Source organism: Homo sapiens, chromosome 13 (genome assembly GCF_000001405.40).
Source record: "Homo sapiens chromosome 13, GRCh38.p14 Primary Assembly".
In the NCBI taxonomy this organism is placed as follows: domain Eukaryota; kingdom Metazoa; phylum Chordata; class Mammalia; order Primates; family Hominidae; genus Homo; species Homo sapiens.
The window spans coordinates 68,850,474-68,922,562 of NC_000013.11; the positions used below are offsets into that span (position 1 = coordinate 68,850,474).

The 72,089-nt window shown below is 34.3% G+C and overlaps 3 long non-coding RNA genes across 5 annotated transcripts, besides 1 other annotated feature; 1 reads left to right on the top strand and 2 right to left on the bottom strand.

Moving 5' to 3' along the window:
* Positions 1–10,810: 10,810 nt before the first annotated feature.
* On the bottom strand, positions 10,811–34,852 carry LINC00550 (long intergenic non-protein coding RNA 550). The gene is made up of 3 exons (NR_038878.1): positions 34,704–34,852; positions 19,590–19,741; positions 10,811–13,943 (listed from the first exon to the last, which is right to left on the bottom strand). It is a non-coding gene; the product is annotated as a long intergenic non-protein coding RNA 550 (long non-coding RNA).
* LOC105370254 (uncharacterized) lies at positions 20,597–24,292 on the bottom strand. 2 transcript variants are annotated; one of them, XR_942057.1, is made up of 3 exons: positions 24,056–24,292; positions 23,176–23,333; positions 20,597–20,635 (listed from the first exon to the last, which is right to left on the bottom strand). It is a non-coding gene; the product is annotated as an uncharacterized LOC105370254 (long non-coding RNA). The 2 variants fall into 2 exon arrangements; XR_942056.2 differs by lacking the exon at positions 24,056–24,292 and adding an exon at positions 23,818–24,034.
* LINC02342 (long intergenic non-protein coding RNA 2342) lies at positions 27,911–43,944 on the top strand. Of its 2 annotated transcripts, XR_942055.1 has the most exons (5): positions 27,911–27,995; positions 34,580–34,744; positions 38,244–38,293; positions 40,024–40,087; positions 43,091–43,944. It is a non-coding gene; the product is annotated as a long intergenic non-protein coding RNA 2342 (long non-coding RNA). The 2 variants fall into 2 exon arrangements; XR_942053.1 differs by lacking the exons at positions 27,911–27,995; positions 34,580–34,744 and adding an exon at positions 35,032–35,254.
* Positions 37,981–39,180: an enhancer, noted in NCBI's record as "P300/CBP strongly-dependent group 1 enhancer chr13:69462586-69463785 (GRCh37/hg19 assembly coordinates)". NCBI's record gives its function as "activates an origin of replication core promoter dependent on BRD2, BRD4, P300/CBP, MED14 and CDK7 cofactors, with strong dependence on P300/CBP, by STARR-seq in HCT116 cells {active_cell/tissue: HCT116}" and the evidence as "EXISTENCE:reporter gene assay evidence [ECO:0000049][PMID:35650434]".
* Positions 43,945–72,089: the final 28,145 nt, after the last annotated feature.

The window sequence follows — 72,089 nt, forward strand, 5'->3', positions numbered from 1 at the left end:
TCTTTCTCTAATATGCTTCATATGTTGAAAGAGCTGTAATATGGGAAAAGTAAGTGTTGCATATATGCATGTAATATATGTGGAGTTCACTTTCCATTACAACCACTTTATCTACTTCTAGATAGTGAACAGATGCCAAATATACCTGCTAGTGTGTTTTGTCACTGTTTGTTCTCTTGACTCTTAGCTCAGTCTCCATGGACATGATATACCATGACCAGCAATCGCCTGCAGTGATTCTTTTGGTGAAGACTTACTGAGCATTTGTTTGTATTATACCTTCTACTGGATATTAGATACAGAATATTTTTTGAAGTCTTGCTTTGATAGTTATATTCAAATAGAAAACAAAAATTATAGACCTATATAACTGTGACAGAAAGCTGACTTTCAACTGAAAGTACAGGGAATGAGTATCTGAAACCCCTCATACATTTACATAAAACCTGGAAATTGGCATCAAGCTATCATTGTCACATTCACTTGCATCTGTTCTCACTCAACCTTCTTCTCTCTCATTTTAGTCATTTCATTCCTTTCTAAAATAAACAAAAAACCTACACTTGAGTTCATGATTAAAATCCCTCAAGAGATTTTCTTTATAATTATCAACTACACCCATGTTTAATATTTTCCTCTCAACATCCTTCCTTTATCAAATATAAATAAGCATTAAGAAACAGCTGTCTAAGCTCATTGTTTTGCTCTATCAGGTTACTCACTCTGCATCCCACCTTGGGCAGACATGAGACAGAATTCTACGTAACCACTTCCTTTTTTCATCTTCAGTTTTGAATGTCTTATTTATTCTGTAAACATTGTAATCTGATTTCTATCACCAAGAGCACACATGATGAAATGCTTATTACCAACTGACTTACCTCATGGTAATTACAGTCCTTGTTCATCATGTATCACCATAGGCAATTCATTTCTTCTTGATTGAAATACTAAATTCACTCGGAATTTGGGAATACTAACACTTCTGATTTGCTTCCTAACTCTCTAGATATCTACTTTTATTATCAAATATAGCCCACTCTTTTTCTGCTTTATCTTAAATATTAAATATGACTTGAATATAGCTGTATTCATATCAAAAAATCAAGCCTTCAAATTACACATATATGAGAGGCTTGTCATGTTCATACTAAGAAATTTGAACGAATTGCAAATAAAAATACTTTGTCAGATGATTTTTTTCTATGAGTTGGATTTCCATATCATAGCAAGTTTCTGAAGATGTGATGGTTCTAATGAGGTAGTAGGAAGGTTGATGCTTGAGCTATGTTCTTTGTTGCAGAAAGACACAGTATTTTTTTTTGGAGTAGATTTGTTTTATTTATTTATTTATTATTATTATACTTTAAGTTTTAGGGTACATGTACACAATGTGCAGGTAAGTTACATATGTATAAATGTTTTGATGAAGTCTTTCCATAATACTTCAGCCACTGTATATTATCAACATATCTAAGTATTATGAATCTATTATCAGACTCTGTCATCTATCTATCTATCTATCTATCTATCTATCTATCTCTCCATCTGTCATCTATCTCTGTCTGTCTACCTGTTTTTAGTGTCCTAGAATGCTACTTTGTGAGTTCACAAAACACTCATATTAACTTTTGGAATATTGGACATTTCTTTTTGTCCAATTCTTTGTCCAAATACTCTTTATTTATGAAACTTTTAGGGATTTTATTTTTTCCTGGACTTGTTAAATAGAAGATGCTTAACATTTTGAAGATTTTTGTTTAATAAGTCCATACATATCTGTAAATACTGAATGATGATTTTACCACTTCACCATCAATTATGGCTAAAAAATTAAACTCAAGATGTACAACACTGTTTTTCTGAGTAAGACTAGAAAGAACTCCATAGGTGGTCCTTTCTTCTAAATTAATTTTGTTATCATTGATGACTTCTGAAGCATTATGAAAAAGTGTATTTTCATAAATCTATGTGAATCAAGTGATGCTTATCTTATTAAAGTAAAAATATTAATTCTATTTCCATAATTGAGGATAAATTTAAACTTAAAAATAAAAGTAAGCTGAATAAAATCAAAATAATCTTGAAAGTAACTTATATGAGTAATATTATTTTCTCAGATTTTCAATCATCTTTGATGTAACTGTGACAAACCCAAATATCCTAAATAATAAACCAAAATACCATGAATTTTTGTGGGGTCTTACTGTGATACCACGACTTTGATAACACCTGAAGTGACCAATATCCTCTTCAATGACTCAAATCCACTGACTATGTTATTTGATATTATAGTAAATTCAAATTGTGGTAAATGTATCTCACCCTCTACTCTCAATTTCTATACTTACAATGTACTAACAAATATTCTCTAAGCTGGCATCTGTTGGAAGTTGACACTTTGGGTCACACTAACCTGGGTTAATTTGCCTTTTTTTAGCTTTTTTTTTTTTTTTTGACAGCATCTCCCTCTGTCATCCAGGCTGGAGTGCAGTGGTACAATATTGGCTCACTGTAACCTCTACCTCCTGGGTTCAAGTAATTCTGCTGCCTCAGCCTCCCAAGTAGCTGAGACAACAGGCGCGCACCATCACTCCCAGCTAATTTTTGTATTTTTAGTATAGATGTTGTTTCACCATGTTGGCGAGGCTTGTCTTGAACTCCTGACCTCAGGTGATCCACCCACCTTGGCCTCCCAAAGTGCTGGGATTGCAGGCGTGAGCCACAGCGCCCAACCTCATTAGTCTTTTGATCGCCAAATAACAAGATATATGGGAGTGAAGTATTCGATTTTGGTTTTTGTTTAATATTCTGTATCCAACTCCAGTTAATACATAGGTAAATTAACTAGAGATTTAGGTTCCAGTTTTATTTGTCAATCTAAAAATTACTTATGATCATTTCTCCGCTTCTCTCTCTCGTTATAGATTAAAACCTTCCAATAGGCTACCACTGAGCTTTGTTCTTTTCACATGTTATAAACTTCTCTACATTTGACTCACTCCTAGTTGTCTTTTAGGATCCAACTTTCTCTGGTAAAACTCCCATAGCTATGTAATATGTGGTTAATCAAACTTCTTGTGTGTTTCTAAAACACTATATACTTCATATTATGACAAAACTTAATACGTCCTACTGTAATTGACTATTGCTTATGAATAGCTCTTGCAAGACGAAGAATTCTTTGTAGTATTTCTGTATGTTTAGTTTCTATCACACCATTGGGCACATAAAACTGGTTGAAAAATCATGCCTTTTTCATTAAATGAAAGATTTCATATAGGAGGTTTTACAGAAATAAGCAGGGACGTGAGCAATATAGTGTAGAAAAAGTAGGCCTAGCTCAACAGGAAAAATAGAACCAATGAGAAATATTATTATTCTCCAATATCTGCATTAACAGGAGAATGCCATGCTTTTTTCCTACCATTTAGAAAATGGAATCCAGAGAATTGTAATTTTTCATACACTAAGAAATTTAATGTGCGAAGGTATTCAAAAAGCTTAACTTAACCTCCAAATCAAATTTGACCTCACAAGACTCTCTGCTTTATTATTCTAGGCTACTCTCTATAGAAATTATTACAATTTGTTATAAGGACTCGCAGGGCTCAGAAGCCATTATGCTCATACAGTTTATTACGGTAAATAAATGCAAAGCAAAATTCGCAAAAGGAAAGGTAGGTAGAGTAATGTCTGGAGAAAACCAAACACAGGGTTTTACATGTCCTCTCCCAGTTGCTTCACACAGAGTACTTAATTCTCTGAAAAAAATATGTGACAACGTCTGCAAAGTGTTGGCTAGTAGGTTAGCTAAATGCGATCTTAGGGTCCAAGGTTTTTATTTGAGCCCACTCACATAGGCGCCCTCTGCCTAGCACATCGAAGAAAGAAGAAAAGCATGTTCAGCACAAAACACACCACGTATGCAAACAGTTTAGGGACAGTCAGACACACTTGTTTAATCAGCATTTTATATCAGTGTAGGGAATGGATTATCAGCCAAGTTCCCGGAGACCAAACAAGTACCAAACTTGTAGTTTTTTCTAAGGATGGTCAATCTCAGGCTTGCTATGTTCACTTTTTGGCACAACTCTATACACTACATTAACACAAATCGTAGCTCTAAAAAGGGAAATTAAGTATTTTTAGATTGAATAAATGAATGTGTTTCAGGAATTTTCAACTTAGGTATATAATTAATTTTTCAAATGTTTTTGCATTTGAATGTATTCTTATTCTGAAATGTCAAAAGAGTAGCTAGTGGCAAGAATCCATTATACAACATAGTCTTAGTATATCAATAGAACCAAGTTTAAAAAATAATTTTCAACTATGGGAAATGAAAGAAGTTGCCCTTCTACTTTGAAACAGAATTGAACATGTATTTTATCTGACTTCTCAAGTTCCTGGAAAAGCAGCCAAAGGTATACCTGCATTGACTTATCATCTAAGAAAGGACAAAGTTATACCTACTTTCAAAATAATTATCCTACAAAATATTCTGAAAATTATCATTTTATCATGCTCTTGATTTTTAAACTGTGCATAAAGTTCAGCTGCATGTGTCTTCAGAACCCATGTAAAATATTTCACAGGGTTCCAAACTGGAAGATGAGCTCAAATGGCCACAATGCCAGTGAATCAGTAGGAAAAAAAAGATATTACTCCACATTTTTGAGTGATTTATTCTGATTTTCAAAGTGACATTGGATTCCTACTACATAATGAGAATAAGTAGGAGTATGTCTGAAATGGAGGGGATCTCCTGGATGTCTTATTGTATTTCAATTCCTGGTTATGAAGCCAAACGAAAATAATAGCAACACAATACAGGCAAACCTATTGATAGTCTTAAACTTTTGGAATAAAAATGTGTACCACCCAACATGCAAGGAACCATACTTAGCTGAGTTGCTTGCTTAGTGCAAGAAAACATAAATGGGTAGTCAGGGAAGGCAGATTTAATTACTGGTTATAACCACATGACCACCTGAAGATACCAGAACTATAATAATTATGAATATCCCTTATTTTGAATTTTATATGGTTATATTATCACATGTATTAATAATTTTATTTTATCCTCTTCCATAACCCTATCACATAACATGAATACTATTATTAGTAGATAACCTTGAATTTCAGTATTTAAGTTAATGTACATCAAAGAGGGATAGCACATAATTAACCTAGAAAAAAACACAAGGCCCATGGATATAGAGACCTTGGGAGAGAGATTTAAGGCATCTTTCAATGAACACATTTTTTATTTTTTATTATTATAGTAGCCCCTTATTATCCTTGGTTTTGCTTTTCGTAATTTCAGTAAACTGCAGTCAACTGTGGTCTGAAAATATTAAATGAAAAATTACAGAAATAACAGTTTATAAGTTTTACCTTGACACTCTTCTGAGTGGGAAAATCTTATGTCTTCCCACTCCACCCTGTCCAGGATGAGAATCATCTTTGTTTTTTTTTTTTTTTTTTTTTTTTTTTTTTTTGAGGTAGACTTTCACTGTTGATGCCCAGGCTGGAGTGCAATGGTGCAATCTCGGCTCACTGCAACCTTGGCCTCCTGGGTTCAAGTGATTCTCCTGCCTCAGCCTCCCAAGTAGCTGGGATTACAGGCACCTACCACTGTGCCCAGCTAATTTTTGTATTTTTTTTTTTAGTAGAGACAGGGTTTCGCCATGTTTGCCAGGCTGCTCTTCAACTCCCGACCTCAGGTGATCCTCTCGCCTCAGCCTCCCAAAGTACTGGGATTACAGGCATGAGCCACTGTGCCCAGCTCTTTTTGTCCAGCACCTGCACACTCTATAGGTTCCCCAGTTAGTCACTTGGTAGTCCTCTCGGTTATCAGATCAACTACCCCAGTATTGCAATGCTTGTGTTCAAGTTGCCCTTATTTTACATAGTAATGGCCCCAAAACACAAGATGCTGGCAGTTTGAATAGGCCAAAGAGAAGACATAAAGTTCTTCATTTAAGTGAAAGGTGAAAGTTCTTGACTTAACAAAGAAATTAAAAAATTGTATGCTGAAGTTGCTAAAATCTACACTAAGAATGAATCTTCTATCCATGAAATTGTGAAGAAGAAAAAAGAAATGTATGCATAGCATATACAGAGTTCAGTACTATCCAGTTTCAGTCATGCACTGAGGATCTTGGAACATATCTCCCACAGATAAGGAGGAACTACTGGTTATGAGGAAAAGATGCATTTTCTTTGGTAGAGGTATGATTGTACCCATGTCTTTATTTGGAGGTTAAACATTGCTATACGTGGGATATATACAAGCCCACAGACTTGTATATACGTGGACTGTAGTAGGTTTACAGTGTGTCAGCATAGCTAAGTTGGGTGTGTATTTTTCCAATATTCCTTGCCCTGTGTATGTCTAAATTCACGTAGTTACAAGGGACATTTTCTGTGAGATTTGGTAGGTGCAAATGAAATAGCCAAACTCTTACACTTCCAATATGGGGCAGGGCAAAAATGTTTTAGCTGACGCCGATTGCCACTTACCCTCTGAATTCCCATTTTTTCCCCCTTATTAGACCCAGAAGATCCGTTGGAAGTCCAGCTCCTGCTGAATCTCCTCCTTCAGCTTCTTTGACTCTGCAATTATGTGAATTATCAGACCCACAGTGAAAGTTTCAACTTTCACTCATAATCCCCTCATAATCAAAGCTGAAAACCTCAAAGTGGAAGAAAACAATTTGGATTCCAATCTATCTTCAGTGATTCCACAAGTGATCACCATTTTATTTTCCCCCCTTTCTCTATTTTCCTATTTCCCAATTTCCTGATCAGCTATTGATTTTGATTTTGATTAGACTCTGACACAACTAATATACAAAAATTATATGTGCATAAAACACACTTGGGTATCATAAACCTTTCAACTCTAATTATTAATGAGCTATCTATTTGGTAAAGTTGTTCAAAACTCTTAACACCTCAATTTCCTTTCCTGAAAAATGAGACTAATAATATCTAGCTCAAAGAATTGTTTTGACAAATAAATGAGATAAAATATGCAAAATGCTCGTTATTAAATAAACTATTCAGAAAGCACTCAGACAATGTCAAATACAATCTATTATGCTAAAAACAATGAAAAGAATCTTTTTGAATTAAAGTGAAAATAAAAACTCTTCTAGTGGTATTTTTCCTCAACAGTGCCCTATATGTATGTGGTTCAAATAGATACGCTTTCAGGAACCCTTGAATAAGAAATAATACTGTTTTATACAAAAATCAATTTCTGAGCATTTTTTCAAAAGGTAGATTTGGCATGAGAGAATATTAGAAATATGAAGCATCTTTCAAAACAAGCAAATATTTGTGGTTAAAAATGCAGGACTTATCTCCTTTAAATTCATTAGAACATTAAAATATAAATATTATTTCATTTGGAGAATAAGTAGGGTCAGGAAGTCCTGATAATTTCAAATGAAAACATCACACTCTTTTAAGAGAATCTACAATAAAGATACAGAGAATGCATTTTAAAATACTGCTTATACTCAAGGAATGATCAGAAAAATTCACTAAAATGTTAAATATTAAATAAAATCATCAAGGTACTTATTGTATTTTCAATTTAGAGAGTAATTTTTCTCCTGTACTTTATTTTTTCAAACAGTAGCTGTGTTATGAGATAGATACTACTATTCCTATAAAGAAGCATTGAAATTTTGAATCAATAGGCATTTTGGTATTTTTAGAGACCTAACCATTTATTCGTGTGAAAGTTATGACTTATCCACCCAGATTCATTATTATGTAACTGTATCTTAGTATCTCTGTGGCTAGCTTAAAATGCATTATGGAAATTATACTATGTCAAGTAAGAATTTATTGTCAAAATGTTCAAATACTATAAGTAGGAAAATGTTTTCAATATGTCAAAAAACAAAGAGAGTGGCCTTTAAATTGAAACATATTCACAGCAACTTTTACATAAATAAGGGGAAAAAATCAATAGGCACTTTTTGAATGACTCTGAAAGCTATGCTATCCAGGGATGTGTTATCTGATTTACAAGTAGACTGATACATGTTTTACAGGTTGGGTGAATTTGTGTTAATGTCACATAAAGATGTTGTATTAATATGTTTCTGAATTCTCCCTATAATTACATTATTGCAAAATACAAAGTGTAACTAACTTAATTTAGGTGTGTGGAGAATCACTCTCTGTCTTCTACCTATTGGTGTTTCTCCTAGGAATCAGTCTCATTCTTCTCCATGTACTTAAATCTACTGCAACTCCAGCTGTTTTACCTATTCTTGTCATCATCTCACTTAATCAAATAACATCAAAAAGAAAAAAGAAACAAGAAAAAATGTCCAATTAAACAATATACTAAGACTATTACACCAAAACAATAACTTGAGATTTAACACAGTAATAAAATGCCAAAGTTCAGAAAAACTAAAGAAAAAATTATATTGCAATCACATACTAGAAATAATTGCTGGTGAGAGAGAGGCAGATGCAGTAATTAAGAAGGGGGTGGACGGAAAAGTGGCAGTGAGCTAAAGGTGATTTAAAAAGGTATAAAAACCTAGTGCACACCCATGATTTGAGAACTGCTCTGTGGAAGTAATATATTTTTATAAACATTTTATAAGTACTTTTCATGTGCATTCTTTTATTTTGAAAGAGATAATCTCTATTTTGTTTTAAAGATAGACATCTTAGCAACTGTTTCAAAGTTTACTATGCATCTCATTCTCTATAAAAGTGAAGAAATTCATCCAATAATCCTATAATATACACTAAAATAAGTCTGAGGTAGAACTTTTCCATCATAACTTTCTGAGATAATTAGACATTTAGAATCAACAGAAACCATATACACTTTTATCATCTTTATATTTGGCTTGGTAAAAGATCATTGCACTCTCATTTCTAGTATAATTTGACTGCATGATAAAATGCTGTATTTTATTGTTTTACTTGATACTACAAGAACATATTAAATTTTGACAAACAATAAAAACACGGCCATATACAACTTGTTTTTGAATACAACATCTCAAAGAATGCTTTAGTTCTGATATGTATTTTTCTAATAAAGTTTGTTAGTGAACATAGCAAAATAACTTTAGGCAAGAATATAGAAAAATTATAAAATGTTGATCATAAAAATATAATTCTATATTGATTGTCCCTGTTGTTTTTCAACCTATCTCTTTTCCCTGTGGGGAGTAAATAGGAATAATCCATTTGAGAAGACAACTCAAGGAAAGTGATACTAAATTGTGTGTGTGTCTGTGTGTGCATGTGCACACACATACCTGTGTGTATTAATAATGCTTCACTATACAGCAGAGAGCGTAGAAATATTTTCTATCTGCTTTCAGCTTTTTTAAGCCTCATGGACCATTCAGAACATATTGACATTGTGTTACACACCAAAACCTGAGAATCAGAGAAGTTATTTTGCCTTTTTAAGATCATACAGCTAGTAAGGAAGTGGGGAGCTGAACATTTAAAACATAATTTTTATGATACTCAAGCTACTTATTATTATCCCACTAAATTGTGCTCCATGACCTATATATTTTATGACTATTTCAGGAGGAAATAATTGAAGTAGTCATACTTGAAAATATTATTTTTCTTTTATTGATAGATAATATTTTGCATATTTATGGAGTAATGTGAATGCTTTTAAAAGCAAAGGATATGTAATGATCAAGAAAGCTTATTGAGGGTATTCATCATATTGAGTATTTATCTCTTCTATGTGTTTGTAACATGTCTTCAATTCCAGCTACTTTGAAATATATATTGTTGCAAATGACAGTCACTCTATTATTCTATTAAACACTAGGACTTATTTTATTGCTTCTATACAGCTATAAATTTGACTCACTCACTGATATGGCTTGGCTCTGTTTCCCCACCCAAATCTCATCTTGAACTGTCATCCCCACATGTCAGGGGAGGGACAAGTACACGTACCTCTTTGAGATACCTGTATAAGAAAGCTTGTTTTGTGAATAGATAATTGGGAGTGGGATTGCTAGATTGTATGGTAGTTCTTTTATTTGCTTTTCATAGAAATTTTCATACTGTTTCCCACAGTGCTTGTATTAACATACATTCCCACTAAGGGTGTATAAGAGTTACCTTTTCACCACTTCATTGCCACCATCTGCTATTTTTTTTGTTTTTTTAATAACAGCCATTCTAACTATGGTAAGGTGATATCTCATTGGGGTTTTGATTTGCATTTTACTAATGATAAGTGATGTTGAGCATTTTTGTATATACCTGTGGGCCATTTGCATGTTTTTTTTTAAAGAAATGACTATGCGTGTTCTTATCTTATATTTTAATTGGATTATTCTTTCTATTGTTAAGTTGTGTGAATTCCTTATATATTCTATATATTAGTTGCTGGCCAGATGAGTAGTTTGCAACTTTTTCTCCTATGAAAAACGTTTTCTCATCACTCTGTTGATTATTTTCTTTGCTGTAAAGAAACCTTTTGGTTTAACATCGTTCCAATTGTATATTTTTGTTTGTGCTTTTGAGGTATTAGCCATAAAATCTTTGCCTAAGTCAATGTCCTAAAGTGTTTATTCTGTTTTCTTTTATTAGTTTTATAGTTTTGCATCTTACATTTAATTATTTATTTTATCTGAAGTTAATTTTTGTGTATAGTGAGAGATAGGAGTCCAGGTAATTCTTCCATATATGGATAGCTGATTTTCCCAACACAATTTATTGAAGAGGGTATCATTTCCTTAACGTATGTTCTTGGTTCCTTTGTTAAAAATCTTAAATATTTGGATTTATTTCTGGGTGCTTTATTCTGTCCCATTGTGTCTATTTCTATACCAATGCCATGCTGTTTTGATTATTATAGCCTTATAATCTGAAGTCAGTTTGTGTGAGGTTTTGAACTTCGTTCTTTTTGCTTAGGATTGCTTTGGCTATTCCGACTACATCTTGGTTCCATAAAAATTTTAGGATTGCTTTTCTATTTCTGTGAAAAATGACAATGGTATTTTGATAGGGAGGGCATTGAATGTGTATTTTATTTGGGGTAGTATGGTCATTTCAAGGATATTAATTCTTCTTATCCATGACTATAAGATGTCTTTTCATTTGTTTGTTCAATTTTTTCATCAATGTCTTATAGTTTTCCTTGAACAGATCTTTTACCTCCTTAGTTAAATTTATTCCTAGGTATTTTGTTTTTATTGTAGCTACTGGAAATAGGATTACCAACTTGATTTATTTTTCAACTATTTAATTATTGTATAGAAATGTTATTAACTTGTATATGTTAATTTTGTCTTCTGCAACTGTACTGAATTTATTTTTAAGCACTAAGAGTTATTTTGGTGTAGTCTTTAGGTTTTTGTAAATATAACATTATTTCATCTGCAGATAGGAACTATTTAACATTGTCTTTTCCAATTTGGATATCTTTTATTTTTTGTTTTGCCTGATTGGACTGTCTAGGACTTCCTAATACTAAGTTGAAAAAGAGTGATGAAAGTGAACATTCTTGTTTTATTCTAGTGCTTAGAGGAAAGACTCTCAACCTTTCCCATTCAGAATGACATTAGCTGTGGATTTGTCATATGTAGCCTTTATTATTCTGAGGTATGTTTCTCATATGTCTAGTTCATTGAGTTTTTGTCATGAAGAGATGTTGAATTTTATCAAATGCTTTTTCTACATCTATTGTGAGTATATGTTTCTGTCTTCATTTTCATGATGTGATACATCCCTTCAATAGATTTGCATATGTTAAACCATCCTTGAATCCTTAAGAAAAATCCCAATAGATCATGATGTATTATCTTTTTGATGTCCTGCTGAATTTTATTTGCTATTATGTTATTGAAAATTTTTGCATCTATCTTCATGAGGGATATTGACCTGTAAGTATTTTTGTTGTTGTTAGGCCTCTGGTTAGTTTGGTATCAGGGGAATGCTGGCCTCTTACAATGAGTTAGAAAGAATTCTCTCCTCTTCAGTTTTTTGAAATACTTTGAGAAGGATTGGTACTATTTCCTTTTTCTATGTTTGGTAGAATTCCATAGTGAATCCATTCAGCCATGAGCTTTTATTTGTTGAAAGATTTTTTATCAGTGATTTAATATCACTACTCATTATTGATCTGTTCAGATTTTCTATTTCTTTCTCATATAATCTTGATAGGTTGTATGTTTACAGAAATATACCCATTTTCTCTATGTTTTCCACTATTTTAATACATAGTTGTTCATAATCTCTGATGATATTTTGTATTTCTGTAGTATTAGTTGCAATGTTGCTTTTTTCATTTCTGATTTTGTTTATTTGGGTCTTTTCCTGGTTAGTCTAGCTAACATTTAATCATTTTTTTTTATCCTTTCAAAGAATCAACTTTTCACTGAACTTGTGTGTTTTTTAATGTCTATTTCATTTAGTTCTGCTTTGATCTTTATTATTTCTTTCCTTTTGCTAATTTCGGCTTTGTCTGGTTCATGCTACTCTAATTCCTTGAGGTGCATTGTTATACTATTTGAAAATTTTCTATTCTTTTGATATACATGTTTATTGCTACAAATTCCCCTCTTAGTACTGCTTTTGTTGAATCCCATAGTTTTCGGTATGTTGTGTTTCCATTTTCGTTTGTGATAATTTTTTTTTATTTTTATATTAATTTATTCATTGACCCAATGGCTGTTCAGGAGCGTGTTATTTCACATCCATGTATTTGTACAGTTTCAAAAGTTCCTCGTCGTGTTGATATCTAGTTATATTCCATTGTGTTCTTAGAAGATAATATAATTTTTTAAAATGTGTTGAAACTGCTTTGAAGAATAACATATGGCCTATCCTGGAGAATGTTCCATGTAGTGATGAGAAGAATGTGTAGTATATTTTGCAGTTATTGGATAAAATGTTCTGTAAATGTCTGTTAGGTCCCTTTGGTCTAAGATCCAGTTTACATTCAATGTTTCTTTTTTGATTTTCTGTCTAGATGATCTGTTTAATGCTGCTAGTGCATTGTTAACGTCCTCCACTATTATTGTATTGCAGTCTGTCTCTCTCTTTAGATCTAGGAATATATGCTTTATTAATCTGGGTGCTCCAGTGTTGGGTGCATACATATTTAGAATTGTTATATCCTTTTGCCAGATTTTTCCTTTTATCATTATATGATGCCCTTCATTGTCCTCTTTTTCTTTTTTTTTTCTTAACTGCTTTTAACTTGGAGTCTGTTTTATCTACTCTAACTAGAGCTAGTCCTGCTAGCTTGCATTTACGTGAAATATCTTTTGTCATTCCTTTATTTTCAGACTTTATATGTCTTTACAGGTGAAGTGCAGTTATTGGGGAGCCTTGCTTGCTGCTCAGTCTCAGGTGTGGTCAACCATGGTTGCTTGCACCTAAGGCCTGGTGGCAGCAGCTGTCACGTCTCTTGTGCCTCAGCGCCAGTGATGTTGGACTCTAGCACAGTGAGCAGTCTGTTGAAGACGGGGCTCTAAAATGGTGCCTTGCTGTAGCTGCTGTGGTCTCAGAGAATGTGTGGGACTCAGTGCTACCTTCCTCATTGGTGCAGTGCCTTCACACAATTTCCTTCTAGCTCTTTATGTTAGTTTCAGGGTCCTCCAAGGGTTAAGGGTCTTTCCTATGGCTAGGATTGCCAGAGTACATGATGCAAACGTAAACCTCTGAGGGTATTTCGCTTACTCTTTCTCCATACTGGGGAGTATCTCTCAGCTCTCAGCCACTGCTGGCCTTGCAAGCTGCCTTGCTTCCTTCTCCTTTGCTTTAATTATTGTCTGTCACTTTTCCATTGAATTTCCATTTTCTCTTGTTTCATCGATTTGAGGTGTGATAATCTATTCATAATTTTGGTGCTTCTAGTGGAGGAGTTGAGTACAAAGTGCTTCTTGTCAGCTATCATAAAGCCCCTTGAAAATTTTTGAAGAAAAATATGTTTTAAGCTTTAATATCTTTTACCATTTCAAGTTTTATTCAAAGATTTTTATCTGCATTACATAGATTCTATGTGTATTAGAAATTGTAAGTTTTAAGATATTGAATATTTATCTAAAAGCACACAAAAGTAAACATAATTTTGAGGTAGCAGTTAATTTTAGTGCTTGATATTTGGCTGGTGCCTTTTATGAATTTATGCAAAATTACTTATAACAAAAATTATATTTTGTCAAGATGACTTACTAGAGATGTTGGATATTAGTTTTTCTCAAAAAGTAGAACCAAAGTTACAGGGGAATAATTATATCTCAAATAGAATGCCAAGGGAAGGGTGGAGCCTAGTAAAGAGCTAATGGGAATAAACAAGGGTACAAAGAAAGAGGGAAGCGTGAAGCTGGCAGAAGTCACATAGGAACCATGAGGGACTTGGTAATTTGTTGAAAGGTTGAGTGGGAATGTTTTTATCTCCTCATCCCTGAGGCAGACTGCCAGTATCTGAAATGACAGAGAGCTCCTCTGCTCTCATAAACCAATCATCACTGGTGTGGGCAGCAACTTGGGTTCTTCTTGAGGGCATTACACCAGACTACCAACATATATCACTCTGGACCTAAGCCGTGGTGGGGGGCATTATACTGGGAAGTACAGCCATCAGGGGACTGTGTCCTAATTAGAGAATCTCTGCCCTTGTGTCTCCACATCACCAAAGCCCCCATAGACCATCTCCACCACCTGCTCAGCTTGCAACAACCACACAAGTCTCCCCGAACACAGAGGATTGCAAGGTTCCCAGTGTTCTAGCCCTTAGGCAGTGTTGCTTCTAAGGGAAGGTGGAGAGCAGCACATCAAGGGAGCAGCTTTTGGGACAAAAGAAATCAGAGCATATAATTTACTGTGCCTGAGAGCTCCCTGCTTAAGGGCTGAGAATGACTGTGACACTTCCAATGGAGATATGGGTGCTTTAGTTGGCTCTGCAAGGGAGAAGTGAAATTCTCTCCCTGTGGCCAACTGACCTCAGTATTTGAGAACAGCCTTGGGGATAGGCATTTCTCCTCCCACCTCCACCCACTGCTGCAGAAACACCTGTGGCTGCTCCAACAGGGGATTGATACAAGCATGCCAGAGGAGGATCATTCTAGGGCTCTTAGGGGCAACAGCATCCCAACTGGGCTAAGGCTTGCATGAAAGGTTTGGCCCTTCCCCTCTCTACACAAAGTAGCAGAATGTCTGTAGTAGAGGGGACCTACTAGCCTGAAGATTGAACTTCATGACCCAATACAAAATCTGCTGACATGAGTACATAGCACTAGAAAAGAAGCTTTCTGACACCCCCTCCATCCCAGCCCAGCAGGAATTTGTGAGCCTGTTCACAAGCCCTGTACATAGCTAGCTACTACAACCAACTTGAGAAAACCATCATAGTAAGGCTATCAATAACCAAGGAACACATATACAGAGAGTCTTTGCCACTGAAAGCACTTAGAACCAAAGGCGAAAAACCCTAGACAGCATACATTGTAGCCATGTTCCAAAAAGGAAATTTAAAAATCCCATCCAAATGAAAGTAAATTCAAATTCAAAAGTAAAAAGAGATCATTTATCCACATGCACACATATGTTTATTGTGGCACTGTTCACAATAGCAAAGACATGGAACCAACTAAATGCCCATCAATGATAATCTGTATAAAGAAAATGTGGCACATATACACCATGGAATACTATGAAGCCATAAAAAAGGATGAGTTCATGTCCTTTGCAGGGACATGAATGAATCTGGAAACCATCATTCTCAGCAAACCAAGACGGGAACAGAAAACCAAACACCACATGTTCTCACTCATAAGTGGGAGTTGAACAATGAGAATACATGGACGTGGGGAGGGGAACATCACACACTGTGGCCTGTCAGGGGGTGGGGGCTAGAGGAGGGAGAGCATTAGGAGAAATACCTAATGTAGATGACAGGTTGATGGGTGCAGCAGACCTCCATGGCACGTGTATACCTATGTAACAAACCTGCACGTTCTGCACATGTATCCCAGAACTTAAAGTATAATAAATAAAAAATATATATAAATTGGCAGAATGGAGAAAAAGTACAAAATCAAACCATATGCAGCTTAAAGACACCACACTGAATTATACATTCAAGGTAAAAGGGAAAATATTCCATGTAAACAGAAACCGACTGCCAACAGGAGTAACTATGCTTACATCAGATAAACGTACTTTAAATCAACAGCAGTATAAAAAAAAACAAAGAAGGTCACTATATAATGATAATGGGATCAATTTAGTAAGAATGCATAACAATCCTAAAGATATACTGAACCAATACTAAAACATCCAGATTCATAAAAACAAAATACTACTAGACCAAAGAAAAGAAATTTACAGCAACACGATAATAGTAGGAGTCTTTAATCCCTTACTCATAGCACTAGTCAGATTATTGAGCTACAAAATTAACAAAACAATTAGATTTTAATTGGACTTAGACCAAATGAACATAATAGATATTTGCATAACGTTCTACTCAGCAACAGCAGAAAATACATTCTTCTCATCAGCAGGTGGAATTTTTTTTTTTTGAGATGGAGTCTAGCTATACCAGACTAAACTATACTATATACTATATACTAGTCTATATACTAGACTATACTATATAGTCTAGCTGTACTAGCTGACCAGTCATAGCACTAGTCAGATTATTGAGCTATAAAATTAACAAAATAATTGGATTTTAATTGGACTTAGACCAAATGAACATAATAGATATTTGCGTAACGTTCTACTCAGCAACAGCAGAAAATACATTCTTCTCATGAGCAGGTGGAATTTTTTTTTTTTTTTTTGAGATGGAGTCTAGCATACCAGGCTGGTATGCCATGGTGTGATCTTAGCTCACTGCAACCTCTGCCTACCAGGTTCAAGGGATTCTCCTGCCTCAGCCTCCTGAGTAAACTGGAGGTGTGCCACCACGCCTGGCTAATTTTTGTATTTTTAGTATAGATGGGGTTTCACCATATTGGCCAGGCTGGTCTCAAACTCTTGACCTCAAGTGATCTGCCCACATCTGCCTCACAAAGTGCTGGGATTACTGGCTGAAACATTCTTTAGACTTGTTCCATGTGCTGATAATAGATCATATGTTGGGCCACAAACATATGGTCTATCTTATTGATAGATATTATGTCATATTTGATCGACCATATGTTACACCGTGAAACAGTCTCAAATTTTTTAAAATAAAAATTATGTCAAGTATCTTCTCAGGTCACAGAGGAATAAAACTATAAATCAATTCACAAAGAAATTCTCAAAACTATACAAATGCATGGAAATTAAACAATTTGCTCTTGAATGATCTTTGAGTTCGTAACAAATTTAAGCTAAAAATTAAAAATAATAAAACAAATGTAAATAGAGATGTAACATGCCAAAATCTCTGGGATGCAACAAATGCAGTGCTAAGAGGAAAATTTATAGCATTAACTGCTGACATCGAAGGAAAGAAAAATCATAAATTCACAACCCAATGTCACATCTGAAGGAACTAGAAAAGGAAAAACAAGCCAAACCCAAAGAGAAGAAGAAGAGAAACAATAAAGATAAGAGCAGAACTAAATGAAGTTGAGGGGACAAAAATCAATACAAAATATTAACAAAATTAAAATTTGGTTGTTTGAAAAGATAAACAAAATTGATAGCCTACATGCTAGATTAACCAAAAATGAAGAATAAAGATTAAAATAAGCATCACCAGAAGTGAAAAAAGAGACATTAAAATCAATACTACAAAAAATACAGAAGACCGTCAGAGACATCTATGAACATCTCTATACTCACAAACTATGCATCCTGGAAGAAATGAATAAAGAAACAAAAAGAAATAGAAATTCTAAACAGATGGTCGTCTAACAAGTAGTGATATTGAATCAATAATAAAAATTATTTTGTCCCCAAAAGCCCAAGATAACATAGATTCACAACCAAATTCCACCAGACATACAGAGAAGAACTGGTACAAATGTATATGTATGTATGTGTAAATGTACATGTATGTATATACATACATATATATACACACACACATGTATGTCTATACATACATATACATTTACACATACATACATACATGTATATGTAAAGTAAGGACTTAAATGACCTTTATAAATTGTTATGTAATATTTTGTTACATTTTTATATTGTTTGTATTTTATAGAGGTTAAAATTACATTTATTTTTATTTTCTTTTGAATATTTTATTAATTCTGACTTCTCAAACATGGATGAATTATTTTGCATTCACAAATTTTAAAGTGGAATGAAGAAAATTCTTGCAATATAATACTTTGAATCATGCTGAAGCTGTACTCCACTTTTCAGAACAGTAATATTACAGATTAACAGTTTGTTACAGAAGGATTCATGAGTATGAAAGAAAATCAGATAAAATACACTTATCCTAAATAGAATGAGTTGGAAGCTAAACTGTAAGTAGATACCAGGATATGATAATGGGGACTTAAAATGAGGACAACTCCACATAGTACTCTGAAAGCTTAACTAGAAGAATACAGGTAAGAAACTCACCTTCAGAAATATTTCTAGAACCCCAATTCCCATATGTCCTAAAAAGATTTGTAAAGTTATGTTGGCAGAATCCAAAGCAAAGAAGCAAGGGGATATAGACAGATAAGAACTTAAGGGAAATAGAAAATGAGAAAGAAAATAAAAGTCTAACACCTGAGACTAGGATAAGGAAACTTAAGAAAGCTAAATCTTTTTATCAACACAACCTACTAGGGAAAAATCAATGAACCCAAGAGAATTATACGTATGTTTTCCTATGTGACTCTCCTTCTAATTCCTACGCTGTTTATTATAGGGGACTTGTAAATTAACTGTCATATTTTTAGCAAAATGTAGTCACCCATTCTGCATCAACAAAATATAATGTACAACTAATCATATAAACACATATGTGTACATTGTATTTGTAAAATAAACGTGTAAAAAACAACAGCGAAATAATTATTTTTAGCTATTCAGGAGAATTGAGAGAATAAGGAACCTTCACAAAAGGGAATATTTTACTATTGCAAATGCCTTTGAACATTATCATCTTAATTATTGAATATGTTAATATAGTAATTCAAGTGGGCACATAACAATTTTGCATCAGAGCATACTCAATATCTTTATTCCTTTAATATGATCACAATCTAATTCGATAAATTGAAACATTTTAGACTCTATGTGTTAAACTACTAAATCTAAATATAATTGTACTCAGACAAAAGAGGAATGGTTTCTAACGGTTGTGAGCAATTAGAATATAACTTCAAAATATACATATGGGAGATGCATAGCACCTTTAAAAATAATATATTTTTGTGCCCACACTTTACAACATGTTCAAATGAAATATGGTACATACAATATAGCAAATTCTAATTCCTAGCTACCGTTATTAATAGATCCAAGTTAATAAGCCTGCATATTTTAATAATTAGAATTACTACAAATATTTTGGATCTCTTCTTTGTGGGCACACAATAAAACTGCACTTTCCTGCACACCGTAATGTTACATGTGGCCATATGACTTGCCTGGACATTGGAGTCTGAGTAGAAGAAACCCATGGCACTTTTGCTTATAAACTTTCGAAGCTTAGTGCATGATTCTCTATATCCACTTTCTCCCTGCTACTGTTTCTGAAAGGACTTGTCAAGATGGATACTCTGTCTGAATCTCTGCCAACCTGAGGTGGATATTTAGCAAGAGCAAAATTAAATGTGTTGGGAAACATAGAGTAGGCTTAAGGAGCGGGTTAGCACTTCAGCATAACAAGTTTATTCTTAATCATACTAATCTAATAAGATATATTATCACTGATGATATAAACCAGCTTTAGCATTATATATCCCAAATGCCACCCCTTGGACTACTATTGTCTGCAAGTCTCTCAGAAACCTCTTTTTGTTCTGAATCACATAATATTCATATTTATTTCTGGGAACGATATTTGTAGTCACTAATCAGATACCCATTGGAAGAATATGTGTCAATAAAAATACAAAAAGTCTTATATAACATTATAGAACTTTATAGTCAGAAAAATTCAGTAAAGCCAGTATATATTTCATATTTTTATTTTCTATCTCTTGAGGTCCATGCCGAGAATATCCCTAATGATTTAAAAGATTGGCCTGAGTCCTAAGTTTTAGATGGTTTAATGAACCGTTGCTTATATATCTTATTATATATCCTATTGGTACAGCATATAGGCTATACCAATTAGTTATATATTACATTTCCTAAAATTTCTTGACTATCTTTTCTGAAAACAATTCTATAATATAATCAATGTAAAGAATCCAATTACTTTTGATGGTCATCAGATCTAAACCTCATCTCATCAGATTCTAAAGGAACACTGGGAAATTTAGGCGCCCTAGGGAACGAATAGTTGTATTCTGCTGTTCTTCAGTTGTTTCTACGGGAGGTGGGAAAAACAAAGAAAAGAGAAACAAGGAAATGGGTCAGGCGCAGTCACTCATGCCTGTAATTCCAGCACTTTGGGAGGCAGAAGCGGGTGGATCACCTGTGCTCAGGAGTTCCAGACCAGCATGGGCAACATGGGAAAACTCCACCTCTACAAAAAAAGAACGGGTGTTCAGCGTTCTTCAAAACTAAGATAGAAAATGAAAGAAAACCTTAGCTACCTGTATGACAGCATAACAATCAACTTTATACTTTAGTGTATTCATACCTAGAAACAGAGAGGCCATTGGTGGAATTAATTTAAACCGTAAAGTGAACATTTGCTTTTCAGGAACTATATACTTTTTTCAATTTGTTAACTGATACATAATAATTTTTATATTTATTGGGTACATGTGACATTTTTATATTTACATGCAAATGTGTAATGATCAAATCAGGGTAATTGGGATAATCAATCCTTCACCTCAAACGTTCATCATTTCTTTCTGTTGGGAACATTCCAAATCTTCTAGCTCTTTTGGCATATATAATAAATTATTTTTAACCATAGTCACTCGACTGTGCTAACTTTCCTTAGAATCTCACAGGATTCTTGTAATTGGAGGTATTTTGAGTGTAAGTGTGCCTACTTGTACCATTCTTTTATTAAATACTGTATTTCTAGTTTCAGCTGTTCTAAAATTTTCCTATTTAAAAGTTTCCTATTACTTATAATAATATAACAAATTTCAGAATTGCCCAATATTCAACTGTAGGCCATCAATGGTAGTTATTCCAATTTATACTCTCCTTCTTCCCAATTAGGCATGCTATTGCAGGTAATGTTACCATACCATGGTACAGGTTAATCTATAGTTATGCTATAATGCTGGTGACTGCTGCCATAGTATGAATGTGGCCCCCATGTTTCAGTTTAAGTCATCTAATTGTGTCTTCTTGTCTTCCAGTATATTTTGCATTAAAATCTATTCCTCTCAAAATATATTGTTTTCTACCGCAGACTATTTAACTTTAACCTTAGCATGCAGTCTTAGAGTCTTAGATAGAGGTTTGGGGAGATAACACTAAGCCTCAAGTCATTCATCCTTTACCACTACCACATTAAAAGATTCAGTTTAATCTCATCTTTTATATAGCTTTGGTTTTTGATATTGTTTTCCATCCATTTTTGCATTATTGGATTTAAATTTTTTCAAGATAGAATAAAGGGAACATATTTAACAGGCTGTTTAAGCTGGTGTGTTACCTGACCCAGGGATTGGTTTTCCTCTATCCAGATAGCAACAATGCACCACTAGGGTTTTTCTCGCTTTTTCTTTTTCTTTTATGGCAACCATATTAATTTTATCTATTTAAATTATCCCATTATTTATTAAATATTATGGTACTACTCAGTTTAGTTTAGTTCTTTCTTATTATCATTATTTTCTGTCAGCCATTCTCCTTCTTTTGAATGACTCTAACATTGCTAATACCAATGAAGAGCACATTTGCATGGTAGCGAATTGGCCCAGATTCCAAAATAGTCTCTTTCCCTCTTAAAAGGAGGGTTGAATAAAGTCCATACAGAGAATGAGTACTATCTGAATCATAGCATCTACCATTGTTTAGATCAGAGGTATATCATTTGTCTTGCCTCATTACTCATCATTGCATATTCGAAACTTATGTTGCTGGTACCTAAACATTTTGTTGCTGTTGTAACAAATTATCCCAGATATAGTGACTTAAAACAATATAGTGTTATTATACTACAGTTCTGGAAGTCAGAAGTCCAATGTTGTTATGGGGCTAATATCAAGGTGTTAGCAAACCTGTATTCCTTCCCGAGACTCTAAGGAAGAAAACATTTCCTTTTCTTTTCCAGTTTCTGAAAAGTGCATGTGTTCCTTGGTTCTTGGCTGCTTTACTCCAAAGATCTCCTATTCTGTTGTCATATTCCTATCTCTCTTTTATATGGACCCTCTTTGACTCTGAATTTCCTGACTCTGACCTTCCTGACTCTCTTTTATATGGACCCTGTGATTATATTGTGTCCTCTTAGATAACTAAGGAAAATTTCTCCAACTCGATAGCCTTATTGTAATTATGTCTTCAAAAGTTACTTTTGCTTTTTAAATTAACATATACATAGATTTAGGCAATTAGGGTGCGGCAACTTTTGGGGGAGGCATTATTTTTCCTGCCATAGTTTCAAATATGCCTCAAATTTTTCTTTGCTCAGTTTTGTTTACTTTGCCTTCTCATATCAGTGGACGTATTATTGCTAAGGGTTGGCACACTCAGAAAATGGTATTTCATAGCCATTACCAACTTTTTACACCCCCTCTTTGCAATCTATTTTATCAATTTTTTGAGATAAAGGTATTTCATTTATATTCCACTGATAAGATTCACCACTGAATATCTGCTGCTTTCAGTTCTTCAAACCAAGGACAGGAGGACCACCATGCCATCATCAAAAATTTTTAACTCTTTTCTATACATATATATTTTTAACTTAAAATTTCTTTAACTAATAGATTTTGGAGACTAACAGTCAACCCCGCTTCTGATACTACCCTGCAATGCTCATGCTTTCAAACAACAATGGTTATAGGTTTGGATTGACAATCTGCTTCATTAGGAAAACCAAAAACAACAACAAAAAACACAAAACAGGTTTCATTCCATATCAGATTGATTTACCTTATGAAAGAGGACATTCCATTTTTCTGAAGGTGAGAGAATCAATACGTAGCTAATGTTTTAAGACTTCTAGTTACAATTTCCAAAGGTTCAGATATCCTAAAGTCAAGGATATGACTTGATGCCACTCATGATGTATGTAAACATGAGAGGTGAGCCTGTTTGAGAAAGTGGTCATTTCAAAAAAGCCATAGAGAATACCCTTCAAAGAATACCCTTAGCTGGTCACATTATTCCCTCAAGGATATAGGACTGGCTAATTACAAAATTCTCAAAGGATTCATAAATAACCCCCTTTTCTGTTCAGTTACATCTCATGAAATCCAGCCATTCATTACTTGTTAAATAATGTTTAACAATGAGATACAAGGGTTTTGTTCAGTACATAACCTAGGCTGAATTCTTATTCATCATTGATCCCATACAGATTCCTAATTGTTCCTTGAGTTAATGTTGTAAGGTGGATTTAATGAAAGATCAAATTCTCTGGTGTGTCTGATGCTAGAGGAAAAGACTACACAACTAGTCATTAACATTGTCTTCTAATGACACTCATCAGGTTTTGAAAATTTGTATCCATTATCTTTTCAAATATTACTTTTCTTTATTATCTATCACTTTACGTTATTGGATTCCAATTACCAGTATTTTGGACTTTTCACTGATTTCCACAATTTATTCTCCTCTCTCAGTCTCTTCTCTTGCATGTCTTGCTTATAATGTTATGGACACTCCTCTCACTGAAAAGTGACACATAGCTTCATCTTGGATTGAATGTTAGTTAATTTGTAATTTCTTAGTCCCCTAGAATATGGCAAAAGGGATATATGTGCCATACAAAGGATATTGCTTCTTTCCTGCTCACTCTAAGAATACAAACCCTTGGAATCCAAGCACCATCCTGTTAGGGAGGGGGCATGGTGAGTTCACAGGTAGGGGCCCAGGTAGAAAGTAAATGAGGCCCTTCATTCCCACTGCAAGCCAGCATTCTTTTGAAGAAATGAGAACCAAATAATTTTAGCCTCCAGGCTTGGAGTCATCCCTCTTAGGCCCCAGGTATCATGGAGCAGGGAAAAACCATCCTCATTATGACCTATTTGAATTCTTAACCTGTGTAATCCAGCACCATAATAACTGTTTGATGATGAGTTCATTTGCTCACAATTTCAAAGTATGTTTTGAAGTAATTCGCTATATAGCCAAAGAAACTACCATAGGGCAAGGTAAGGAAATTAAGGGCTGGCTCCCTCAACTGAGTGAATCTGTCTTTCATTTGAATATGAGAAGTAGTGAATGAGGAATATTTTTGGGAAAGTTTTATATGATTCAGTGGGAATTGGTTCATGTGTTGGGTAAGTCATGAGATCACAAAATTCTCTCTCTTCTAAGTCACAAATATGTGCCATTACCTTGCCGGATGCAATCAAACCAGCTCTGGACAGTATTTGTTTTTCTGGCAGAGGGAGATGTTTTGCTCAAATATTTCAACACTAATATTGTATTAAACTCAGTAGAAATCTTGGTGAAGGTATAAACCTTCATTAAAGAAAGATTTTTAACATATTAATTCCAATATGCTCTGGTATGTTTAAAGGACATGACTGGGAATGCTGAAGGGTCAGAAGAGTGAGGTCAGTTTTTGAGACTCCTGTGGTCTGTGTATATAATGCAAACTCATCACTGTCAATTGTGGGGCTTACCTCTGCTTCCTGTTAGCCACTGTGCCAGTGAAGGAAAAGAAACCCATATTTCCTCTGGTACAATTGGTTGGAAGAGTCAGATGAATATAAATGCCATGTTGAATGAATGCAAGATGAATGAATGATTTTCCCTAGTGATACTTGGAAACTTGAGCCAAAGAACATGTGTTCTTTGTGACTTGCCCCAAGTCATAAAGTTATGCCCCAAGATAGGAAGGACCGTAGATTTTGCTGAGTAGTGATCTCTAAGGATTCTAAGTCATAAAATGTAGAGTATATAAGAAAAGAGCACTTTCTCTCCAAGAATATATAAACGATAACATTAAGTAATTCAAAAATGAATATCTGTGGCTTTTTTCCCCCAAATAAGGTATAAAACAATTACATTAGTATTAACAATTACATTACTATTAACTAATGGTTGCTGTGTTAATCTCTACATGAATACTTTTTCAATAGCTATGTGTATAATACAAATTATTTTGGTTTATATGTATAGTTAAATAAAAATTAAAGTCTACAGAAAACAATCCCTAAGAGAAAAATATTTTGAATAGTTGATGTAAAATTCAAACTAATATAATATACATGGAGACTAATAGAAAGAAAGAAATTTAGCTTTGAGAAAGTTACACACACAGTTAAATGCTTCTATTAACATCTGTAGAAAGTTTCAAGTAATGGTAGGTAAAATTGTGTGACAAATAGTCCAGGTAGTAAAGTACTATGAGTAAGCATTGGGGTTATGGTTATGTTTAATGTGTTCCAGGAGGGAATTCCTAATAGTCTTAACGTATCAAGTATTGAAGATGTTTCCCCAAAGTATTATTTTTTAAAATGTCTGTGTAAACTGTAGCAAGCATTCCAGAGACTAAGATGGAGGTAAATCCAAAGAAAAGGGTTAGAAGATTTTAAGATTTTTATTATAACCTTAGAGATACCTAAAGATTTTTGCATTTTTGGATACTCCATATAACTTTTACTCATAGGGTTACTCAAGATTGACTAAACATGTTTCATTTAAGACAAATGAGAATCTGAACAGAGTGTGAAACCAAGCACCTGTAACTGCTTGTTGAGACTGAGTAATAAATAACCGGGACTGATGAGATGCAGCTTACCTGGAGAATGGAAGCTAATCTCATTGTCCTGAGTAATTATTTTCCTGAGTTGGAAATGTAATTAAGCCAAAGCAATCCCATAATTGATACCTTTCTGGAGCTGAGGTTGTCAACAAACACATAGTGAATACACATGACTGGGACATCAGATGCTATGCATGAAAATCAGGAGATCATTGCTATGCTGTTAGTGAATGTTTTTTGCTGTTTCCTTTCTTCAAATTCAGTAAATGTGGTTTTTTCTTTTTCTTTTTCTTTTTTTTTTTGAGAGGGAGTCTCCCTCTGTCCCCCAGGCTGGAGTGCAGTGGCGTGATCTCGGCTAACTGCAAGCTCTACCGCCAGGGTTCAAGCGATTCTCCCTGCGTCAGCCTCCCGAGCCGCTGGGACTACACGGGCCCGCCACCACACCCAGCTAATTTTTTGTATTTAGTGGAGGCAGGGTTTCACCCTATTAGCCAGGATGGTCTCGATCTCCTGACCTCCTGATCCTCCCCCCTCGGCCTCCCAAAGTGCTGGGATTACAGGTGTGAGCCACCGTGCCCGGCCCATAAATGTGGTTTCAGGTGAAGCTATTGTTTTTACAAACTGCATAGTCAAGCTGAATTCAAGACCACTGCCGCTACTAGAAAAGAATGGGTGAGGGCTGGGCGCGGTGATCACTAGGTCAGGATATCGAGACCATCCTGGCTAACACGTTGAAACGCCGTCTCTACTAAAAATACAAAAAATTAGCCGGGCATGATGGTGGGCGCCTGTAGTCCCAGCTACTCAGGAGGCTGAGGCAGGAGAATGGCGTAAACCTGGGAGGCAGAGCTTGCAGAGAGCCAAGATCGTGTCACTGCACTCCAGCCTGGGTGACAGAGCAAGACTTCGTCACAAAAAAAAAAAAAAAGAAAAGAAAAGAAAAGAAAAGAATGGGTGATACGGAGATCAACCCATAGAATCAAAATTATCTACTAGCCATAAATAACATAGTTACAAAAGTATCAAGGCATATTATAGTAGGACAACTATAAATAAAACAGATAATCTTAAAACTACCTGGAGAAAAATACACACATTAGTGTCATGGTAGCTGTGAGATGACTAACAACTGAGTTTTCAACATAAATAAGCTAGAAGAGGTGGGATAGAATTTTTAGAGTGCTGAAAGAAAATAACTTCCAAACTAAACTTTTAAATTCTGTTAATATGCCATTCAAAATTAAGAGTTCATAAACATTTTATCTGACAAAAGTTTAAACGTCCATTTCAATCAGACTTCTAAGAGAAATACATTAAAAATTTGTTAAGCTAGAATATAATCACAGATGGAAAGATGGAATGACATGAAAAAGGAAGAGCAATAGAATGTTTAGATATAGGGATAAATGAAAATAAATGTTGACTACATATTTACTATACAGTATAAAAATGATAACATATGAAATTTAAAATGTATGTAGTGCTAATGTGATATCAGCAATGTTAAAGGTGAAAGACAAAAGTAGTCAAATTGTCTTAAGCTATCCCAAAAGTGGTAAAGGATATAATTTAAATTACATTGTAAGAAATCAATCATAAATTTAGATACTTCTATGGTAATTACTATCAGAATGGTAAAAGATTATATAAATAATACACTAACAGAGGGGAAATTAGAATAATCAATTAAAACTAAAACAAAAAGGTAGATAAAAAGGACATAAAATAGACATATTACACTAAATAAGTAAGATTGTAGATATAAACAAAAATAAGTCTAAAATTAAAATGAATGAGAGGCTATTACTCCAACAACGTTATTATTCTTGATGTAAAATAGTGTAGTAGTGCTTTCACTAAATCAAAATCCAGGCAATAATTAATTACAAATAAGTTTTGGCAGTTAGCATAAATGAATAATTCTGTCTTTATCTTCTTCCTTCCAGTTACCTTTGCCCATGAAGCCATAAAAATATATAAATCCCAAGAATGACATTTCTTAACGAATTATCAACATTCACAACATTTCTATGAGGTCAGTTTCAATACTTTGCTAATAGAATCACATTTTTATGAGTTTATTTGTAATGCATAACTTTTTACAGTGAAATCATCCTGAAAGGCAAATTATCTGGGTGATCATTTTTGCATTAGAGTAATCTTATATTCCTTTAAATACTAAACACCACCTGTGTATTCCAGGAAGTCTTTTGGACACTGTGTACACAGTGGTACACAAAGCATTTATGTTTTCTTTTGCCAATCTGAAGTTTACAGAGTATTAGAGAAGATAAATATTAAATATGATATTTGAGGATGTGAAAAATGGACAGATTGTTATAAAAGAGAAAAAGAGTAATCAAATTATTAACGGTTGTTCAAAAAGTCCTTTCTGTAGAAATTTCATGTAAGCTAAGACCTAAAGGATGAATTGCATTAGTAAGATAAGATATTAGGTGTGTTTAATGAGGCATAGGATGTGGCATGTTTAAAATGCATCGACACAAATGATCCTGATGTTTTAGAGAACGTAACAACTGAGCAGTCAGGACAAACTGTGCATTATTTATAAACAAATGCCTATAAAAGTAGAGTTTGAAAGAGTAGGAGATGTCTATATTGCATAAATGGTATAAGTAGGGAGACCACAAGAATCATACAAAGCCGAGACAATCTTGAGAACATAATAAATCACCCTGAATAAACATGCTAGGTTCATAAATGTAAACCAAGACTGACAAGATCAAATCACAACCCTATGTAAAATCTATTATTTAAATTTCAATTTTATTAAAGCCGAGTATTTCCCTTTACACTTCATATGTAAGGTTTTGAGGTTGACTACAAATATCTAAAGTAATGTGAAGAAAATTGACACTATACCAGAAACAAGAGGATAAAAACCAAAAACAATGAATTGGTAGCAGGAATGTTTAAAAAGCAGACAATCACACTCATTTAATGTGGGTAAGGCATGCCAGTGGCTTAAAAATTACTACGATGAGCAGTTGCAAAACTCAAATGCAAAATAAAGAAATTATGATTACTTATAATTCTATATTCACTGAACTACCTTTCTTACCTCAGCCCCCTTATGTCTTTGATTTTTATATTTTCTTGATATTTTTTAAAAAATAAATCCATGCATTAGATTGAGAATGAGGAAGACTGAGCAAATGTGAAAATCTGTTAATCTATGAATATAAATACCCCCCCCAAAAATATGGTGACAGTATTGTTGAATGTCTTGAAAATAATAAATCTGGTTATATTGAAAAGAGAAATAACTAAATTCCTACAAAATTTTAACATTTGTGGAAATTCCCACAAAATGCTTCATATAATTATGGAGTATAAGCTCTGCAATGTGTCAGATATACAGAAAATAATCAGAAAATTAGTAAAACAAAATTCCAATTTAAGTGTTCAAAGTTTATATACTAAATGGTTGGTGTTACTTTTAAGCAAGTACACAGTATTTGACATTCAAATATTAATAGTATGAGTCTGTCAGAGAGAATTTGCCTCAGGAAACAGAAACCACCCTATGTAATTTAAGAAGAAAATTGCTACAGATAACTAAATGCTTAGAAAACTGTTGGAAAGGCTGACGAGTAGGTTCTCACTAAGCCTAATAGAATGATTATAAGAACAATATAGAACAGACCTACCAGGGAAGCCACTATCTCTGAAGTCACTAATGAAACAATGAGTTCAAGAATACTTGACTTCTTGTTCTCCTTTTCCTGGTGACAGAAAGCTGTGATGTAGGAATCAGAAAACTGAGATGATGAAACTTCACTGCTGAAGTCAACAGGCCTTCACCTTCACATCTTATGGGCTAAAGAATAAACAATGAATTCATGTTCTGAAAATATCTGGGTCTGGGCTTCCCTTCTGAAAAGATGTTTATGTACTTATTAAATTGATTTATTTATTATATGACTATTCAGACAAATTCCACTTGGTCATGGACATTATAAAACTTTTTATATATTGCTGGATTTCATTTACCAATATTTGTTATGCCTTTTTGGGTTGATGTTCCTGAAGGATATTTGTGTGGTGTGTTCTTCTTATCTTGTAATGTCAATATCATATTTTTGTATTTGGGTAATTCTGCCTTCCTATAGCAAGTTGTTGAGGCTCTCATTCTCTTCTATTTTCTGAAAGTATGTATGTATATTAAGGTGATGTTATTTATGAAGGAAAAGTGTGATAGAATTCTTCCAGGAACATCATCTGTGCCTGAAGATTTATTTGTGGGAACTTTTTTTAGTAGAAATTTATTTTTTTATTATAAAGAATGTTATTTATATTTTCCATCTTTCTTCTGTGTTAGTAAGAGAAGTTATTTTAGAATTTTTTCCATTTAATCTAAGTTGTCATTTTTTACATATAGTTCATGTTGTAAGAACTATACTATTGTTGATTTGCTTTTTCTCCTTTATTTTCCTAATCGACATTGCTTTGGATTGATTTATCAATTGTATTAATCTTTCTGAAGAACAAAATTTTGGCTTTTTTAACGTTCTGAAATGTTCATCTATATATGATTGTTATTTTGTTTTTATTGTTTATTTTCTTTTACTTTCTAAATAATTTTATACAGTTTGTATTTCTAATATAGGTATTTAAGGCCATACATTTTCATCAAAACACTGCATTATTTTCATCTCACATATTTTGATATGCTGTAGCTTTATTAATATTGTTTGAAATATTCTACAACTTTTTATTTTAATTTATTTTTTGACATGAGTTATTTAGAAATGTTATACTTCATTCTCAAACATTTGGTAATTTTGTAGGTACATACTTTTTGATTTCTAATTTAATGCAATTTTAGTGAGAAAACTCAGTTAGTATATTTGAAATCCTTGACATTTATCATGAGTGTTTATTAGACAAGAATTTGTGTTTTAACTTGAACATTTAACTTGGTAAATGTTCCTGCTGCACTCAAAATAACATATATTCTTGAGTTGTTTATTTAATAGATATCAAATATTAAATTTTGTTAAGCATATTGTCCAAATATTTAACATCCTTAGTGATTTTCTGTTTATCATTCTATCAATTACTAAGAAAGGAGTGTTCAAACATTGGCAGGGTTTATATGGGATTTATATGCTATTCTTTCAATGTTTATGTATGTTAACAATTTTTGTAATAAAATGTTTGAGTAAAAAGGAACGTTTCATTTCCTAAAATATCTAAATATGTTAATTTATAAGTTCATTGATTTCCACACTTCTTAAAATAGCAAAACTTTGAAAAATAAAGAAACAAAAATCACCAGTACATAACAAGTAAAGATAGAGCTGAAAAACACAAGATAAAGCAATGTCATGGTGGTGCCTGGGAGATTTTCAATTCATTAGTGGTAGATCAACAAATGATTGACTTGTGGTGCAATTTCCCAGAGCCTTTCTTGTAACACTATATGATTAAAAAAAAACTATATAATGATGAAAACTGTCCATATGCTACCAAATATGGTAGTCATCAGCTACATGTGGCTGTTGTAATGTGGCTAGTTTGACATCAGAACTAAATTTTTAATTTAATTTGATTTAATTAACTGATGTTTAAACTGAAATAGCTATTTGTATCTAATGGCTATCATATGTGTCTACTAGCTATCATATTTGACATTAGAGCTTATAGAGCTTTTATAGCATACTCTTTGCAATCACTGCACAAAATTATAGAGGTAATTTGAGTATTTTATTAGCCAGTTGTTATTTTATTGTATTTAATTAATGAATATTGTGATTACAAAACTGTGATCCAAATCATTATTATTTCTAAATTTTAGTTATTCTACATAGAATAGCTGAAGTTAAAACTTACATTATTTTTACTAAAAAACATATTATTATTACCTAATATAACAATGAGAAACTGTTTATTCTAAATATCTGAAGTTCTCATACAGGCTTTCATATTATTTTATGATGATTATCAAATAAAACCTGTGTATTTAATTTACATAATTTAATTTGTGATTTTCAAAAGGAAGTGTGTAGGTGGGAGATCCTATGAGCTTCTGTTACTAATACATCCCTTGAATATCATTAACTGAGATTTATTTTCTGTTAATGTCTTCAGAGTTTGGAAGAAGCTAGGTATAGTGTTGCAATAGATTTTCATCTAAAATGTAATAAATACTTTTATCCTATATGTAATACAATGCAAAGAGCAAAAATGGCAAAATCATATAATGTACTTTAACCTTTTCTGCCTAACTTCCTGAGTGTCATAAATGCTTATATTTAAAACATTTTTATAATCAAAATTTATTGGAGTATAGCATTATAGTATTTTTAAATGGTCAATTAATTTTTTTCTGCATATATTCTTTCTTATATTTAACCTTGTTTTGCGTCTCTTACACATTGTTATTTCAAAATGCTATTCTTTCTTTGAAAAGGGAGTATTTATTAATATGAACAAGGGCTTTGTCAATTATTATATATAAAAAAGAATGGATTTCTTAGAAATAAACTGTAGACTTCAGGACTCTTCATTGCATGAACAATTTCTTTGCTTTATTTATATTATATTCTCTGTATACAGAATTTTGTATTTGAAATTTTACATTCTTTCACTTAAACAGTTTACACAGATTTTATAGTCTCCAGTCTCATAAAACCCTAGTACATAAACTAAAGAATAATTAATAGCTCATCTTTTTAATTATTAAGAATATATTTCTGAAATATCCACTATCTATTTTTATCATCAGGTTCAAAGACATGAAATGAGTACATTTAATTTAAAGAAAATTCACACCCATTTTGTTTAATTATAGAGAATGATTTCTAGAGATAAAAGTCTAAGTGTGTAAGTAAGTTTGTTACTTTCCTAAACCCTTTCTTTTCCTCATTCTGTTGTTTTTCTTCTGGTGAAAATTATAGGCTAACATAAAAACAATTTGACACCTGTTAGCGAGAACGAGAACACTGTCAAGGTGAAAATAATTTTCTCATTTTTTTCTTAGAAGATAATCAAAGCTTAGGAGAATCATATATTCATAGTTCTATAGAAAGAAAGAAATTTCAGATATAAATCACTAAACACTAAAAATAAAAATATTACCTTCCCCAAATGAGGCACAATTATTATCAAATTTAAAATAAAAAAATTAAATAATATTAAACACCCCAGTGATTTTGTAAATATGGTATTCTTTTGGTGTTGAAAATCATATGGCTATATATTTTTTCTTATGTGATTATGTTTTCACACACACGTTAATAAATGTAAGTATACATATGCATTTAGTTTATACAGAAAATTAAATCAATATTCTCTATTTATATTATTAGCAATGATTAAAAAAAAGAAAGTAGACTAGCTGGGAAAGTAGACTAGTAAGTAAGAAGATAAAAAAGGAAGATAGATTCTGCCAAATCATTTTTATAGAGTCATGAATAAAATTCACGTAATTATGAAAATGTATCTGCAGTTTATTCAAATAAAATCAGCTAAATGGGAGAAGCTCTTCTTATTTTGTAAATGTACTGAGGCAACAGGAGTTTACCGTTATGTATTTTCAGTTGTTGGAAGTAGATGTACACTGGTCATTATGACTTTTATCTCAGAAACGTTTTAGTCTAATGTTACTGAAACCCAGGAAATGTTGTACATTTTGGGCCTTTCAACTATTGTACTGATGAAAGCAGCTCACTCACATTAGCATTTTTAATTTGACAGGGATTACAAAAACACTGGGTGCTCTTTAACTTTTGTCACAGCCATCTATTACATTAAGAACAAGTTGATTTTAATATTTGTCAAATTAAAGAGCATTGTATCAAGCTAACCTTGGGTGTTCATTTACATAATTGGCTCTCTGCTTGCTGTGTATTATGTGACACCCTCATTTGATTACTGTTCATTTTTCTGAAATTCCGAAGCAGCATCTAACATAACCTGCATATTAATATTTCATTTTCATCAGGCCTTACTTTATGCAGTCAAGTTACAGCAAATGCTACCTTTTCATTAGTAAGCTTGTTATAAGTCTCTTGTTTCAGAGCTTTTAAAAAACAAAGTTCGATTCACATGTTTAACCTGTTCCATAATAGAAAAACATAACTGGACTCTAACTGTTTGTTTAAGTAAATAAAGGATCCTCCTGCTGGGTTGGCCTTGAGAAAAATCTCTGAACTTGAGCAAGAAAAATGTAGTGCTTATTGGCCCCTATATCAGTCAACATTTTGTAATATAAATAAAATAAAAATAAAATAAAATCTTAGTGACTTACAATAACAAACTTTTTTTTTTTTTTTGAGACAGTGTCTTACACTGTCACCCAGGCTGGAGTGCAGTGGTGCGATCTCGGCTCACTGCAACCTCTGCCTCCCAGGTTCAAGTGATTCTCCTGTCTCAGCCTCTGGAGTAGCTGGGATTACAGGCGACCACCACCACGCCCAGCTAATTTTTTGTATTTTTAGTAAAGATGGGGTTTCACCATGTTGGCCAGACTGGTCTCGAATTCCTGACTTCGTGATCTGCCCACCTCGGCCTCCCAAACTGCTGGAAATATAGGCGTGAGCCACCCCACCTGGCTGAATAACAAACTCTTAATTCTTTTTCTTAAATCTGCAGGTTGGCTGTGGCTTTCCACTGGGCTATGGATTTACAGTGAATACTTATAATATTATGTTGCCTGGGCATCTATTTTGAGTATCAGATTGTCTTGTACCAGGAGCAGAACACAGACATCACTCACCAAATTTCCAGTTCTCAGCTCTCTCCCAGTTACTGAATGTGGTGAGTCCAGATATCTGCCCTCAATAAGGACTTCTTTGTGACCTCCCTATGGGACATACAGACAGAGTCTTCTGGACTAGGCCCATTGATCACCACCGCGCTCCCCCCACCCCACCCCCTGCATGGACTGAAGACCATTGCTCAGTCACAGCAGTGTGACACTGGCAGACAGCCTATTGTCCACGTATCCAACATGATTCCCACACTGCTGTAACTGAACAATGGTCTCCAGTCCACGCAGGGAGCGGGAGAAGGGGCGGTGATCAATAGGCCTAGTGAATCCCATGTTGGACACTTGAGGAATAGGCTTTCTGCCAGGGTAAAGGAGTACACTGTGAAAGGCACACTGTAACATCCACAACCAAATCCTCTGAAGTCCTGTCAGGGCAGGCCGAGCGTTCATACACACTGTCAAGAGAGAGACCTCAAGCACAAATTACAGAGAAAGAAAACAATCTGGCTTAAATCTGCTCCATCTGTCTCTCTTTTTAGGCTCCAGACTATAAAGCGGTGAGTGAGTATTTGGGCACTGTGATGATTAATTTTATATGTCAATTTCCATGCGCCATGGGGTGTCCCCCAAATAAGACATGTATAGGTGTGCCTGTGAAGGTGATTCCTGATGAAATTAGCGTTTGAATTCGTGGACTCAAGGAACTTCACTCTCCCCAGGGGAGGGGTGGGGATCATCCAGCCCATTGAGAGCCTCAATAGAACAAAAAGGTGAAGGAAGGATAAATTTGCTATTTTTGTCTTCTGCCTGTTTGCCTCATAAGGACATAGGTTTTCACCTGCTTTTAGTCTGGGATTTACACTTTTGCCTACCATGGTTCTCAGGCCTTCCTGCTTGTACTAAATTGAACCACACTGACTTTCCTGGGAGTCCCAATTGCAGATGACAGATTGTGGGACTTAGCCTCCATAACTGCATGATTAAATTATTCAAAATAAATATTTTTTGGTTCTCTTTCTCTGGAGAACCTCAACTAATATAGATATGTTCCTTTTGTGGTGAAGGACAGGGTACTGAAAGCGTAATCCAAAACATCTTAAGCACATTTGAAGCCTCTACTCAGATATTAATTAAGTCAAAGCAGCTAACATCCATTGCCAAAGTACTCATGGTCAAGGATGAAATGCAGACTTTTCATTGACAAGAAAAGGGAGACTGAATATTTATTGAAAAATAATATAACTTGTCCCAATCCTTCAAGGAAATGTTTCAATTTGCTAGGCAATTCACACCTGCAAACTCACTTGATCCTCAAAGCAACACTGATAGACAGATTTTTGTTTGTTCATTTATTTTTCTTATACAGGTTATGAAAGTAAGTAAAGCACACCAACAAGAGTGAACATTTATAAGACTGAATTGTTTACTGAGCAAAGGTTGGAATGTAGACCTATTTAATCCAAAAGCCTTTTAGGATTATAGCCTAGAATGGCTTTCTTCCATCTACCCCACTCATTACATTACTATCTCTCATTATATAAGCTCAATTTTTAAAAATTGAAACACTGCTATAGACAAAGTATTATTTTTTTGTGTTTCTGCCTTTCTTCCTGCAATTCAAGCCACAATTTTCTCTACAATGCATATTTACTTGTTCTGAATGAAGTATTTCTAAGAAAATATCTAGTTACTTTAGTTCTAGGAGAATTCATAGTAATAACATTTTTGCTCTCAAATAATGTCTCTACGAAGCCAAAGTGGGATGGAGATGTGAGAAAAGAAGATAAACTTATAGCAAGTCTATATGAAAAATGTGGAATAAAATGACTCCCTACAACATTCAAATGTCAAGATTGTCTATAAATTTCTATGTCTTGTTAATTACCAAATCCCAAGATCAGCACCAAAGCATTGTGATGCTTTGTAAATATCTGAAATTAACACATACCAGGGAAAACTCTTTCCTCTGAGAGAACAGCTGAGGAAATCAGGTTGACAAGACGCTGAAGGCAAGAGAATACCTAATTCTACAAAGCTGCTAAAAAATAAATACTTCAGTTTTGTATATGTATTGAATTTTCAGTGTCCAATCTAAACTCTTATTTTTAAAAAACATTGATTATAGTGACAAATAATATTCTGTAGACATTTGAAAAATAAAAACATATCCATCTGAACTTGGGTATACATACCACCACCACTTTAGTATGCATTCACACACATTATTTCCATGAACATTTTCCCTTTTTCTTCACATTATCTCTCCCCAATAATCTCAGGATAGAAGGCTGATGTAGCAAACAGTACTAGATATGCCCATATAAATTTAATAAAGAAGATCTATAAATTTATGTCTCATTGATTTGAATTATAGGCTTGTTGTTTTTAATAGATTACTACATTCATAAATATAAACACTTGGTAATTTTCTTCATAGTGTTTTTTGTGCTTTAGATGATACATTGTGGTTCATCACAAAATGCAACTGTTTTAAATGGGATAAATTATTTGTTGTATGTAAAAGAAGCTGATTCCGCCAGATAAAGCAGAAAAGGAGCCAAGAGTTCAGAATAGCAAGAAATGCTAGGTTTGAGCCTAGGCTTCCCCAACTGCTCTAAAAAAAATAGCTCTGGTTTGGATAGAAAAGAACTGCTGCTTCTAAGAAACTCTAGATGACACTCTCTGCCACTCAAAAGTCTGTAGTCAACTCCAACCTACAGGTCGTTACTACTGTCCCTGAAACAATTATCTTCTTTTTTTGATTAGTAACTCTTAATTCAATAAAAGAAGCTATGCATATATTTCTGGTACAAGGGAGGCAGAGTTAGTGATCACCACCATTTCTAGCTCTTCTGGCAGGGGGCGGGGGGTGTCAGCCAAGCAGCACTCGTAAAGATGGTAGTTCCACAACATAATCGTTAAATAAATGACAAATTTTTGTTACATCATAGTAGGTCTAGCCAGTCATCATTGATCAGTAATTTTTAAAGATTTTTTTCACCTGTATGAGTTAAAAAATAAAAAGGTTCATTCAGTTTGATTAAGCACAAATATTTTGTCTGCAATGTGTATAGATGTTACCCATTAAGATAATTTGTTAGCATTCAAGCTATTTAAAAAATGAATAAAACCCATGGAAAATTATTCCATTGGTTGTAATTAAACATGGTGCATATAGGTAGACTAAAATAAGTTTTCTACATATGTGTAGAAAGGTTTTTTGTGTTCTTGGAAAAGATATAGCACACACGTGGCTACAGTGAAAGTTTAACTTACAAGTGCTGAATTTACATACTGAAGGCCCAAATATCTACATGGAAGCGGCAAATAAAATACTATATTACTTGAAATAAAACTCAAGCTATTGGCAAAATAATGTAATGGTAGAATCTGAAATTTAGTGACAAAATCAATTGTAATAAAATTCAAAATTGTCAGCATTTGCAGAACTATAGTGGTAAACATAATTGTATTTTTCCTTATATAAAGTTTTGGTGCTGCAAAAGAAATAGCACTTGAATATAAAATTTTCTTTTTAATTCTCAGGAAGGCAAGGTACTTCTATGGAAGGGTGTGCTCTCACAGATGGAGCAATGGTGAGTGCACACTTGGACAAGGGAGGGGGAGGGGTTCTTATCTGCAACACATGTGGCCCCTGCTGCTGTGTCATTCCCCTATTGGCTAGGGTAAAACCCCACAGGCTAAACTCTAATTCTGTTTGGCTAATTTAAAAAGAGTGACTGGGGTGGGTGCTTTGGTGGGGAAAAAATAATTGGTTATGCAGGGTGGAGAATGAGTCAGGGTGGAGCAGGTAGCAGGTAATCTGAATGAGTCAGGGTGGAGCAGGTGATCCGAATGAGTCAGGGTGGAGCAGGTGATCAGAATGAGTCAGGGTGGAGCAGGTGATCAGAAAGATTCAGGGTGGAGTAGGTAATCAGAATGAGTCAGGGTGGAGTAGGTAATCGAAAAAGGTTGCTTTGCGAGGGAGTTAAGTTTAAAAGTAGACGGCAAAGAATTGAACACACTGACATATTGATTCTTTGAAGAGAAATTCAGAACTTACATCTAACAATCCCTCCTCTTGCATTTTCCTACAGATTTTTCTCTTCAAACTTTTTAAACATGTCTTGGCTTAGTTCTTCTGCTTGATTTTCCAAAAGAACAAGCTTCTTTGGATAAGGTGAAGGATAGTTAAGGGAGGTTTTAGTAAGTGCCATTCCTATGAGCCTCTGTACCAACCCATGGATGCATGATGTGACATAGCACCTGATAAGAATAAGTACACCCATTACGACTGCAAGGGAAGTAAGAATTGAGGCTATTATTCTTTTCCGTTTACCGAACCACTTTTCTAGCCATTCTGTAAAAGGGATCATTTACCCCTGAGTTGTTGGCTAACTCATTGGACAGAGCAGCTAGACCTTGCAATGCCTTTGTTATACTTCCATTAGGGGCGGTGTTGTTTGGGATGAGGGTGCAACATTGAGTTTTAATCATGATGCAAACTCCTCCTCTTTCTGCTAATATCATGTTTAAGGCTGTCCTATTTTCCCAAGCCCTCTGGCTAGTAGCCCTAATTGTTCAGCTATTCCTTTAACAGCATCTCCAGTGTAGTTAATAAATCACTGTTGGTTGTAGTAGATGTGGTTTATTCCATCTATATTTTTATTAATTTTCACCTACCAAAATATTGACTCAAATCCTGCAGCTATTTGATTTTGGGCTTTAAATTGATATGGTATTCCCCGTGGGACTCCAATTGCGTCTAAATAGAGATGAGAGTCGAAAGACCCATAAGGGGCTTCTCTCACTTTATGATGTCTTATTTTTCCTTCCTCTGGTTGATGAAATGCCAGGGTGAGAGGCAAGGGATAGCCAATTGGACTAAAACACAAGTGCCACGCCAGTTATTTGGCAGAGTGTCCAGTAAAGGTCCACCACAATACCACCACACATCCACTCAGGGATGAACAAGGGCTGACTGATTGATAAGATCTAGAAAATTCTTAAGCTCACTGCATCCCTTCAGGTCTCCAAGGAATGCTAAGTTTCCTCCCTGTCATGAGAGAGATACGAAGTGAACTTAGTGTCGGGAGACAGAAGCTGGATGGCCCTCAGGGGCTGACCCGCAGGGTGCCGGACTTCAAGATATAGCAGACAGAGAGTGTGGCACGACTTGTTACCCCAGGCTGTAGAATCCTGGAAAACAGTTACCATGCAATCCACCCCCAATCGACTGGAGGACAACCCTAGTGGAAAGGGGACTATCTGGGCCTCTGGCCTGCCATGCGCACAAGCATAACAATTGCTTTTGTTTAACATGCAGATGGAATATTTGATCCATTCCAACCAGGCGCTTGCATCTTGGTGTCCTGTCTTAATTGCCAAAGGTTTGTTTTAAGTCTTTAACTTCTAAGATATTTATCTTGGTCTTGTCGTTAGATGGATGAGGAGCAATTGTTTCATTGTGAGAGGTTTTGGAAGAAGGCATAGAGGAAGTTGCAGCTGGTGGGGGAATCAAAGAAATGCATTTCAAAGCATCTAATAGGGTTTGTCCCTGAAACCTCAGCCCCTACACCATAAAGCTGGCTTAAAGAAGGGAACTGCCTTAGAAAAGGGGAAGAACTTCGAGGGTTTGAGATAATAACCTGTGTAGAATTACACTGGTTTAGCTGACAGTTAGTGGGGATGGCTGTCCCTTTAGTAAAATGAATGAATGGTTTTAGGAAATTACAAAAACTGGTTGGGGAAGTCCATTCTTGCCCTTTAGTGGTCCACAGAACGTTGGACCAATTACAGCATAAAAGCTCTACTTCGGGGGTGCCAAGACTCCTGGCTGACACTGGGGTCTTTATCGAAATCTCCCTGGTTAAATGGTCCCAATTCACTAATGCCCAGTCTGAGGAGAGTCAGGAGGGACAGAGGGGCTTTTCTGAAGTAGAGAGCTGTCTTTGACTTGGCAAGTCCCTACAGGGTGTAACAAGGCAACCATTAAATGCAATAGTTTGAGGCAAAATTGACTTGGTTATGTTAATAACTAGGTGGTCAGCAATAGAGCAAGGAAAGAAGAAAGTAATAGAATCGGTGAAAGAGTTAAATTTTTCTTAGCTTTAGTTTGGTAGGATTTTCCCCTGGGACTATGACCCACGACTCTGGAGGGGGTGGCACTTTCTTGACTTGGGTGTGATGAGTCCCTCCCCTTCCCCTGTATAAACAGCAGTCTCAGTGGTTAGCAGCACAAGGTAGGGTCCTTCTCAGGCTGGCTCGAGTTTTCCTTCTTTTCACCCTTTGATGAGAACATGATCCTTAGGCTGGTGCTGGTTTACCAGAAAATCAAGTGGTAGTACCTGTGCTAAAAGACTTTTAGTTTTGAGGGAAAGGAAAGTGGAGGATAAACCAAGTATATGATTTCTAAGAAATTGACCTTTTGTTTTAAATGTGGGGACATCAGCAGTGAACTTTATAGTCCTTGGTGCCTTCTTACTGAGAAATTTCCTTTAGAACCTATTATTATTAGTTTTTAGACCAAAGAAAGCCAAACACCATTTTATATTTGACAATGCTTCTTGTATGATTTTTATACGAAATAAGCTAAATTTCACCTTTATATTAGTGGGTCATTAATGTTAAACTTAATTTTAATAAAACCTTGTAGATATATTTATCCAATTTTTAATGTCTGACCATAAGGTAAGATTTTTATAGACTTTTTTTAACCTTTTATAATTTTCATTAAAGAGAAGATTAGTGCTTTAAGAAAAATCTGTTGTGCTTTTAACGTTCAGTTCGCAGAAAAACTGGATGATACCCCTTTAAATGTAGCCAATATGTTTACACACAGAATTTCCTTCACAATTAACGTTTTAAAACTTGCTTAAAACTTTAAAACAAAATATATATTTTAACCTTTTAATGTATGTAAAAATCCACATATGCCTCCTTATAATCCTTTTACCAAAACTATATTTTACTTTCCTTACACATCTTGCACATAAACTGTTTCTTCAATAGTTTTACCTTCAGGATGCCTAATTACTTTTAAATTATACAACATTTCTTGCATAAATTTCCTTTTATAACTTTTTTTTCACGACTTTCACAGACAATTCTTCGACATGCCTCAACTTTCTGACTTGTTGCAAACGTCCCTTTTTTAAAACAACGAGTTAATTTATTTTAGGACAAGAATTTACCATATAACATCCCTTTTTATCTAAATTCTGCCCCCCCCTTTTTTTTCCAAGATAATTACCATTCTTTTCCAAACTGAACTTCCTTCATGTCTGTGGACTAGACTGTCTAAGGCCACGAGATTAGAAGTTAGGATAATACGTGTTACACTGTTAACTTTTAGCAAACTTTAGTTTTGTTGAAAACCTTGTAAGTTTTGGATTTCAATTTTTCTTTACTACTAATAAGACCTTGTTTAGTCCAAATTAACTTAGAATTGGTATAGATGGTTTCTTCCTGGTTCTGTAAGTACTTTAAAGCTTGGCTGAGTGAACATAGCTCGCACGTTTGAGCAGACCAGTTATCAGGCAATTTTCCTAACTCTGCTTCTTCAAGAGTTTCCTTATCACTTACTGAATACCCATTGTGTCTTTTTCCCCTCAATCACCCGGGAGGAACCATCTATTGTCCTATCCTGAAGGGAGTTCCTCCTAGGTCTGGTCCAACCTTTGTATAGTAATTAAGATTTAGATCCCCTGTTAGGAAACCTGCTGGGTTAAGGGAATTTTTATTGGTTAATGTTGAATCATTTTTTTTTTTAACAGAATAGCCTCATACTTTCTTCTGTTAGCAAAGCAGTTGTTGCTACAGATTGAATGTACTTGGGTCATCTGCAGGTTACTGGGTTAAGGATTTTTGATAGTAAGGGTACAGGTTGTCAGTGGCCTAAGAGCTTTGGGGCTACACCCTTGTTTACACTGACAACAAGGTGGTATTGGAGTGTTATAGGGTCACAGACAAGACCTTCAATTATCAATTATAGGTTTAAAATTTACCCTGGCTTTTAAAGGAATAGGGTACACTTTTTTTTCTTTACTACTTCTCTCTTTCTCTTTCTTTCTCTGACTTCATGTCTCTCTGTCTTGTTGACTTCCTCTTTTCTGTCTCTTCCTCTCTCTCTTTCCTTTCTCCCTCTTTACCCTCTCTCTTTTTCCTTTCTCTCTCTCTCTTCTGTCTGTCTCTCTCTCTCTCTTTTTCCTTTCTGCTTGTCTTTCCCTGCCTCTGTCAGTCTCATTACACTGTTCTCCCCTCTCCTTCCCCTTTTACCCTGGAAACTAAAAATTCCTCTGAGGAGGAGAAACATTAGATGAGGGGAAACAAACAGAGTGAGCAGCCCCTGAATTGACTAAAAAGGTGATAAGCTCATGTTTTCTTTTTTTAAGGCTGACTGTTGGGGTGATCAGACTCAACACTAGGTCGTGGGGGCAACGAAGTCTGGTGGAGTCAAAGAATTGAGAAAAGACAGAGAGAGAGAAGTGAGGCCAGGGGACCATCATGATTGTGGAGGCTGCAAAGGCCCTGAGCTCTAGGAGCCCACGCTATTTATTGGTAATCCAACAAAGAAACAGGTGGTGAGAATGTGGAGGTCAAAAGGGTGCATTGCATTAAGCACATGATTTACAGCTGTGATGGTTTAGCATTTGCTCTTCTACTTGAGATAATGGAAAGCAGGTTCTTTTAACTCAAGATACAATCGATCCTGGAGAGCAAGGAGCAAGGAGCCAGCAAGTCTAGTCACATTCCAGAACCATGAGCCCTGGATTCTATCCAAGCTATGAGGGATTTTATGCCCTGGGCTTAGATTATGGTGTGTCAGGGTAGCCTTCCACCCTTTAGCACAGAGCTTGATGTTCCAAAGACCACAAGGGGTTTTAGACCTGGGACCCCGGACATATTCCAAGACTCTTTTACATTATGTCAGACATGCAAGTCCTGCCTCAGCTTCTCCCAACACTCAGCTTTTTCCCAACAGCTGACTAGTATTCAATTGTGTAAATATACTACATTTTAAAAAATTTATTTATCTGTTGATGGAGGCATAGTTTGCTTCCAAATTTTGGCTATTGTGAGTAATGCTGCATTGAACATGAGATTATAGATGTCTCTTTGACATATTTATTTCAATTTTTTGGATAAATACTCAGAAGTCAAATTTCTGTATCACATGGTAGTTCTATTTTTAATTTTTTGAGAAATCTTCATTTTTTTAAAAATAATGGTTGCACTAATTTACATTCCCATCAACAGTGTATAAGTGTTCTGTTTTCTCCCCATCCTCACAAACACTTGTTATTTTTTGTCTTTCAGATGATAGTCATTCTATTAGGTATGAGTTGATATCTTCTTATGGTTTACATTTGCATTTCCCAATGATTAGTGATGTTGAGCATTATTTTATCTATCTTTTGGCCACATGCATATATTCTTTTGATAAATTTGTATTCAGGTCCTTTTCCCATATTTGAATTATTTTTTTTTCTATTGAGTTGTTTGAGTTTTTATCTATTTTGGATATCAACCCCTTATCAGAAGATGAAAGTCACATTTAAAGATAATTGACAGCAAATAGGAGGGCAAGTTGCTATTATGTCTTCCTCAAATCTCTCTCAAACACAGAAATAAATCACTACTTTGTTTATATTTGTATTTACAGAGAAGGTTGCTAGCAGCTATAACATTTCCAACTCATGATGTATACCCATACAGGATCATCATTGATTCACTAATCTTTATTGTGATATTAAAAATATATATGTATAATATAATGTTAAAGTTCTAAAGTATCATCTATGCCATTTTTATAAAAGTAATTTTTAGCAATTAGATTTTTGAAATTTCATATTCTTAGTTCTTATCACATATTCACTAAATAAGACATCTGATATAAAAGTCTTTGCATCTTGATATGTAAAAGCCTCTAAGGAGATTCTAATGTATACTAAGACCTCAGAACCATTATCTTAGAAGTCATCTCTCACAAACTCATGTGAATGAGCTACTTCATCAGAGAGATTGCATAGGATTTAATAGATTTGTACAAGATCCATTCTCTGGATCCAATCATCCAATTCTGTGTTTTCTCATTTCTTGATAAATCAATTAATGATGACTTTCAAACTACTTTTGCAAAATTGTAACAGTGAGAGAAATCTAACATGGCTGACTCCATCTTGCTTCTAACCTCACAGGCCAACTGCCTTTGCCCATCCTGCATATAAGACAAGCTAACTATCAGAGAAATTTTGTTTGTAGTTTAACTTTAAAGCAAGAACTATAATGATCTCTTCCCAAAACTATCCCCCCCTTTGTTATGGGACCAAACTTACCTTTGTAAAACTAATGAAAGACCATAAGGTTCGAATTTTAGTAGGCGCCTGAATTCTGGTAAGGCCTAGGCATACATAAATAATAACTAGTCATTGTTCCTAACTTGCTTTCTGCTTAGGAGTCATGTAGCCAGAGGTCATAAAATTTATAACTTTCCTAGTTGTCCATATTTATAATATCGCTATTGTAAAACCTAAGACTGGGGTTTGAGATATTTTTCAGACTTTTTATTCTGGTGGAACAACTGATGCCACCTTAACAGGAAACCCATTCCAAGAAACTGACTCAACTCATTCTGTGACCCCCAACTCAGGAACTGACTCAATGCAAGAAGACAGTTTCAACACCCCTGTGATTTCATCCCCAACCCAACCAGTCAGGATTTCCTATTCCCTTGCCGCCCTGTCAACCAATCCATCTTTGAAAAAACCTAGCCACTGAATTCTTGGGATTTGAAAACTCTCTCTCATCTCACTTGGCTGGCCCTATGATTATTAATCTCTTTCTCTACTGCAATATCTGCTGTCTTTGTATATAGTCACCTTCTGTACAGTAGGCAAGAAGAACCCATCAGGTTGTAACAAGTTTCAGGGATTCTGAATAAAGACAGAAGTGTGACTTCATGTTTATGATTACCAGGATAAAAATTCTTATGGAGTGATGTCTACAATAAAAAGTAGGTCAAATGATTGCCTTGCCTTTTAAATGTATTATATAATCATATGATTTCTAAATTTAAAGCATGTTAGATACCTATAAAGTGAAAAGAACTTTACTGTTATAAATTACACTGGGATAGGACATTAGAACCTATGATAATGATAGATACACTGCAATGTATATATTACACAAATTATAGTAATACTATATATAATAGTGAAATATGCTGAGAAAGTGCTGTCAAATAGGAAATCTGACATTTTATTCAATCAATTTGAATTTTAATTAACAAGAAATTTATATGTTGCTAATATGCTTATGTTTTTTCAAGAGAAACCACTTAATGGAATATATATTGGAATATATCTGGAAATTTCCTAGAGAATTCAAAATTTCAACTAAATATTGCCTCAATACCCATAGATCATTTTCTACTGTGCAGATAAGAATAATATGCAGTTTTCTTGAATGTTCCCCTAAAGTTAATATCAGTATTATGGAAAATGCCAATTGTTTATCCTCTAACAAGATAATACTTACTTTAAGTGATTTGTCTGGTCCTTTTTAACTAAAACGTAAAGACAAGTTTCATTGATTTAAAATTTAAAAATCAAAAGGTTTCCTTAGAGTGACTCAAATTAATGGGAGTTTTCAAAATAAAAATGATGTTACCCTAATAAAACTTTAAGGTGTGTCTGTAAAATATACTGCCTGATATTAAGTCACTCAAGCTTTTCTTTTATTTATATATGCCTTATATTTATCATCTATCTTACACCATTAATTTCATCTGTTTTTACTTTGAATCTATTTGAAATTAATTTCTTGTAGGCAGCATATAGTGGGTCACGTTTTTCTTCCATTAGGAAAATCTCTTTTCTTTTTATATTTAATGTAATTATTTATATTTTTATATTTAATGTAATTATTGCTATAAGCTTTATATATGCCATTTTATCAATTTCTTTGTTTGTTTTCAGAGATTTTCTTTCTATTTTCCCTTTCATTTCCTCTTGTGGGCTACTTAAATATTATTATTTGTTTCATGTTTTTATGGAAGTGTTTTAAGTATAAGAGTATAATTTATTTGTTCATTATGCACACCCATCCTAATTTGTTGACAATGCTCAAGTTTAAATCTGTGTGTGAAGTCCTAGTCAACTTCTCATGTGGCCCAGGCATTAAAATGACCAGAAACTACATAGAAACATCTCTGAGAATTGAATGACAGTGTGGCTCACTTCTCAGGTGTTCTATTAACACCTGAGTAGCACACTGCTGGGAAGACTAGAATAGCAATGCAAAGAATTTCAAAAGTAAATTTAAAGTTTCTTTCCTCTGTCCTTTCTGTAATCTTATTCCCACTCTGTTTGAAAGAGGCTAGGGTGTGGTCCCTGTTTGAAGTTGTTTACTTCAGGTGGTTGTTGGAGCTTCATCTCAGAATACTTGCAACACTATCTGGTAATGGGGGAGCACTACCTTTATTCATTAGTGCAGGGCAGGAATTGGCAGCAGGATTCTGTCTTACAGTAACCATGACAGCAGTGCCCTGTGGAAAATGGGAAGCATATAGAGCAAATATTGTCAGAAGTGTTTTGTTCTCCTGGGCCTCCCAATCCCTGTACTTTGGTTAGAGAATGAAGTAATTTCTTGTTTGTATTGTTGGTTGTTTTTTCTGAATCTGTTGCTGTTTCTAGGAAGTCATTTGTAACTGTTGTAGTGCCCAGGCTGGGATATATAAGAAGTAAAAATGTACCAACATACAAATGTAAAAGAATGTCAAGAAAGCCCTCAAGTACTGAAGTCACTAGTCAAGCTGTATTCTTTCCCTCCTTTCACAGTCTTTCTAGTCTTTTGTACATTTTGTTCAGGGTTTACTCTTTGTAATTATTAGTAGGGGAGAGGTCTGTGGACTCACTCTGTGTTCTCTGAAGCTGGAAGCTTCTTAATTTTATTCTAAATGTCTTTACATGAGAGTTTAAATTTTTAAAAAGCAGATTACTTTTACCCACATATTTATCATTTTAGTTGCTGTTGATTAATTTGTATAGATATAAATCTGGACCCTATTTTCTATTTATCTAATAATTTGGTGTTTCTTTTAGTACTGGTATGTTGACAATTGGATACGGTGAGTTCTAGATTTCTCTTCAAAGAATCAGTATGTCAGTATGTTCAGTTCTTTGTCCTCCATTTTAAAGTTTAACTTCCTCGTAGTTTCAGTAAACAACTTTTTCAACCAGTTTTAATCAGTAGTTCACATCTGTTCCCCTGGTCACCTACTCTGCCCTGACTCATCCCGGTCACCTGCTTTGACCTGAGTCACCCCCGGTCACCTTCTCTGACCTAAGTCACCTTTAGTTCCCTGTTCCTAACCGTCCTTCCTGCCAAACTACTCACCCCGCCTCTCTGGCTCATACCCCTGCTCTCTTTAAAATAGCCATTCAGAATTAGCTTAGACTGTGTGATCCAACCCTAGCCAATATGGGAACCACACAGCAGTAGGGACTACCTGCATCAGGAATAAGAACCCCTCCCCCTCCCTTGTTCAGGTGTGCTCTTGCCATTACTCCATTCGTAAGTTGCACCCTTCTATAGAAGTGAAAATTGCCTTGCTGAGAAAATTATATTTATATTCTTTGCTATTTCTTTGTGGCACTGAGGAACAAGCATTTTGTTTCTAACATTGACAATGAATTGTTTGTTTTTGTATATCTGGAGTTATTTCATCATTATTTTTGTATGATATTTTGTTGTGCATAGAATTCCATATAAATGATACACAGGTAAGTAAATAATTATTTCAATATATTCTGAATTTCACTGTATAATAAAAGGCTGTTGTCATTCTTAAAATTGTTCCTGTAGTAATATGTCTTTTCATTATGTGGCTGCTTTATACTGGTTTAAATAATTTGTTTATTATGTACCTATGTGGTTTTATTTATGATGCTTTATTTACATGGGCTTTTTGGATTTATACTTTTCACAACATTTTAAAAGTTGTCAGTCATTACTCTACTAAATATATTTCTAGCCCTCTCTACCACAAATGGTTTCTCTCCTTTTGAGGCTCAAATCAGGTAAATAGTAAGCAACTTGGTGTTTTTCTAGAGCTTATTAATGCTGTGCTTAATTTTTTTAGTCTTTTATTTATATATGTTTCATTTAGAATAATTTAATTTCTGTGTTTTCAAATTTATGTATTTGTCTACAATGTCTAATATTCTGTTAATATGTCTATTGTATTTTTTAATCTCAGATATTATATGTTTCAATTATAGTTTATTATGTGTGTGTTTTTAACCTTCTCTTTCTCTGCTTTTCATGGTTTTCTCTATAGTCTCCAACATGAGTATATTGATAAGACCATTTGTTAATGCCCTTGACCACCCATTCTATCTTCTTTGTCATTTCCAGGTCTAATTCTATTACCTATTTTTTTCTCTTATACTAAGCAATATTTCTAGAATTCTTTTCGTGTCTAGTTTTTTTTGTTTTTTTTTTTCTTTTTTTGACCATAGTCATGGTAATATATATTGTTTTTAGGTTCTACACTTTGGATTTTAGACTAAGGTCAATCATTGGAAATAATTTTTTTGTTTGTTTTTTCCTTCAGGGCTTTATTTTAAGCTTTGTTAGATCCAAAAGAGATTTTTGGTGTTAATTTTATTCTTTTATATTTTAAATACTATTCTGAGAACTCTATGTGATGCCTATTTGTTAGGAGTTTTTCCATCTTGTCTGTTAAATAATGTGACGCCTATTTGTTAGGAGTTTTTCCATCTTGTCTGTTAAATAATAAAATAAAATATTCTCAACTCTATGTGAGTCTTAGTATTGTTCTGAGTATTACTTGTTATAATTGTTTTTCCAGTCTCTGTTATTTTTTAGTAGGCATTCAGTTGAAGAATTAATGGGGATTATATTCACATTTTTGGAGTGAAAGTAATTCAGACAATGTATCCATAAATAATTAAATAACATCTAGATTTATTTTTACTTCATTAAATTAATTTTAGCATGTGCATTGGATAATAAAATATTAATTCTTTATTGCCATAAATAAATTTAACATTTTTATGTGCATCTTTCTTTGTTTTCTTGAATTATTCAATAATACTTGTTTGCTAACAGGTGCTCAAATTTTATAAACAAACACATGCACATATACACTTACCCCTTTATTGTTTTACTTATAGGCTATAGAATATGCTTATCTAAATGCCTTCAATTTGTAATCAGCTTTATTAATGTTTACTATATATTACAACAATATAATCATTTTACATATTATATTGTTTCAAATACTGAAACAATTATAAATTAGCATAAAAAATATAAAAAATTGTCATCATGCCAAAAGCTCCTTTGTATCCATCCAACTTAAGGGCCTGACTCAAACCACAAACACTCCCTAATCTGCCTTAACTCACTATAGTTTACATCTATCTTTTGTAGAGTTTCATATAAATAAAAATCTATATTACGCTAGTTTCTCATTTCTTTGGTTCATCAAAATACATTTGAGATTCACCTATAATATCAGATAAATCAATATTGCATAGGTTTCTGTTTATCACTGAGTATGACTAGAAGATGAGTGACACTCATGCATAGTCATGCAAAACATAATGACATTTTAGTCAACAACTCATCATATACATGATGGTAGTCTCACAAGATTTATAATATATTCTTACTGTACTTTTTCTATGCTTAGATATGTTTAGATATGCAAATACTTAAACACTGTGTTAAAATTGCCTACAGTATTTAATGCAGTAACATGCTGTACAAATTTGTAGCATAGGAGCAATAGGCCATACTGTACAGCCTAGATGTGTAGTAGTCTATAACATGAATTAATAGGTTTGTGCAAGTACACTCTATATTGTTTGCATGAGAACTAAACTGCTTAATGATGCATTTTTCAGAATATATCCCCATCATTAAGAGATGCATGGCTGTATTTTTTTCTATTTGATTATCCAGTCGTCCCAGCAAGATTGTATTTAAAGTGTACTATTTTCCTATTTAATTTTCTCAGAATCTTTGCTATAAATAAATTAACCATATATTAATAGATTTTATTTATGGATTCTATGAAGTTACACTGATTTATATGTCTAATTTACACAAATACCACACAATCTAAATATTTTATATTTTGATGCTATTGCAAAGGAGATATTTTTAAATTTCACTTCCCAAATGTTTATTGGTAGCATATAGACATACAAATATGCAGTTTTGTGTAATGCTGACCTTGTTTTCCACAAACTTACTAAGCTCACTTATTATCTCAAGTATCTTTTCATAGTTACCTTAGGATATTTTTCATGGATGACTGTGGTACTTATAAATAGGTACTTTCAGATTTTTTTCTGTATCCTTTTTATATCTTTTTCTTACTTTATTGCAATGACTAGGACAGCCATTACATTATTCAATAGAAGTTGGATTATTTTAGTTTCAAATACAAGGTTACTGGTATTAGATAGATTTAAATTTTATTTTCATATTACCTTGTAACCCATGACTTTTATAAGATAAATTAATACTTTTAGTAGATTTCTTTTGTAGTTTACTTAAGACTTTTTTTGGATATATGAGTCAGAAAATTTAGGGTAAATATAATTGTAATTTTTTTCTTTTAATCTACATGTCATTTATTTCTGCCTTTATGGTTTTTTACATTTTTAGTTATTATGGGTACAAAATATTAATAGTTAGATATATTTGTGGGGTACATGTGATGCTTTGATGCAGGTATACAATGTGTAATAATTACATCGGGGTAATTAGAGTATCTTGCAACTCAAGCATTTAGTATTTCTTTGTGTTAGTAATACAATTTCATTCTTTAACCAATATTAAAATATACAATAAACAGTTATTGACTATATGAACCCTGTTGTGCTATAAATTACTAGATGTTATTCATTCTATCTAACTATATTTTGCACCTATTAGTCATCTGCCCAACTACCCTTCCCAGCCTCTGGTAATCATTATTCTACTACCTCCATGAGTTTAATTGTTTCAAATTTTAGCTCTCATATAAGAGGGAAAACATAAAAAATTATATGTGCCTGGCTTATTTTACTTAACGTAATGTTCTCCAGTTTTATTTGTGTTTTTAGAAATGACAGAATTTCATTTATTTATGGCTGAATAATATCCCATTATGTATATATGCCATGCTATCTTTATTCATTCATCTACTGATGAACACTGAAGTTTTTTCCAAATCTTGGCTATTGTGAAAAATGTTACAATAAACGTGGAAGTGCAGATATTTCTTTAATATACTGATTCCCTTTATTTGCATTTATACCTAGTAGTGGGTTTGCTGGGTAAAATGGTAGTTCTACTTTTAGTTTATAAGGAATCTCCATGCCATTCTCTTTTTTTGTTTCCTTTTTTGTCTTTTTTATTTCCATACCTAAAGTGTATGTAATAATTTACATTCCCGCCAACAATGTACAAGGGTTTCCTTTGTCTACAACCTCACTAGCACTTGTTATCGCCTGTCTTTTGGATAAAGTCAATTTTAATTGGTTTGAGATGATAGCTCATTATAGTTTTGATGTCCGTTTCTCTGATAATTAATGATGTTGAGCATTTTTTACATACCTATTGGGCCATTTGTATGTCTTCTTTTAAGAAATGTCTATTCAGATCACTTGCCAATTTTTAAATCAGATTATTTGATTTTTTTCTATTGAGTTGTTTGGACTTCTCATTTATTCTGATTAAAAATCCCTTGTCAGATGGGTAGTAGGCAAATATTTTCTCATTCTGTGAGTTGCCTATGCATTAGTTGATTGTTTCCTTTGCTCTGAAGAAGATTTTTAGCTTGATGTGATTCTACTTGTCTGTGCTTTTGTTGCCTATGCTTTTGAGGTATTACTCAAAAGATCTTTACACAGACCAATGTCCTGCAGAGTTTCTCCAGAGTTTTCTTTCAGTAGTTTTATAGTTTCAGGTCTTAGATTTAAGAGTTTAATTCATTTGGATTTGATTTTTTTTATATGATGAGAAACAAGATTCTAGTTTTATTTTTCTGCACATGTGTTTGTGTGTGTTTACAGGGAAAATAAATACATCTCTCTCTCTATCTATCTATCTATCCATCCATCTATCTATCTACCTAATCTATCTATCCTGTCTATCTCCAGTTTTCAAAGCACCATTTGTTTAAGAGACTATTCTTTCTTCATTGTATGTTCTTGGTGCCTTTGTCAAAAATGGGTTCATTGTAGATGTGTGGATTTATTTATGGATTCTCTATGCAGTTCCCTTGGTCTATGTGTCTGTTTTTATTTCACTACCATGCTGTTTTTGTTTCTGCAGCCCTGTAGTATGTTTGAAGTCAGGTAACGTGATTCCTTCGGTGTTTCTTTTTGCTCAGAATGGTTTTGGCTATTCTGAGTCTATTGTGGTTCCACAAAAATTTTATAATTATTTTTTCTATTTCTGTGAAGAAAATCACTGGAATTTCGATAGGAACTGCAATAAACCTGTAAATTGTTTTGGATAGTATGCACATTTTAACAATATTGATCCATCCAATCAAAGAACATGGAATATATTTTATTTTTTTCTGTCCTCTTCAATTACTTTTGATAGTGTTTTATAGTTTTTATTGTAGAAATTGTTTACTGCTTTGGTAAAGTTGATTCCTAGGTATTTAATTTTATTTGTAGCTGTTGTAAATAGGATTACTTTCTTGATTTTTTTTAAGATTGCTCACTACTGAAATACAGAATTCTACTGATTTTTGTAGGTTAATTTTTGTATTCTGCAACTTTACTAAAACTCTTTTTCAGATCTAATTGTGTTTTTGCTTTCTGTTTTGCTGAAGTTCTTATGTTTTGTATTGATACAAGATCACATTGTCTAAAACAAAATAATTTGACTTCTATTCCAGTTTAGATGTCAGTTATTTCTTTCTTTTGTCTAATGCTCTAACTAGAACATCCAGTACTGGTATGGTTTGGATCGGTGTCACCCACCCAAATCTTATGTCAAATTGTAATCCCCAGTGTTGGAGCTGGGACCTGGCAGATGGTGATTCAATCGTGGGGGTGGATTCCTCATAAATTATTTAGCACCATCCACTTGGTGATATTCTCCTAATAGAGTTCTCATGAGATCTGATTATTTAAGCATACAGCACCTTGCTTGCCCCTCTCTCTCTCTTGCTTCTGCTCCCACCATGTCAGACACCTCACTCTCATTTTGCCTTTTGCCATGATTGGAAGCTTCCTGATGCCTCCCCAGAGATGTAAGCCACTATGCTTCCTGTACAGCCTGCAGAACAATGACATCATTAAACCTCTTTTTAAATAAACTACCCAGTCTCAGATATTTCTTTATAGCAATGTGAGAATGAACTAATCCAGAAAATTGGTACCAAGGAGTGAGGCATTGCTTCTCACTTGGTCCTTGGTGGCTTCCACAAACTATTAAGCATGCAGGTACACAGAGTCCAAGAGTTGAGGCTTGGGAGCCTCTGCCTAGGTTTCAAAGAATGAGATTTCAGAGACACCTGCTCCTCAGGTATCTTTAGATTTCAGGTAAAGATACTTGAAAATGTGGAAGCAGCTTTGGAACAGGGTAAAGGCAGAGGTTGGAAGAGTTGGGAGGGCTCAGAAGAAGACAGGCTGATAAGAGAAAGTTTGGAACTTTCTAGAAACTGGTTAAATAGCTGTGACCCAAATGCTGATAGTGAAATGGACAAAGAAAAACAGGCTGATGAGGTTTCAGATGGAGATGGGGAACTTTTTGGGAACTGGAGCTAAGGTCACTTCTGTTATGCATTAGCAAAGAACCTGGCAGCATTGTGCCCCTGCTTTAGGGATTTGTGAAACTTTGAACTTGAGAGTGATGATTTCGGGTATCTGGTGAAGAAATTTCTAAGCAGCAAGGCAAGTAGCCATTCTACTTTTAACCACCTATATTTATATGTGTGAGCAAAGAAATCACCGAAAATTGGAACTTACATTTAAAGGGGAAGCAGAGTGTAAAGTTTGGGAAATTTGCAGCCTGGTCATGTGGTAAAAAAGAAAAGCCCATTTACAGTGGAGAAATTCAAGCAGGCTGCAGAAAGTTGCATAAATTAAAAGGAGCCAAATGCTAACAGCCAAGACTATGGGGAACAAGCCTTGAAGGCATTTCAGAGACCTTGTGGCAGCCCATTCCATCACAGTCCTGGAGGTCTAGGAGGACTGAATGTTTCCTGGGCCATGCCAATGGCCTTGATGTGCTGAGCAGCCTCAGGACACTCTCCCTGCATCCCAGCCACTCCAGGTCCAGCTGTGACTCCAAAAGGCTCAGATATAGCTCAGGCCACTGCGTCAAAAGGTGAAAGCCATATTCCTTGGTGGCTTCCACACAGTGTTAAGCATGTGAATACACAGAGTCCAAGAGTTGAGGCTTGGGAGCCTCTGCCTAGATTTCAGCAAATCTATAGAAAAGCCTGGATGTCCAGAGAGAAGCCTGCTGCTGGAGTGGAGCCCTCATGGAGAATCTCTACTAGAGCGGTGTGGAGGGGAAATGTGGGGTTGGAGGCCCCACACAGAGTCCCCACTGGGGTACTTCTTAGTGGAGCTATGAGAAAAGGGCCACCATCTTCCAGACCCCAGAATGGTAGAACTACTGGCAGCTTTCAATCTCAACATAAAATAGCCACAGACAATGCCAGCCCATGAGAGCAGCTACATGAACTGGACCCCATAAAGCCACAGGGGCTGAGATGCCCAAGGCCTTGGGAACCCACCCCTTGTACCAGTGAGCCCTGGATGTGGAAAATAAAGTCAAAGGAGATTATTTTGGAGCTTTAAGATTTAATTACCGCCTTGTTGGGTTTCAGACATGTGTAAGGACTGTCACCCCCCTTTTTTTTTTGGCCTATTTCTCCCTTTTGGAATGAGAGTATTTACCCATTGCCTATACACCTTTGTATCAGTCTGAATATGGGCACCAACCTCACATGTCAACAGGACTCTGGAGGATAAGGTACAAATCCACATGCCATTAGGTTCATTATTTTCTGCCCAGGGCGTCACTGCTCCTTGTCAGCTGCTATCTCCTCCATGTCCTCCTTTCCTCCCCTGGGCCACTCTAGTAAAGGTCTCAAACTCCAGAAATCTGAGTTCCTTAAAAAACTCCTTACTAAGAACTAAGGGTGACAAAAACTAACAGGAAGAAGTAACTCTCCTATGACTTGCTCCTCTTTATACAACTTCATCAAAAAAGGAATCAAATTTACCTACAAATGCTACAATGAGAAGAATTGGAAACCCTGTTAAAAACACTCCGTATGACCATGCAGGCTCCTGAGAGTAAATTCCACAAATTTCCATCTGTCTCCTTGTTTTTTGTTTCCATTGTGTGCATGGGTTTTTTTGTGGACATGTGTTGAGAGAAGTGTATATGTATGTATGTATATATGGATGGATATATTTGTTTATGTGACTGTGTGTGTATAGTTTTATGCACACTTATGCATACATGTGTCTTTATTTACTTATTTATAACACCTCTCATTGATACATGTCTCCTGAGTTGCTCCTGTTAATTCACTTCGGTGTGGACTAGAAGATTGTAAAATAATACAGTCAGACAGGAGACGTAATTCTAAATTTACTTTTTTGAAAAAACTAGCTTCCATTACTCTAGAAATAAACTGGTTATTTTTTAACTATTCATGTATATCACTGTTTGAATCTGGAATATCACTGTTTTTATTAGAAATGCGGATTTATATAATGGCTACTAATATCTTAGGCTGGTGAAAATAGTAATGCTTCCTGGTTTAAGTAAACCTCTTTATTATGACCTTAGTCCCAATGTGTGACAGCCTTTGTAGTGGCAGTAATTTAAAATTCAGCTTCAGTGTGTAGGTAGTCATCCCTCTTATTCCATTTAATGTTCTGCTTTGAAGGCCCTCCATTACCTCCTTATTTTCACCCAGCATGGTGGTGTGTCTCTCCTGACCCACAAATAGGGTCAAGTAACTAGAGATCTGACACAAGGGTGCAATCCAATATGATGGTGATTTGAGGTTTGGAGCAGTACCCTCCATGATGGGAGAGTTCTATAAGATGGAGAACACCTCCAAAGCTCTTAGATCTGTTCCTTTCTGCTGAGGGCTTCACAGTTTCCTGACTACTCCTGCCTCCTCCTTGTGCCAAGTAGGATTCTCTCCTCCCCTGGCCCACTCTAGTGTGTATCATAGACAGAAAATCTGAGTTTCCTAGGCATTTGTCTGCTACTAACTAAGGGTGACAAGATACTAACAAGAGGAAGCCTCCCTCTATAGTCTGTTTCTCTTTTTTCTGAAACAATTATAAAAGTGTGGAAATTTATCTATATGTGCTACAGCAAGAAGATTAAGAAACTGTGTCAAAAAACCACTCTGTGTTGGCATGAACACTCCTGAGAGTAAATCCCACTAATCTCCATCTCTTTCTCTGCCACTTTTTTGTGTCTGTGTGTGTTTGTGTGTCCATCTTTTATAACTCACATGTCATCAGTGGCTCTATCAATGGTTACTCCTACCAGTTCATTTGGATCAGGGCTAAAGGAAAAATATGGTCAGATATGTATCTTGAAAGTAACTAACTTGTTTTTGATTTTACAAGGTCATAGATGGAAGGAACTTGCTTTGTCTCAGATGAGATTTGGGAATTTGAAGTTATGAGTTAATACTGAACAAGAGTCAAGACTTTGCAAGACTATTGCGAAGCCATGATTGTATTTTGCAATGTGAGAAGGACATGATATATGGGTGGGGAGGGGAATAACAATATGGTTTGGATCTGTGTCCTCACTCAAATCTCTTGTCATATTATAATCCCAAATGTTGGAGGCACAGCCTGGTGGGAGGTGATTGGATCATGGGGTGGATCCTTCATGACTGTTTTAGCACCATCTACTTGGTTCTGTTCTCATGATAGTGAGTGACATCTCCCAAGATCTGGTTGTTAAAAAGTGGGTAGCACCTCCTCTTTCCTTGCTCCTGCTCCCACCATGTGAGATAATTTATTCTCCCTTTGCCTTCCGCCAAGATTGAAAGCTTGTTGAGGCCACTCCAGAAACAGAAGCTGCTATGCTTCCTGTACAGCCTGAAGAACCGTGAGCCAATTAAACTTTTCTTTATAAGTTACCCAGTCTCAGATATTTCTTTATAGCAATGTGAGAATAGACTAATACAAGTACTATGTTAAATAGGAGTTAAAGTGAGCATTCTTGTCTTGTTCTAGATCTTGGAGGAAAAGCTTTCAGTTTTTCCCCATTCAGTGTTATACTGTTGGATATGACTTTTATTGTGTTGAGGTTTATTCCCTCAGTGCCCACTTTTTATTGTTTTTATGATAAAAGAATGTTAAATTTTATCAAATGTTTTTTCAGCACTTTTGAAATGGTCATATGGTTTTTGTCCTTCATTCTGTTGATAAGTTATATCACATTGATTGAATTGCATGTTGTATCAGGCCATTCTTGCATTGTCATGAAGAAATACCTGAGACTGGGTAATTTATAAAGAAAATAGATTTGATTGGATCACAGTTCTGTGGCTGTACAGGCAGTGTGGTGCTGGCATCTGCTTGGCTTCTGGGAGGCATCAGGAGCTGTTACTTATGGTGAAGCTTGAGCAAGCATATCATATAGTGAAAGCAATAGCAAAAGAGATAGAGTGGGGTGAGAGGTGCCACACACTTTTAAACTGATAGATCTCATTTGAATGCAGAGCAAGCACTCACTTATTACCAAGGGGCTGGACCAAGCCATTCATGATGAATCCACTCCCATAATCCAAACACCTCCCACGAGGCCCCACCTCAAACATCGGGGATTGCATTTCACATGAAATTTGGGTGGGGACAAATATCTAATCCATATCACATATGTTAAACCATCCTTGCATTCCTGGCATGAATTCCACTTGGTCATAATGAATAAGCTTTATACCATGTTGTTGAATTAGGTTTGTTAATATTTTGTTGAAGATTTTTGTACCCATGTTTATCAGAGATATTGGCATATAGTTTTCTTTTTTTTGTTGTGCCTTTGGTTTTGGTATTAGGGAAATACTAGTCTCATAGGATGAGTTTGGAAGTACTCCCTCCTCCTCCATTTTTTGAAATAGTTTGAGTAGGGTTGGTATTAGTGCTTCTATAAATGTTTGGTAGAATTCAACAATGAAATCATCAGGTTCTTGGCTTTGATGGAATAATTTTATTATAGTTCCCATCTCATTAATTGTTATGTCTGTTCATACTTTGGGTTTCTCTGTGGTTTGATGTTAGTATGTTGTATGTGTCTAGGAGTTCATCTATTTCTTCAAGGTTTTTAAATTTATTGGCATATTATTGTTCACAGAATGAGTTTGGAAGTATTCCAAACAAAGTCTTTAATGATATCAAATTTCTGTGGTATCAATTGTATTGTCTTTTCTTTCCATGCCAGATTTTATATATTTGAGTCTTCTGTTTTTATTAGTTAATCTGGCTAGAGATTTGTTAGTTTTGTTTATTTTCTTAGAAAAACAACTTTCCTTTCATTGATCTTTTGTATTGTTTCCTTGTTTCAATTTTCTTTCTACTCTGATCTTTGTTAACTTTTTTCTTCTACTAATTTTGAGTTTGGTTTGCTCTACATTTTTTTATTCTTTAAGATGCATTGTTGAGTTATTTGAAGTTTTTCTACTTTTTTGATGTAATTGCTTATTGATATCAACTTTCCTCTTAGTGCTATTTTTGGTATATCTTTACCTAGGCTAAAGTCTGGAAGAGTCTTCTGAGTTTAGTCCATTTACATTCAATGTCATTATTGATAGGTTTAGGTATGTTGTGTTTTCATTTTCATTTATTTAAATAAATTTTTATGTTTAAAAAATTTCTTCATTGACCCATTGTTCTTTCTGGAGCATACTATTCAATTTATATGTGTTTGTATGGCTTCTAAAGTTCATCCTATTATTGATTTTTACTATTATTTCATTGTAGTCAGAGAAGATACTTAACATGATTTCAATTTTTTGAGTTATTAAAATTTGTTTTGTGGCTTAACATGGTCTATTCTTGAGAATAATTCAATTGCTGAGAAATAGAATGTCTAGGCTGCAGCTATTGGATGAAATGGTCTGTAAATATCTAGTAAGCCCACTTGGTATATAGGGCCGATTATGTCCAATATTTCTGTTTTGATTTTCTCTCTAGATTATTGGTCTAATGCTAAAAGTGGGGGTTAAAGTCCTCATTTATTGTATCTGGGTCTATCGCTCTCTTTAGCCTAATAATACTTACTTTATATATCTTGATGCTCCAGTGTTGGGTGCATATTTGTATAAGCTCCCTTTGTTGTTATATAATGCCCATTTTTGTCTCTTTTTAGGCTTTTTGTCTTGAAACCTGCTTTTTCTAAATATCACTACTCCTACTTGTTTTTGGTTTCTATTTGCATGAAATATCTTTTTCCATCTCTTAATTTTCAGTGCATGGGTCTTTGCAGATGAAGTCAGTTTCTTGTAGGCAGCATACAGTAGGGTCTTTTTTAAAAAAAATCCATTCAACCGCTCTATGTCCTTTTTAAAAATAAATTCAAAATGGATGTGTACAGGTATGCTTCATAGACATATTGCATAATGGTGTAGATTGGACTTCTAATGTATCTATCATCTAACAGGGAACATTGTACCTAATAAGTTATTTTGTAACCCTCATCCTTCTCTTTTTTTTTTTTTTTTTTGACAGAGTCTTGCTCTGTCGCCCAGGCTGGAGTGCAGTGGTGTGATCTCGGCTCACTGAAAGCTCTGCCTCCCAGGTTCATGCCATTCTCCTGCCTCAGCCTCCTGAGTAGCTGGGACTACAGGCACCTGCCAACATGCCAGGCTAATTTTTTTGTATTTTTAGTAGAGACAGGGTTTCACCATGTTATCCAGAATGGTCTCGATATCCTGACCTCGTGTTCCACCTGCCTTGGCCTCCCAAAGTGCTGGGATTACAAGCGTGAGCCACCACACCCGGCCAACCCTCATCCTTCTCTTATTTCCCCTTATAGAGTCCCCAGTGGCTATTATTTTCCTCTTTAAGCCCATGTGTACCTATTATATAGCTTCCACTTATAAGTGTGAACATTTATTTTTTCTGAGTCATTTCACTCAGGATAATGGCCGTCAGCTTCATCCATGTTGCTACAAATGACATGACATGATCTCATTCTCTGGTATGACTGCATAGTATTCCATCATATATATATATATATATACACATATATATATACATATATACACACATATATATACATATATACACATATATATACATATATACATATATATACGTATATATATACACATATACACATATATACATATATATACACATATATACATACATACATATATATATATATATACATATATATACATACATACATATATATATACATATATATACATACATACATATATATATATATATATATATACACACACACACATCATGGAATATATATATTTCACATTTTCTTTGTCCAGTCATTCACTGGTAGGCATTTCTATTGATTCCATGACTTTGATCAGTGCTGCAATAAACATACCATTGCAGGTGTCACTTTGATATAATTATTTCTTTTCCTTTGGGTGTATACCCAATATTGGGTATACAATTGCTAGACTGAATAATAGATCTAATTTTAGTTCTTTGAGAAATCTCCATACTGTTTTCAATAGAGGTTGTACTAATTTACATTCCCACCAACAGTGTACAAGCATTCCCTATTTTCTATGTTGTTGCCAAAATCTGTTGCTTTTTGTCTTTCTAATAATAGCAGTTCTTACTCATGTGAGATGGTATCTCATTGTGATTTTAATTTGTTTGTCTCTGATAATGAGTGATGTTAATGTTGAGCATTTTTTCATGTTTGTTGGCCACTTGTATATCTTCTTTTAAGAAATGTCTGTTCATGCTCTTTGTCAATTTGTTTATGCTTTTTGTTTTTTTTTGTTGTTGTTGTTGAGTTGTTTGAGTTTCTTGTAGAAAATGGATATCAGTCATTCATAAGATGCATAGTTTGCAAATATTTTATCCGATTCTGTATGTTGTCTCAAGTTTAAAATGATGACTGTATATTTAAAAACCTGCAGTACCAAGGAATTAACCATGCAATACGTTTGATAAAAGACTGCTAATATTTCTACCTAGCACATCTGCTTCATTAGGGTGCCTGCAATGCAGGCTATATGCTCTGCAATTTGTGACTACTGGTCTAAATAATTGTTTCTTCTGTATTTCAAATTGCAGTTGCAAACACAGTAACACTTTATCCTCTGTGCTTCTACAGGACTTTGACTTATACATTTTACCATGTGATACAGATACCAGTTGCCATATTTCTTTATCTCCAGGAAAATTGTTAGCCCCTGGAAGTACAACATTCTTATTTATCTCTGAATTCAAAGCTCAGTTCTTGTGTCATAGTAAACACTAAACAAAATACTGACTTTTACTAATAATTATTTTGCATTCTTAATTCAATATAAAGGGGTTGTCCTATGAAAGGTTAAATACAGATCTAAGGATGAAGGGTTCCTAGGTAATTCTTGGAGGTAAAAGTCTTAGATATTTCCCCTCTGTCATTATTGCATTCTCAGCTTTCTACATAGAATATGCTGTGTGACATATACACCATGGAATACTATGCAGCCATAAAAAATGATGAGTTCATGTCCTTTGTTGAGACATGGATGAAATTGGAAATCATCATTCTCAGTAAACTATCGCAAGAACAAAAAACCAAACACTGCATATTCTCACTCATAGGTGGGAATTGAACAATGAGAGCACATGGATACAGGAAGGGGAATATCACTCTCTGGGGACTGTTGTGGGGTGGGGGGAGGGTGGAGGGATAGCATTGGGAGATATACCTAATGCTAGATGACGAGTTAGTGGGTGCAGCGCACCAGCATGGCACATGTATACATATGTAACTAACCTGCACATTGTGCACATGTACCCTAAAACTTAAAGTATAATAATAATAAATAAATAAATTAAAACAAAAAAAGAATATGCTGTGCGAAGCTGTAGTTTACTTACTTTTTTATGAAGATGAACACATTTTAATCTACATATGTTCCATATATTCTAAGAACAGTGCACTGATTTATAGAATATTTGGTGTATAAATGTAGTCTTATTTATTTACATATCTTATTTCTTACTTTTAATATCATTATGATATTTTGAAATCACTTCAAGTGAGTTATTGAGCAAAAAAGACTCACCTCAGTCTCATTCCTCAGAGTAAACCTGATCTATACTGTAAAAACCTAATGTATGTTACACAAAGACATCCAGATATTGTGGAAGCCATAATGACTTTCAAAGTCATTTAATTCTAAAATATTTAATCAAATTCACAGCAAAAAGTACTAACAATCATTTGGAAATGGAAAACTAAATGACATCTAATTTTACTGCAATATATTTTATTACATAAAATTCCATTTTAAAGGAGTTTCAAGGGTTCTATGCATTTTATCTATTGGTAGAAATTTGTGTTAATGAATAAATATAAAAAGAATATATATATATGTACAAATCACAATAATTCTTATGGAAAATTATTCGGTTTTGCATTATTTCAAATGTTCTTGAATCAAGATACCAGCAAAGAGTCATCAAACAGCTAGATAATCAGAAAGTAAAAAAAAAAAAAAAAAAAAGAAACAATGCATTAAAGACAAATGGCATAATAATGGAACCCAAAAAGCATCTTATCAGCAACTCACATATGTGTGCCATCAGTAAACTGTTTCTTTTTACTTTTTACAACAATCTCATCAATCATGAATGCAAAACCCAATTCTTCCAGTAGACAATCTTCACTTGTCTGTGAGAGTTAGATTATGCTGTTAAAGGAGTGCTTTGTTATTGATATTACAGGCTACATAGGTGGAAGAGTCTTGCCTTATCTCAGGTGAGACTTTGGACTTGGACTTTTGGGTTAACGCTGAAATGAATTAAAATTTGGGGGAACTATTGAGAAGGCATAATTGTGTTTTGAAATGTGAGAAAGATGAGATTTGGGAGGTGTCAGGGGCAGAATGATGTATTCTGGCTTTGTGTCCCCACCCAAATTTCCTCATAAATTGTAATCCCCATGCGTTGGAGGAGGGACCTCCTGGGAGGTGATTAGATTATGGGGGAGGTTTCTCCATGCTGTTCTTGTGATAGTGAGTGAGTTCACATGAGATCTGATGGTTTTATAAGTGGCTTTCGATCACTTTGCTCAGTACTTCTCTCTCCTGCTGTCATGTGAAGAAGGATGTGTTTGCTTCCCCTTCCATTATGATTGTAAGTTTTCTGAGGCCTCCCAGCCATGTAGAAGTGTGAGTCAATTAAATCTCTTTTCTTTATAAAGTACCTAGTCTTGGGTATTTCTTCACAGCATCGTGAAAACAAACTAATACAGTTCTGCTGGGTTCTAGACAATGGCAATAGCAAAAGCACAGGCTCTGTGGTAAGAAGGATTGCACATTGCATTACCTAAAAGACCATTGTGGCCTGAGGTGAGAGGCTGGGAGTTATATTGTAGAGTAAGAGGCAAATAATTCCCAGTGTACGATGAATACTGTGACAGTTCCCAAATATATCTGAAGCTTATTTTTATAGATCTTATCAAAGTTTGTACAATAAGAAGTAAAGTTTTAACAGAAAACATGCAATCTTGTCCTGAAAAAACATGTGCTAGGGTTTGGGTCAACCAGAGTTTTGAAAAGTGAGAAATGTCAAAGAAGTGAGATTGACTTTCTGCATATTACCTGTACTCCTTGCTCATTTTATTATGGATCCATGAACCACTTATGTATAATCAAGTTTCATGCAGGTAAGCTAAAGTTAAAGGAATTGAACTGAAATTTACTCCACTCTCTGTTGCTTAAGAAATAGTTACAGTATGAATTCAGCCAAATCAACTACCTTCTTAAAAATATAATATTCTTCAGAGAAATTTGGCAGAATGCGTCATTTCTACAGTATATCATATTATTCTCAATGTCAAAAAATCCCCACAAAACAGAAAATATGGCTTATTGTCAAGAAAAGAAAATTCACGAGACCAAAATTGGAATAACCTAGAGTTTGCAAAAAGCAAAAAAAAAAAAAAACAAAACTCTTTAAAGCAGTTATTACACCTTTGTTCAAGAATGTAGAGAAAATTTATAATGAGTAAAAAGGTAAACAGTCTCTGCAGAAATATACTCGTAAACAAAATTTAAATTCTAGATGTGAAAAATGCAGTATCTAAAAAAATTCACTATTTAAACTTATGAGCAAAATGCCAATGGAAAGGAAAGAAACATCAAGCTTCAAGATGGACCAATAGAAATTATCTAATTTGAAAAACAGAAGAAAATTATTGAAAGAAGTAACTCAGTGATATGTGTGACAGTATTAAAAGTTCAAACATATGTGTAATTATAGTCCTTATGGAAAGAAGAGAGTACTTTGAAGAATGGGAGTATAATACCTGCTTGTTGAAAATAAACATATTTACATAAATGTGGAAATTCAAGAGCTCACAAAACAAGATGGAATATAAACAAACCAACAAAACTCACATAGGTATATTACAGCCAAATAGCTGAAAACCAGTGAACGAGTTGACATAAATAAGAGGAAAAATGACATATTGCAAGTAAGGAAACTTGATTGAGTATTCAGAAATTATGGGCAGTGGAAAACTAGTTTTCAATTGCTAAGAATAGATGTCAACCTGGTATTCTATATCTAACAAAAATACAGAGTACTACAAGAATGAAAGCTATATAAAGATGTTTCTAATGAAGTAACATTAACAAATATTTCTTTTACCAAAGAACATGCATTACAAAAAATGCTAAATATCACTTTTTAAAACGTATTAGCTGCCACGACATAAAAATATTAGCTGCTAATGACATAAAAAAAAGAATTATTTTTTTAAGACAGAAGAAAGGACATTGTGTATATGAATATAAGTAAAATAGGAAACACTTTATTTTCACTCTTGAGTTTTAAAAAATACTCATGGCTTTAAAACAAAATAATAACATTGTGTTCTTGGTTCATAATTTACGTGACTGTAACACATATGCTAATGAAAATATCAAAGACAGCTTAAAGCTGCAGGATTTCCTCATTTTAAAAGAAGTGGTAAAATATTTAAATCCTCTCTCAGATATGTAGTGCATATACTATAATTCTTAAACAAATTAGTTTTTTTTTCTTTTTTGAGATGGTATCTTGCTCTGTCTCCCAGGCTTGAGTGCAGTGGCTTGATGTCGGCTCACTGCAACCTCCACTTCCCCGGTTCAAGTGATTCTCCTGCCTCAGCCTCCCGAGTAGCTGGGACTACAGGTGTGCATGCCATCATGGCTGACTAATTTTTGTATTTTTAGTAGAAACAGGGTTTCACCATGTTGGCCAGCCTGGTCTTGAACTCTTGACCTCAAATGATCCACCCACTTCAGCCTCCCAAGATGCTGGAATTACAGGTATGAGCCACTGTGTCTGGCCTCAAATTAGTTTTTTAAAAAAATGTTTTGGAAATTCCTCACATTCAGGAATAATTTTTCATGTGGTGGGAAATCCTAATTAAACACAATTATAACTACTAAAATTATGGAAACACCAATATGTGATTATTTTGGTGGAGATAATTAGTGTCTTTTTTCCTGCCATTTTCATTAATGGAATCTCCTGGTTGCTTTAATATTGTGGGTGATTATTATTTACTATGGTTCATATTATGTGTTTATTAAGAAAAAAATTATGTCTATATTTTTCTATTGATTTGTTCATCATTTTTGTCAGTTATTAAATAAATATTGAATCTTTTTCTTTTTCTACTCTCTGTAAACAATGAAAAAATATTTTATTTTGAGAAAGACCTTTAATTATTTCATTTTTTATACTCCATACAGTTTGTCTAGCATCTGCCTAAGAGTGAATGGTATACTAACAGGGTCTCATTCCAGATGGTTATACTAAGTATTACTGAATACTGAAGCTTAATACTGAATACTGAATCTTAATTTTCTATGCTAGTAGAACTAAATTGTGTTTCCAATATTGGACTACCGACTATGAGAGATCTTCAATTTAATATCTAGATCACAGATCATAATAAAAATGTAATTTTCTACAATAAATTGCCCTCCTCCTCTCTACCTCTATGAGCATCTGTTGCCTTGAAGGAATTACATTAAGCCATAGCTTGGATTTTCAGTTCAGGTTTGCTGCGTACAATTTGCACTGCTCTGAACAGCTGGCTATTACTTTTGCTTTCCCATTTCACTCACAGTTGAAATGATTTACCACCTGTGGATGCATCCTGTTTCTTCTGTGTTCATTTGTTAGGTTAATTAAATTTTACTCTTTCTAGTTTTTTAATACAAGCCTTACAGTTATTTCAACTATAAACAGCTAAAGAGTATGTACTGTTTTACTAAAAACAACTGTTTTGAGAAGTCTGCCAATTAAGTGTGTGAATTTTTCAAAACAGCAAACTATTTTCCCCAGATAACAAAACATATATCAAAGTTCAAATTATTTCATAGATGATTTGGTTTTGATTACAGAACATCTAAACTATAAATAAACCATCGTTTTTGGTCAGAAAACAATCTTCTATGTCTTCATAATTTTCCTTTTCCTCACAAAAATTCCTGCTTTCCTAACCCTCTTTCCTAACCCTGCTTTCCTAACCCTGCTTTCCTCAAATAAATTTGAGGAAGCTCAAATTTATTTCCAACGTACTTCCAGGTTGTAACAATTTTCCTGGTGGTCATGTGTTCAATCTCCAGCTGAAAATATGTTTCCTCCAGGTTCCCTTGTCACTTTGTTTCTAAATCCTCAGTTGATATGGTTCTTCTTGCTTTTATAACATCCTAGAAATTCTAAAATAGTAGATTCAAGATGTTGAAAAATAAAAATTACTTTATACTTTAATTCAATAGATTTCACCTAAGTAGTACTGTTATAAAAATTGTACTTTGTGATCAAAGTAACTCATATCAGTTAGTTCTTTAGTTAACACTGCATGGAGCAGTACTGCAGGTGTTATAGGTCAACAGTTGCATGCCATGACAAGTACTCTTGGTCCCAACTCCACCTCAAGTTGTTTTATCTGCAACCACTTTTAAGCAGGCTTTGATTATTCTTGTTAGGTGCAAGGTCAGCCTCCTGATGCAAATTTTGCTATGGATCTTCCATTTCCTCCTCTGGGAAATCTCTGATTCATGAAGGATGATAACTGTGATAAAGCATGAGGCAGTCACAAATTCACACCTAGAAAAGGTAGAAGAGGCAACATGGCATACCTTGAGTAATTGGGGATGGCATCTTATGGATAAACACTTCCTACTTTTGTCAGGGAGGCAGAATATTCCGGAATAGCATTCGTGTATTTTTTAATCTTTGAATTGCTTGTATGGCCCCATGTTCAAATGTTGACATTTAAGCTTTCTGGAGTCAGAGGGAAGCCATGGTGATTCTACTGATGCTCTGATCAAACTCTTTTGGCGTCAGACTTATATTGGTAGCAAACACACATTAACAAATGAAAACCTCCCATTTATGCCTAATATGATTTTCACAGGTCACTCTGCAAATCCACTTTTAATGTCTCTCTCAGGAGTTTAAGGCTTAGGCATTTAGAATGTGACTTTCAGGAATGTAGACTTTTGGGGCACAAAGCTTAGAATCCTCTCTTTCCTCATCTTTGGTTACAGGAGACCACCCAGAAATATTTTCATTCCAAAAACACTGTTGACCTATTTTCTTTCTCCAAATTCCAAGTCTTAAAGTCAGTGGAAAAACTCCAATACTCTACTACTTGAAAAAGGACTTATGAATGTATTTTATTTAGAGATTTTCCAACTCTAGAAAGTTAATGTGAAGCTTAAGAACTGCCTTGAAGCTTAGGTCTCTCCTTAAAAATACAGCCTATTTTCTTTAATCTTTTTTGCACAAAACCATAAAATGAAGCCTCTAGGAGTCTATGAGTAAGCTTACCAATCAGCCTTAGCAGCGGTCACCTTGGTAATGCTTCTTATATTGATTTTCTTCTTACCTCAGTCAACTCCTTTGGCTTCTCTTTCTTGCTTTCAGAGATCATTTTCTAAATCATCACTGGTCCAGGGTCTTGACTTAGGCTCTGCTTTCGAGGAGACTGAGGTTAAGAAAGAGTTAATACCTTTCATATGTGTTTATTTCATGTTCTCGTTTTCTTTTAGGTGGCTTGATGAATCAAATTCTCTTTCTAAATAAAAAAGATATAATTATATCTTAAATAATCTGAGGTGAAATAATGAAAAACTCCATACTTTCTAAAAATAGGACATGTGGTAGCCATATCTCTGGATATAGAATTCTATTATAGCCCAAAACCCATAATGTAAAAAGTTTTCATGGACATAAAAAGGACATAACCTTAAAATTATAAACCTAGTGACAGTGAAACCTGAAGGTAGTATTATCTAGCCAACATCATATCAACAGCCCACTTAAGAAACACTAGAAACTTATGTTTTCTACTGTGAATACATGAATCTCAACTCTCAATTCCCACATTTCATATATTCTTTTTTCATTAATGGAAACTGTGTAATAGTATATGTCAATAGGATTGCATGATCATATGTTCCTACTAATGAGTCACTTGTGGGTGAGGTGCAGTGCTGTTAATTTATAACACCCGACTTAAACCAGTACTATTAGTTATCTCTGAGCTCTCAGAGAAAATGTTAGGAACAGGAGAACAGAACTTTTAAATGTACAGATCTCTTATAAAGAACACATGCACACTCACAAACAATGATTAGCACATATTTTCAGCTTAATTTCTTTGTCATATCTTCAGTTTTATACACATTTATGCCATTAAACCAGTGAGAATGAGTAAGTATTGATGGTAAAACTGTGCATTTTTGCTCATGGAAGCAGTCGTCTTAATTTAAGGCAAGGTACCGTTTGCTAGCGTGGCCTCTCCCTGCTCTGTGGCTGTTTTCCTGTTTTTACTGATGTGCAAAATAGAAAAAAAATAGAAAGATATTTTTCCCTCTTTCACTAACCTTCTCTTCTTCTTGTCTTGAATATAGATGTATCTTTGATAAATGGCCAATGTAAGAAAGAAGTATAGAAGTTAAATTAAGATTTAAAAATAACATTAGCCAGGTGTGGTGGCTCATGCCTGTCATCCCAATACCTTTGGCAGGCTGAGTTGGCAGAATTCCTTGAGCTCAGGATTTCAAGACCAGCTTGGACAACATAGTGAGATCTCCTCCTTACAAAATATTGTTTTAAAAATTAGCCTGGTATGGTGGTATGCACCTGTAGTCCCAGCTACTTAGGAGGTTGGAAGATTGCTCGAGTCTGGGAGATCAATGCTGCAGTGAATTGTGATTGCACCCTTGCACTCCAACCTAGGCAACACAGCAAGACCCTGTATTGAAAATAAAATAAAATAAAATAAAATAAAATAAAATAAAATAAAATAAAATAAATATAGCTAATGGTTTTACAGTAACATTGATGAAATGTACAGGAACAAAAGATCATTTCAGCTAAATTATCAATATACAAGTGAAAGAACTAGAAGATTCTAAAGTTGGCAGAAATAAAAAAATAATTTAAGTTTCTATAATAGGAATACCAATAGATAATATGTTGAAAAATCACATTTAAGAAATTAGTCATCAGTATGATGTATGATATTATTTACCTATCTTTCTTTTTTTAGTAAAAAATACTAAAAGCCAAAACATCTACAGAGATTACCTTGACTAGCCAACCAATTTGCAGAGAAAATATATTTAAAAGGTTCAATGACTTCCTTCATTTAATATACTTATTGATAGATGCGAGAGTACAGAATGTATTTTCTGACTTTTTTTTGAGATGGAGTTTCACTCTTGTCGCCAAGGCTGGAGTGCAGTGGCACGATCTCAGCTTACTGCAACCTCTGCTTCCTGGGTTCAAGCGATTCTCCTGCCTCAGTCTTCCAAGTAGCTGGGATTACAGGCATGTGCTACCATGCCCAGTTAATTTTTGTATTTTTAGTAGAGATGGGGTTTTGCCATATTGCCCAAGTTGGTCTCGAACTCCTCATCTCAGGTGATCCACCCGCTTTGGCCTCCCAAAGTGCTGGTATTACAGGCATGAGCCACTGTGCCCAGCCTTTTCTGACATATTTTAAGGGACCTATTATAAAACAACGGGGACTAGTAGCATGGTACATGGCAGAAATGAAATAAATTCCATAGTTACATTCTATATGCTATTACTACTAATAATAATGATAAAATACTAATTAGCAAATTCAATTGCAATAATATGTTGTATAAGGGTAAACAACAACTAGACAAATGAAAATCTATGCCTTCGTAGGCCCAGATGCTTAAACTCGATATTGCACACAGAATTTATCATTGTCTCTTCTGTAAGCTTGGGTGAATTTTCACTGAGACTAAATTTTCCTGCATCCAAAATTAGAATTTAAAAAATAATAACTTAAGAATTTTATGTGGTTGTTATTACAAAAATCCTCTCATGCTGAATAATCTTGGAAAACATTTATTCTCTTCTTATATGCTTTATTGCTTTTATTTTGTGTGTGATGCTGATTACATTTAAATGATTTATGTGAACTGGACAGTGATAGAGAAGAAATAAGAATTAATTGCAAAGTTCTGTCTTGGGGAACTAGAGGAATAACAGTTTTGTTACAACTAAGAGAAATGATATGGGAAGTGGAAACATTATTTTGGTGTATATTTTTACAAGGTCTAGCTCAAACATTAGGTAAGGTCATTATGATATATTCTGCTACAGCCAGTTATCCATCTATCCATCCATTCATCCATCCATCCAGTTTCACTGGACTTTGAGAATTTATTAAAATAATACACTGTGCATTAAATGTGAATTTTGTTATTTTAAGGATTCCTTTTACATTTGTGTATGATTTCACCTGTATAGAAATACAGTCCAAATATAAGGAATGCAGATGGTTCAGGCTATGTGGGAAAGTTCTCTCTAGTGAGCATAAGTAATCAAATTCATATTAACATACATAATAAAAATGCAGAATATTTTTCAAAAATATTTCATACTAAATACTATTCTATATAATCAAACATCAGTTTCTTCAGAATAACGATTTATAGTTTCTAGAAAATTAAGTTTTTAAAATTTATTATAACCAGTTTTGTAATTTCAAATACAGATTGTTTCATATAGCAGTCCTCAAAAATATTTGAATTGTTTGATTCTAGTAATTTAAGAAGAATACTTGTAATAAATGATCTGCATTCTATAAGGAATCTTTAGA